At 38.8% G+C, this 72,089-nt stretch overlaps 2 protein-coding genes across 3 annotated transcripts; both read right to left on the bottom strand.

Annotated features, from left to right (window-relative positions):
• Nucleotides 1-13,252: 13,252 nt before the first annotated feature.
• On the bottom strand, nt 13,253-66,751 carry LOC133805232 (uncharacterized). Its single transcript, XM_062243356.1, has 18 exons — nt 66,388-66,751; nt 66,068-66,255; nt 65,604-65,708; nt 65,432-65,503; nt 64,992-65,139; nt 64,638-64,720; nt 64,244-64,299; nt 38,186-38,322; nt 37,984-38,074; nt 37,809-37,874; nt 37,450-37,672; nt 36,564-36,665; nt 36,300-36,385; nt 36,094-36,216; nt 14,122-14,191; nt 13,951-14,042; nt 13,724-13,828; nt 13,253-13,646 (listed from the first exon to the last, which is right to left on the bottom strand). The coding sequence occupies exons 1-18, from the start codon at nt 66,708-66,710 to the stop codon at nt 13,533-13,535; spliced, it is 2,184 nt and encodes a 727-aa protein (XP_062099340.1). The 5' UTR covers nt 66,711-66,751; the 3' UTR covers nt 13,253-13,532.
• LOC133805231 (uncharacterized) lies at nt 54,669-62,555 on the bottom strand. 2 transcript variants are annotated; one of them, XM_062243355.1, is made up of 3 exons: nt 57,459-62,555; nt 55,606-57,360; nt 54,669-55,494 (listed from the first exon to the last, which is right to left on the bottom strand). In XM_062243355.1, the coding sequence occupies exons 2-3, from the start codon at nt 57,335-57,337 to the stop codon at nt 54,959-54,961; spliced, it is 2,268 nt and encodes a 755-aa protein (XP_062099339.1). In that variant the 5' UTR covers nt 57,338-57,360; nt 57,459-62,555; the 3' UTR covers nt 54,669-54,958. The 2 variants fall into 2 exon arrangements, with proteins under 2 accessions (XP_062099339.1, XP_062099338.1); XM_062243354.1 differs by lacking the exon at nt 57,459-62,555 and having other exon boundaries at nt 55,606-57,428.
• Nucleotides 66,752-72,089: the final 5,338 nt, after the last annotated feature.

Here is a 72,089-nt window from a genome sequence, read left to right as displayed (position 1 = left end):
AAAAAAAAACTTGGGCTTGGAACAACAACTTGGGCCTGGAACAGTAGCCCAAGCTACTAGGCTTTAGTCAGAAGGAAGTGAGACAAACTGAGAGGAACGAAGGGGCTTTAGTCTAAAGGAACGAAGGGGCAAATGCCGAACGAGAGGAAAAACTTGGGACTACGGATGGGAGCGATGAACAGAGGGCAACACTGGTCAGGAGGATTGCCGAGGATGTCGCTGGAGCTGCAGACATTGCTGAAGCCCTAAAAAAGTCGTCGGACAGGACAGGGATAATCGGAGAAGGCAGAAAGATGAGACTGGGAGTACTGAAGAAAGACAACTTCACCTGAAGCAACTTGAATGTTGCCTAAGAGCTGAGGAAACTACCAGAAAAAATGGAGATCGGCAAAGAGAGGAGATCGAGCCTTACAGCTCTGATACCATAATGAAATGGTGAGAAATAATCATTATTTTTTATATTTTATTTCTGATACACCTTTATACAACTTATGGCTAGAACTATATATAGGCTATACAAGTATCACTACATTAAATACAGAATAAGAAACGATTCCTATACCCCTAGGAAACCCAAAGGATCAAATCACTAATACGCTATTTCTCTAACTGTCAACAAATTCTTGAAGCACCAAAGGAACCGATCGACAAACCCCTTCCCCTTTTACCGCTTGACTACTGCCCATTTGAACTCCATAAGCCTCTGTTGTGGACATGGGAAGAGCCAATTTCTGAGCTAATTCAGTGGTAATAAAATTGTGTCGCCCCGCTATCCACAAGAATAACCACCTCTTGACCATGAATAGAACCCGGAATTTTCATGGTTTTTGGAGAGGTTAACCCCACCACAGCATTCAAGGACACTTCTACCATGTGAGCTTTGGCAGCTTCTGTCGGATCTGTAATTCCGAGGGCATCAGCGATAGGGTCAGGGGGCGGGTCCTCCATCGACTCTTCCTAGATGATGATGACTTGTACTTCAGCTTGTGTGCATTCATGTCCACGAGTTCGGCGCCCATCGCACTTGAAACACACGCCACGATGTTTCTTCTCTTGTATCTCAGTTTTCGTTAACCGGCGGTAGACCGAAGAAGTCGCCATAGAAGATGGCGACTTAGAGCTTGTACTGATCGGAGTCGTGTGTGTTGAAGAGGTTGGGGGCAATACGTAAGTGCCCTTGCTGGGTTCTGGGACAATGAGTAGATAATGGGGTTCGTGGGCCTAACCTAATGGGCCCACTTTGCCCACTTCAGTATACTTTAGTGAGGGCCTGATTGGCCTCTATTTGTTCAGCAAGCTCCATCATATGTATCAGCCCATTGGGCTCCAAAACCCTCAACGGAGCCTGAATCTCAACCTTCAAGCCTTTCATGAAAGCCGCCTGTAATGTCGGCTCACCCATCACTCCCACTAAAGCAGCCAACGATTCGAACTTCCTCCGATAATCTTGAACTGAGATGACTTGTTGGAGCACAAAGAACCAATCATACACAGTGCCCTCATGGGTGGGACAGAATCGCTGTAATAATAGCGACTTCAATTCTGCCCAGGTCGTGATGATTCTCCTCTGGTTTTCCCAGCGAAACCAGATGAGAGCCGCCCCTTCCAAGCATAAAACAGCCGCCTCCAGTTGCTCGACCAGAGATAATCAATGTAATCCAAAGTAATGTTCGGCTTAGTACGTCCATTCATCCAGGTCATCGCCGGTATACACTGGTAATTCAATTTTCTGAGCTCGAAATTCATTTCGTCGCTCTCTAACCTCAGCCACTCTTCCATTGGATCCACCTCCACCAGTAGTGGTGGACCCGTCGCCCTGAAGACGACGACCGGAGCCCTGAAATCCGGTTGACTCTTCTCGGAGGGAGGCAAGTTCATCAACAACTTTGCTTTGTGCAGTAACCAAACGATTTAGAACTTCTTTCATGGACCCAAGCTCCACCCCATGATCCTTAAGTACAGCTCCATGGTCATTAAGCTAACTTTGAACGCCGGACAATGCCGATTCTACTCCATCCACTCTCGTTTCCATTCTCGTGGTCACCGGCATTCACCGTGAACCTGGCTCTGATATCAAATGATGGGACCTGGTTCAGTTAATTCACAGCAACAGCAATAATACTCAATCATAGAGAATGAACAGAAGGAAAATCAATGAAACAGTAGCAAAAATGGAATTAATCTTGGAAGCTTTTGTTGCGAAAATTAGAGCAATTAAAATACGCAAGTATACGTAGCCGCACAAGTAATATAATGGTAAATGAGTATCGTCTCCACAGGGATTTTAAACTAAATAATTGCAAAATCAACTAAAAACAATTCAAAAAGACAATAACCAATTCAAGGGAATAATGGGTAAATGAATCTGGAATTAAAAGTATATATGCAGAATTAATTAAACTCAAATAATGGAACCAAGAGAAATCAAGTCTGTGAGGAAATTCTATGTGAACACGTGATCTGGGTGGTTAATCCCCCTATAATTTCTTTCCAGTTGTTATAGCATAAGTTCAGCAATGGCTCAGCAATTACATCCAGAGTTAACAGATTTCAAAAACGCCTAGTAAGTCTTTTCCAAAACCCACTGTATAATGCTTACAACCCTCTCGACACACTCCTGTATTAAACCAGATTGCAAACAGTCTATTAAGCATCAAATCTTGTGTTATACAAGGCAGCAAAATATCCCTATTTCACCACTAAAATCTACCTACAAATAGGCAAGTTTCTTGCATCAATTAAATGGGTTCAGCTAGCTTAAATTTTTCCGAACTTAGATCTAGCTCAGTAATTGTTAATTATGGCCAGTAAATAACAATCAATAGCATTAATCACATTTAATTGAACAAAGACACAACTACTTCAACCATGCATCAAAGATTCATTCATAATATAGGGTTCATAACCACCCAAATCCTTAGAATATTAGTTCATGTCTGAAACGAAAAGTACAAAACCAGTAGCAAATAGAGTATCCATAGAGTTGTTCACAGTTGAAATGGAGAGAAAATTTAATACAAAATTAAAAGGAAGAAGGAAAGAGTAGAATGAATTGATGAGCTCAAGTCCTCCTAGGCGTCTGCCGTGGTCCTCTTCCCTTTTTGGTATTTTCTCTCTGTTTTCTTCAGCTCTCCTCTGTACTTCTTTTCTCCCTTCAAAATGGTGATGTATTTTCTTCAGCAAAAAAATGGTACTCCCATGTTGCGGCTGCCCCCTCCTTTTTAGGGTACTTTGCTTTACCCTAATAGGAAAGTCAATTCCCACCTTGTCCTCAAAGTGCCACATCACCCAGCTGACTTAAGTTATTAAAATTCTAGCCACATAGGCGCTGATTTCACTCATTAAGTCCAGCTGTCTTCTAGCCACGTCACCTGCCTGATCCCTTGCATTGCTGTGTGGTGATGTTACAGCATTGAAGTAGCAACACGCCCCTTTCAGAATTCGTTTTTCCCCTTGCTTCCAGCAGTCCCCTTTCACATATTTTGTAAGCTTCCTTTCCTGATTAACACAACACAGTAATTTACATAAAAAACACTGAAAAATATTACAATACAAACCTAACTCTTACCCAGACTCACTACCTAGAATAACACACTAAAACTGACAAAATTACATGAAATAAGGACTCATTACTCTTTTTAATTTTGAAAAGCAAGTTCAAAGATTATAAAAATAACTCTAAATCCTAGAGTTATCAGCTTTATTGATGTATTTAAAGAGACCAATTCTCATACGAAAAGGGAGAGAGAACTCTCCATGATGTAGAGAATTATCTCAATTCTTGCATAACCAAAACAATAGCTCCCCAAGGCACTAAAAGGCCTACACAGTACCCAAAATACCCTCCAACAAACTAACAACCAGCTCACCACCCCAAATGACTCATCCTACCCTTGACTCGTGTGTCTAACACCCTTTCTAGTGTAGGTGAATCTGATATTAGGCTTAGCAAGCCTATCACATGATTATAATTGTGTTTGTGCATACCTGCTTAGTATACTGTAGTACATTGTATCTGCATGTATGATGAATGTATTATGTGGATGTTGTTCTGGCTAGGAAGCTCGGTTTATTAATCGAGAATCTATCTATTGTATCTTATTAAAGCTTGACCTGCTAATCAAGGGTATTTCTAGTTAAAAGGGGGATTGGCTTATAAGTCGAGGGTTCCCAAGGCTTGACTTATAAGTCGAAAGTCTGTAAGGCTCGGCTTATAAGTCGTGATCAGCGTTATGTGCATTGAGCGCAGGCTATTATGGCTAAGCCACCCCGGGAGTGCCTTATGCACTTGACTGGCTCGGATGCCATATGAACAAACAGGAGTGCGACACGCACTTGTGTGACCCTATGGTCACTCATTTGTATAATGTATATGCTTGGTTCCAGTTATTACTGTTAAGCATGTTGTTATAGTTTGTGAACTTCTGAATATGTTTTCTTGCTGAGTCTTTTGGCTCACGGGTGTTTTGTGGTGCAGGTAAGGGTAATGAGAAACTTGGCCAGCCATGAGTTGGAGAGCGATAGCGGTGATGTGTACATATGCAGTCCGCTCGACCGCCACGACCGAGGCACCACAGGGGAGCTAGGGTTGGACGCCGCTTAGGCCGGCTTATTTTGTAATCTTTGGGTTGTAACCAACTTTTAAACTTGTATTTTGGGAGCCCATGTAAAGACTAAAGTTTTGTTTAATGAAAATGTTTGTCTTGACCAAAATTTTAAATACCTGAACCCTTAGTGGCTTAATCATATGTTTTAGTTCAAATGACTCGTTTAGCGAGTCCAACACTAATTTTAAACACACTTGGTAACAGACCCTAATTAGCAGGTCATTACAGTATATGACGTACTATGAGGCTACTTGTCAAGCAATATGGTTGAAGAACTTTATTTCAGCATTGGGTGTTGTAGACTATTTCGAGGCCGCTGAAATTATACTGTGACAACTACGCAGTTGTAGCTTTCTCTAAGAACACTCAAAGTACTTCTCACTCAAAGCATATTGATATAAAGTACTATTTCGTTAAAGAGAAAGTTGTTGAATCCCTTGTTACCATTGCGTACACACCTACCACTAGCATGTTAGCAATAGCAAATTCACTTACAAAGGGCTTACCTATATGTGTGTTTGCAGAACACGTCACCCGCATGGAATTACTAGGAGCCTAGATTATTGAGTTCAGAGGGAGTTTGCTATTTTGTGTATTGAACATGCTAGTATTTTGTACGGATTTCTTATGACTTGTATTTATGAAACATGCATAATGATATTTGCAGTCACTTCTTATTGTTGTTTGGCGAAGTGATAGGTACAAAAGGAGACGAATGCACAGTCTCAATTGTTGTACTACATGCATGTTTGGTTTAGTGGTTGTTATTGTATTTGAATGTCTTCAAGGCCGAATCATGTGTGATATATGTATCATATCATTATGATTTATTTGACTGTCTTTGTGTGATGGACAATATTGTGGTGGTTTGATTATATATTCTAAGTGTGAGAATATTAGAATTATTATATGGACTAATATGATCACAAACATAATTCCATAATCACAACCATTAATTTGGAGTGCCTACTAATTGTTAATAACCATAATGGGATGGTTAACACTTACTAATTACATTTGAGGCACATGGTAGCACCCTAATGACTATAGGTTGGTGCCCACTAAACCATAGTCCACCTTCTCTAATAATATGAGCCCAATATACCCCTTAGGGTAGAAAGGCATATGATACATATAGTGTATATGTGAAGTTGGGTGGTAAGGTGGTTTTTGGTAAGGGTTTGCTCTCCATAAGCTCTCTCTTGCATTTTGCATTTGATCTTGGGTATTATTGTTGTTTTGATAGATTTATAGTGCTCAAGGATGACCATTGGAGATTCAATGTCAAGCTTAGGAGGTATGTTTATTGTTGGGCAATTAATACCCTAAATACTATGTGATCTTGGTTGTTAGATGAGCATTGACTGTTGTTGTTAAATCTGATTTGTGATTCCTTAATGCTCATAGTGTGATTCTAAAACTAAGGAATCATATTTAGTAATTTTCCATTTGATGAGAAGTATTTGCATATTGATGCATAGATATACAGTACAATGCTGTGTGATTTAGTTATTTCCATATTAGACTTCAGTGATCCTGGTCCAATCTTTTTCATATTTTGGTCTAAAACACAACCATTTCTCAGAAAATAACTATTCCAATTTTAATTTAGGAATCTTTTCATGTACGAGAAGATGGATAAGATATCAACCTTATAATGGTAAGATAGCCCAGAAAATATGTTTGGTTGTTGGAAGTTGTGTGGTATTTTGGGATTTGAGAAATTTCATTATTATGGGAAGGGGTTACGTGATGCTTGGTCATGCATTTGTGTCAGCTGTGTGGCACAAGTAAGCAAATATTGGTTTCCCGCACCACTTTTCTCTCAAGGACACTCACGTCAAGATAAGGAAGTTGGACCTTGTTCTTGAGATTATGTTGCATGTGTGTATGCTAATGTTTTCAGGCATAAGTATTTAAAAGATGATATGTTTGGCAGTAATTGCCCTAGAACAATGATCGATGTAGTTTTTGATGAAAGTTATTCCTCCTAGCTTCCATCTCATTTATGCGTGGATATGTGTTTATGAACTTATGATGATAGTTTCATGCTATAGTTTGTCTGTAATGCTGTGTTATAAGACTTTGTAATGATGTTATGTTGTTGTCTACTACCTTACTATTCCCTCTCCAGGCAAACTTTGAATGTTTTTGGTGGCATGGTGAGCTAAGATTGTTTCTAGAGAGGTGTATGTCTCTTGTGAGGGGCTCATGGGCGGGGAAATGATCAAAGAACACCATAGATATTTTAATATTTATGTTTTGTTTTGTTTGAAGCTATGTTCTTCAGTTATAAGACAATTTTATAATTCATGCAAACTATTATTTTATTTTGTACTCAGATTCGATTATTATGCATTTTTTCAATAAAATTTATCTTGAAATGCCTCATGTCCAAGACATGTTTTATGTCATTTATTTAAATATTCATCAAACATATGCAATGTTTCATCCTAGTCAAATTGGGACATTACAAACATAATGCAATGTTTCATCCTAGTGTCCCTTTTTTTTTAATCAAAATTGGTTCTAATTCCCTATCCTACAATATAACATAAACACAAAATATACTTTGAATCAATAGTGTTAATTATTATGATGTATTTTCAAAATTTAAGTATCAATGTATGTAAAATATATTGGATAGAATAATGTAGTGTTCATTGATGCTCTCTATATAAATATAATCTTGAAAATTTCCAAAAGATATATAATGACAGTTAAATATTTTTTTTTTAAATAAAATAAAAGTTAACATTAAAGATAATTTAAATATTAAAGAGAATAAACTTAAATGTTAGCTACTCATTATTGTTGATTTTTATTTTGTTAAAAATGTGAATACATTAAAGATAGCTAAAAAAAAAAAAAGATAGCTGAACAAGCGTCAAATTGTACGTAGCTTAGAATCCAAATCATCTATTTAGTTCCCCAATTAGATTTTGACACATAATACATCAAAAGTGAACTAGATTTCAGACATGATGTGCTATTTGTCCATATAATATATAAGGGCACTTTAATGAGTAAATTATATTTTATACGGGATTTTTAATATACTTTACAAATTTTTTTTTGAAAAAAAAGTTAAACTATGACTTTTATTTTTAATAATTTTTAATTTTATGGATTTGTTTTCTTATATTTTTTTATAAAAGCTAGTTTATGTCTTAGTTTTATTTTTAATCAAACTTTATTAATTTAGAAGTATATGCTTGTAATTTAATTATTATTTTTTTTAGCTTATTTGTTTTTTATATTATTTTAAATAATTAATTTTATATTAAATTTTTCTTTGATTATTTTACAAATTTTTTTCTTTTTTTTTTAAATATAAATTGTATTTATTATTAATTTTTATTTATTGTAAACATTTTTTTTCCTTTTTTTTAGGTTGTACATTTTTTTTTTTCAAATCCTAGATAAAGTATCCAATTACTTAATTGATTTTTGACATTTATGTAAAAAAAAATTCTTAAGCTAAGTTAAATAACATATATCCAGAGAGGTAATCAGTTACCCTAAGAAAGTAACCTTCTATTATAAGAGAGGTAATCAGTTACCATAAAATGGGTGACTGGCTACTCATATTAAATATGAAAAGAAAACATCAAATTTGAAGGAAAAATACTTCATTTAAAAAAAAAGTAACTATAATTTTAATAACATAGATAACCAGTTAGCAAAAAAACCCAAAAATATACACACAACAGAACGTAGAAGTAACCAATTACCTCAAAAATATACACACAAAGAGAGAAAGGGTTTGAGAGAGAGAGAAGAGTTGAATGCTAATTTTTCAATAGTACCCATAATTGGCTCATATGTTTTGATTTTAAATTTAATTTCTATATTTAGTTAGCTAATAATCATGTTTCTCATACTGGACCCGCCAAGGATTATGAGTCTTATATGCTGGAATTGCCGTGGGCTTGGGAACCCACGGGTCTTTCAATTCCTTAAAGATATGCTTTATCAAAAGAAACCCAATATAGTGTTTTTGTGTGAAACGTTATGTAAAAAGGAGAAGGTGGAAGTTCTGAAAAGATCTTTGGGTTATGAAGGGTGCTTTGTTGTGGACTGTCAGGGGCATAGTGGAGGGGTGGTTATGTTATGGAGATACCAGGAAGAAGCCAATTTGATCAACTATGGAGCTAACCATATTGATTTAGAAGTCAAGATAGGGTCACACCCTCGTTTTCGCCTCACTGGTCTATATGGTGAGCCAAGTCGTGGTTTGAGAAGAATGACGTGGGATAAGATTCGACAATTGGCTAGTGTTTCTACGCTTCCATGGTGCTTGGTTGGCGACTTAAACAATACTCTCTCTAATCGTGAAAAGAGGGGAGGCCGTCCTTATCCTGCGTGGCTTTTGAATGGCTTCCAGGAGGTGGTTCATGATTGTAATTTGGTAGATATGGAGCTGATGGGTCACCAGTTCACTTGGGAGAAGAGTCGTGGGTCTGATAGCTGGGTGGAGGTGCGGTTGGATAGGGCCTTGGTTTCTCACTCTTGGCTTTCCATGTTCAAGAATGCTAAGTTGTATAACCTTGGTGCCTCTGCATCGGATCATTCTCCTCTGTGGTTGAAGTTGGATTTAGGGAGAAAGTTTGCTTCTAATGCACGGTTTAGATTCGAAAATGCTTGGACCAGGGATCCTTTATGTCGTCAAATTGTGAAGGATAGTTGGGGGATCCCTTTCTCTGATTCGTTCCGCCAGAAGGTCAAGTGTTGTAGTACTTCGTTGGCAGAATGGGGTCGCAATATTACAGGGCAGTTTAAGCACAGAATAGCTCATTGCAAAGCTATTCTTCGAGTTACCAAGGGGCGGCGTGATAGCATCTCGGTACAGCAATATAAGGATGCCCAAGCTCAGTTATTTGAAATCCTATCTCAGCAAGAGATATTTTGGCGTCAAAGGTCCAAACAACTATGGCTACAGGCGGGTGACCTTAATACCAAATATTTCCACGCATCAGCTAATACTAGAAGGAGAAGAAATCAGATTATGGCTCTTAAGGATGATGATGGTATATTGAAGGATTGGGAGCACGGTTTGGGCAATTTGATGGTGGCTTATTTTAGCAAGTTGTTTTCAGCTTCTAATACGAACTGGGAAAGGGTAACTGACTGCATCCCTCGTTCCATAACTGAGGAGGTGAATAATGAACTCATGTCGCCCATTGAAGATGAGGAGGTGAAGATCGCGTTATTCCAAATGCATCCTGACAAGTCGCCAGGGCCAGATGGTTTTTCACCAGGTTTTTACCAAAAGTATTGGGATATTGTAGGTAATGATGTAATTCGGCTGGTTAAGGAGTTCTTTATTTCTGGTAGATTTCCTGAGCACCTTTCTGATACTCACATCGTGTTGATCCCAAAAAAATCAAATCCTGATTCTATGGGAGACCTCAGACCGATAGCATTGTGTAACGTAATTTACAAGGTGGTGTCGAAAGTGTTGGCGAATCGCTTGAAGAAGGTTCTTAATCAGGTAATATCCGAAACTCAGAGTGCTTTTATACCTGGGCGATTGATCACGGATAATATTATGGTGGCGTTTGAGATTATGCACTATTTGAAGAGGAAGGTGTCGGGTAAAGAGGGCTTCATGGCCATCAAACTGGATATGAGCAAGGCGTATGATAGGATTGAATGGAGCTTTCTTGAAGCCATGATGATTAAGATGGGGTTTGGCGATCACTGGGTGGCTTTGATTATGATGTGTGTGCGGTCAGTTTCGTACAGAATTGTTACTGCTGGACAAGAGCTGGATCCGATTGTTCCTTCGAGAGGGTTGAGACAAGGTGACCCATTATCCCCTTATCTCTTCATTCTTTGTGCTGAAGGATTCTCTGCGTTGGTTTCTAAGTATGTTCAGGATAAGAAGCTCACGGGGTGTCGGGTGGCTAGGGGTGCTCCTATGATATCGCATATGTTGTTTGCTGACGACTCCTATCTGTTTTGTAAAGCATCGAGAGAGGAAGCAAGACAAGTCACAGATCTGCTTCATTGTTTTCAGGTAGCGTCGGGGCAGCAGGTGAATCTGGCCAAATCCTCATTATTTTTTAGTGCAAACGTGAGTATGGAGGAGAGAGGTGGTATATGTTCTATTCTCAATATCCCAGAAGCTAGCAATTCGAGTATGTATTTGGGATTACCAAATATTCTGGGTAGGAACAAATCTGTTTTGCTGGGGTACATAAAGGAGAAAATGCAGAAAAATATTCAACAATGGGAGGGCCGTTTCTTATCCAAAGCTGGGAAGGAAATTTTGATAAAATCTGTGGCTCAAGCTTTGCCTGCTTACGCTATGAATGTTTTCTTAATACCTCTCCACATGTGCAATGAGATGGAGAAATATATGTGCAGATATTGGTGGAAATCATCTTCCAAATCTAGCAGAAGCATACATTGGAAGAATTGGGAGAAATTGACGGTGCATAAATCTAAAGGTGGTATGGGGTTTAGAGATCTCCATGATTTTAACTTATCATGTTTGAGCAAGCAGGGATGGAGATTGTTAAGTAGACCAAATTCATTAGTTAGTCGTGTATTTAAAGCTCGATATTACAAATCTGGAGACTTCTTGAATGCTGAGATGGGGCCGAACCCAAGTTATATTTGGAGAAGTATTTTTGAAGCAAAGTTTTTGGTTAAAGCAGGTGCCAGGTGGCGTGTGGGTAATGGGTCTTGTATCAGTATATTACGTGATCCTTGGCTGCCTTGCAAAGATAATCCGTGTGTCTCTTCCTCTCATCCGGCTTTGGTTTCGGCCAAGGTGTCCTCTTTGCTACAAACTGACCATCTAGAGTGGGATTTGGATCTGGTGAAGGAGTTATTTAACGAGAGGGATGTGAAGTGCATCCTCAGCATTCCTCTTAGTGCTTCTCATCCAGTCGACAATTGGTACTGGTCTCTTGAGAGTTCGGGTTTGTTCTCGGTGAAAAGCTGTTATAAACATATTCAGCTGCTTAAATTTGGGGAGGATACAGACTTGGAAAGGGATTTTTGGAAGATCATTTGGAATGTAAGGGTCCCTCCTAAGGTTAAGCATTTGGTTTGGAGAGCTGTCTCTGGTTGTCTTCCTACCAAGGTTCAGCTCCGATTGAGACACGTGAACGTCGATCTCCTTTGCCCCCTTTGCGAATCTGACAATGAATCTATTCTCCATTGTTTGGTTGGGTGTCGTAGTGTTCGGGCTTGCTGGGATACTTTGGGTTTTGGCTCGTTGGGTCATGGGGCGGAAACGTTCATAACCTGGTTGAAGAGTTGCATCACTGGGCTGGCAGGTGAGCAGATAGAGAAGGTGTTTATGCTGTGTTGGGCGGTCTGGAATCGCAGAAATGAATGGGTTTGGAGGCGGAAGAGAAGTTCGGTGTACGGGGTGCTCCTCATGGCGGAAGTTACACTTCGAAATTGGCTTAAAGCCCAGGAGAAATCTGATGTGCCAGCGCCATCTTTTTTAGATGTTGAGGATGGAATGGTGTCGTGGAGGAAACTAGCTGTGGGTCATTTGAAAATTAATGTTGATGCCTCCATATTTAGGGAGTCTTCTTCTTATTGCTTTGCTGGGTTAGCCCGAGACCATGAGGGAGGTCTGATTGAAGCCTTTTCCAGGTGTCGCATGGGAGATGTTCTTCCAGAAGTAGCCGAGGCTATGGGAGTTCGTGAGGCGTTGAGCTGGCTAAAACAGAAAAGCTGGTCTCACGTGATCCTTGAGACTGATAGCTTGTTGGTTGTTCAAGCATTAAGGAGTTCTATCTCTATGGTTTCTTACTTTGGTAACATTGTTGATGAATGTAAATCTCTGCTGAAGGAGTGTCAAAATGTCTCTGTTTTATTTATTAAGCGTTCTGCTAATAGGGCTGCCCATGCTCTTGCACGAGCATCGCCTTTTGTTGCTGATCGTATGATGTTTAAAGAGGATATTGCCTCTAGTGTGATGGATGTACTGGTGCAGGATGTTTGTTAATAAAATCCATCTTTTTCAAAAAAAAAAAAAAAAACAAAAGAATAATTCTCATATTTTGCACTTGGTATAAAAGTCATATTTTTTAAAAATCATCTTTTTTTTTCTCTCCCGGTTTAATTACATCCTCATAAAATACAAAAATTAAAAAAATTCATTTCACACTTTTTTAATTTTCATTTGGTAAAAAATTACCCTTATTATAAAGAAATTGAAAAAAAAAAATCTTTCTACATCTATACTTTATTAAAATAATAAAATAAGATTTAATACATAACACAAAATAAGAACAAATAATATCAAAAATAAAAAACTTACCTCGTACAAAAATTAATAAATTACAATATACATTTTACTTTTATGTTTGTAATAAAACCAAAAAATAATATATATATATAAAATTAACATTTACAATTTATTTTATACTCTTGTTATTTAGTTAAATTGTTGAAAGTGTGAAAGAAATATAATTGTATTATTAAATAACTAGGTTAGATATTTGTGTAAATTTATAAGAAAGATATATTTAGAAAATATTAATTAATTAAGAAGGGGCTCAAAGAAAAAAAAATATGTTAATAAAGTACTGAATATATAACTATTATTTTTTTGTCAGATATAAGTATTATTTTTTTGTCAGATACCCAATATATATAATTGGGTGCACAGAGAATGAAAAAAGATCAAAGTATAAGAAACATTTATTAAACATATCCAAAGTGAATTCAAAGCATGATAAAACCAAAACCTTTATGAAGGGCATATAATCAAAACCAGAAAGCAAGGTGTGTATAGATATTTATGTATCCATTCCACTAATGCCCCAAAGTTTCAAAAACTTCCTCAAAGCTGGGGAATTGGTTGCTCTTTTATCTTGAGTAGCAAAATTTTATGACAAATCGATGAACATACATGGACAGAGAAGCAGAAACATATACGTCTATGATATATGCTTAGTCAACGTTATCAATTTTGATCGGGGTTATCTCATCCGCAACCTTAAAGTGCCCAACTAATCGTGCAAAGAAAACCATTTGTTGTTCCAGAGTGAACTTTATGTTTTCAGCCTGTGCAAAATCTTATATTACCAATACTGCATTAAAATGAACATTGGATGATGCCATATTAAAAAAATTTGTATTACCTTTCGAAAACCATGTTGTTCCCCCTCGTACTCCACAAGAGCAACAGGCAAACCCTTTGCCTTCAATGCCTGATATATTTTCCGAGCTTGATCAGGAGGTACAACCTGAAAATCAATTAGTTCCCAAAATCATCAAATTCTAGTAAGGTTACCGTTAAAGCCTGGTTTCGTCCAATAGGTCCAAAACACTCAAACCCCAATATTATTCTGACAGAATACTTTCTTACCTTATCCTCCAATCCTTGGAATAGGATTATGGGGCAAGAAAATTTATCAACAAAGTTTATTGGTGATCTCTCAAAGTAATCCTTTTCACTTCCTGCAACCAGTTTGCCTCTATTAAAAGCCTGACTTAAACCAAGAGCAAATTAATGAATCAGTGTTATCACTTGTCTTACCAACAAGACTATCAATATAGTGAGATTCAAATTTGTGTGTCTCTGCTCTCAACAAGTTTAGATCTGCTACCTATGGTGACACAAGAATGTTAGAATTATTATATGCACTAATATAATCACAAACATAATTCCATAATCACAACCATTAATTGGGAGTGCCTACTTGTGGAAAATTAGCCTTTGGATAATTTTTATTGATAGAAAATAAGGCATTTAAATAAGCACTGTACAGGTATAACAAATATGATATTTAATACCAAATATTCTAGATTAATTACAGATATTCTAGGATAAATCAATTAGTCTAAAACTAAATAATCTAATTATAGTAACTTTCTAATAATTCAGCTTGGTTTTCTTATTGGAAAGAAACTGAGTAAATGTTTAATATACAATATTTTCTACCCTCCCTCAAGCTGGTGGATAGAGATTCCTTGCAAACTAACTCGTTGAAACTTTCTGTTGATAGCCCTTTAGTTAGTAAGTCAGCCTGTTGTTGCTTGCTAGGAATTTATACAGCACAGTTCATTTCCATCAATTTTTTCTTTAATGAAGTGTCTATCCACTTCAACATGCTTGGTTCTGTTGTGATGGACTGGGTTGTGTGCTATGTTGATTGCTGACTTGTTGTCACTATACAACTTTAAACACTTGGTCTTTTGAAGTTTTAATTCTTCAAGTATGTGTTTGATCCAAATTAATTCACATACTCCTTGAACAAGAGCTCTGAGTTCTGCTTCGACACTACTTTGGGCAACCATTGGTTGCTTCTTACTCCTCCAAGTAACTAAGTTCCCTCATACTTTAGTACAATATTCAGTTGTTGATATTCTATCTTCAACTGACCCTGCCCAATCTGCATCTGTGAAAGCCTCAACACCTTCTTCCTCATTCTTTTTTAATAGCAATCCATTTCCTGGTGTTTTCTTCAAATAGCGTAAAATTATGTACACAGCTTCCAAGTGTTCTTCGAATGGATTGTGCATGTATTGGCTAACTAAGCTCACAACAAATGCAATATCGAGCCTTGTGTGGGATAGGTAGATCAATTTTCTCACTAACCGCTGGTACATTCTTTTGTCAATTGGCTTCTCTTTTGTTAGTTTATACTTGCTTTTTGGTTCAACTGGTGTTGTCACTGGTTTACAACCACTCATTCCTGTTTCCTTGAGCAGGTCTAGGACATATTTCCTTTGAGACACAACAATTCCTTATTTTTTTCTCCCAACCTCCATTCTTAGAAAATACTTCATTGGTCCAAGATGTTTTACCTTGAACTCTTGGGCTAGCAAGCCTTTAAGTCTTTCTTGCTCTCCATAATCATCACCGATGGGTATCATGTTGTAATAGTTACCTTACCTTTTTGTGAGTGTTTGAAGAACAAGGTGTGATCCGATTGAGCTTGTTTATACCCATATTATTTTACCACCCGATTAATTATTTCAAACCATGCCCATGGAGATTGTTTTAAGTCGTAGAGAGGTTTTTCCATATGACAGACATTTTCTTTTCCACATCTTTCCTCGAAGCCTGAAGGGATTCTCATGAAAACTTCATCTTCCAAATACCCATTGAGGAAGGCTTTTTTGGTGTTAGTTGTTGTAGGGGCCAATCGAGATTTGCAGCAACTGATAGCAGAACCCTGACTATGTTTAACTTAGCAACGGGTGAAAACATCTCGTTGTAGTCCACTCCATATGTATGGGTGAATCCTTTTGCAACTAGTCTCGCTTTGTAACGGTTTATTGTTCCATCAGCCTTGTGTTTAACCGTAAATACCCACTCACATCCAACCACATGTTTATCTCTAGGTCGATTGACTATTGTCCATGTTGTGTTGGTTTCTAGTGCCCCGATTTCCTCGTAGAGTGCTTTCTTCCATTCTTTCTGTGAGAAGGCTTCAGTTATATCCTTGGGAACAACCACTTGCTCGACTTTTGCTAGGAAAGTTTTATATTTCAGAGTTAATCTATTATAGCAGACAAATCTGGACATTGGATGTAGAGTACAACTCCAGACTCCTTTTCTCTTGGAAATAGGTAACTCAAATTCGAGTTCCACCATATTAGAAGGCTCAACATTAGGAACATCATTTGGCAAGATGGGATTGAGAGAAGGATCACTTACATTAGGAACAGTCTGGGTCAGACTCATGAGATGTTGAAGCAATAGTTGGTTGTATTACCTGATGGTTATTTGGTCGCCAAGAGTAATCTAAAAGTTATTTAATTTGGAGTTGAGATCGTTGCTCAAATGTTCCTATGTCAAATAGAGAAGGAGATGAGAGATTGGTGTGAATAGTTTGATCAATTTCTGGGATAGCTTTAGGTAGTTAAGTATCCCAACTAGAAACTTCACTCACTGTCCCTCCCTAAAGTAGAATGTTGGAATAAAAAGGTTGTTCTTCATTAAATGTGACGTCTAAGGAGACATACATACGTCAAGTAGAAGGATTATAGCATTTATACCCCTTTTTGGTAGAAAAGTAGCCCAAAAAAACACACCTAAGAGCATGTGGATTAAATTTGGATCGGTTTGGACCTAGAACATGGACATAACAAGTACAACCAAATGTTTTTAAGGGGAGATTAGAAACAAGATGAGTATGTGGATATGTTTTAAGAAGGATAGAGAGTGGAGTATGAAAGTTCAACACTCGAGAGGGCATACAATTGATGAAAATACCGAGCTTTTCTTGAAGCTCATCAATGGCCGAAACCCACTTCGGGTTCATAGTTTTTTTGTTGTATTTTGGGTAAAAATGGGAGGAATGGAGATTAGAGGCTGATCGGCGATGGAGAGAGGGTGAAAACCCAGTAAACCCCAGCCAAAATGGTGGTTGGAGGCTATCGGGCCAAGAACCAGGTCGTATAGACCCGGAAACACAACCCGTACGCACCCAAACGAAGCTCAAGGATGGCAGAAAAACGACTTGTCGTTTTTGAATCTGTTAGGAAAAACGACATATCGTATTAAGGGTACAGGAGGCTGTCATACGTGGGAAGTCTGTTTTGGACCATTTTCCCACCATTTTTAATATTCTATCAATTTCATATGTTTATGCACAAGATTAATTCATGAATTTAATAATTTAATTTCATAATCGTATTTGTATTTAATCTTTTTGTGGCATAAATATAATTATTTGTTGAGAATAGTGAATTCTTACTTTCTTGTCCGTCGTAAGATTAAGCATGTCAAACTATACGGTGATGAGGAACATTTAAATATTTATTTATTTAAATTTTGTATTTTTCCTACAAAATTATATTAAGATCCCTATGAGTTATTAATTACCTTGTCGATAATAATTGCTTGGTAAGGATGCTTAATATGGTGAAGAAAATCTATTAAAATTATGAACCACAATTTGTCTATCCTCTCAATAATAAATTAATGTATTTGGTTATAATGTTTACTAGATTGTTCTTATATGTAAATGAATTCTATCTTTTGTTTATTTGAGAACTCTAGCATACATAATGATCATTTGTTGTTTTGCAATCATTAATTTGTGAGAAAAATGAGCACAAATGACATGACCCTGTTTTAACATGCATTTAATAGTTATTGCTCTTTTTTCTCATTCAGCTTTAAGCATTCCTAGAGCCTCTGCCATCTTGACACTAAATGGAACCAACCACAAGCAGTTGGTTGAATCTCTCCTGATGAATTTGACTCTCTTGAAAGTGGTTTTGGTCGTGAGAGTTGATGCACCATCTAGGCCCGCTGATGATGCTACGGAGAAGGAGAAGAAATCCTATGAGGATTGAGAACACTCTAACCGTTGTTGCTTGATGATCATGAGATATCACATGGATGAATCCATTCGTGATAGTATTCTGGAGTCCGAAAATGCAAATGATTTTCTTGCTGCCTTGGGAAGCTTTATGCAATAAGATTTCCTTTCTTTGGTTTATCACCTATGTTTTATTTTTGGATCTATTTTGATGTATTGTCTCTGTTGTGCGTTTGCTGTTGTATTTTGTGTTAGTGTTTTGGGTTATGTACTATTATTGTGCCCTCTTTTATGTTGATACATATAACCACGGTTTTCCTCATCCACAAGTGAGGCCTCTCAATAGACTTGGGAGGAGATCACTAGTGGACATGTGACCTTCGTCTCTTTTTCAAAAAGATTTTCTTGCTGCCATTAAGGAGAAGTACAAAAAATTCTCCAAGAAAAAGCAGTTGAACGTGCTCCATCACACCAGTTATGATGATTCAAGTGACATCAGGGCTCACAATGGCAAACTCATGGGTTATTATCACAAACTTAAGGCCAACAGTATGGACCTTGGTGGGGATTACGTGGTATGGTTGGTGATGGAGATCATTCCATCTCGGTTTGATGTATCAAGCTACAATGCTCAGAAAGAGCAATGGACTGTTGAGGAGATGTCTGTCATTCTTGTTAAGGAAGAGGATGATATGAGAAAGGGAAGGGCAAGAAGCATCTCCATGGTGACAAATCCAAACAATCTGTTAGGCCTCCATTGACTTATGTCTATAGTAAAAAGGGTATAAAAGGGACATGTGTTGCTGATGTAGGGGAATAAGATTTTAGACAGTTAGTTTTAGGAGAAGGGACTGTCTAGGAGGGGGTGCACAGTGAGAATTGGTAAGGGGTATATCCAAATCCAGCAAGGAGGGAATCGGGTAGGAAGAGAGTTGAGGATTGTAACCTGTTTGGGGGAGAGAACTAGGCTCTCGAATTCCTAGATATCAATACAATCAAGGCTCACCCATTCTTCTCTTTTTCATTTCCATTTTCTATTCTATTTTCTGGGCTGTTTGCAATTATCTGTGCAGGTTCATCCTATCACAATCCTCCCAAGAGAAAGTTCCCTCCCAATAACTCCAATGACCAAAAGCCTCCTAAGAAGAAAGCATTTAGTCCTAAAGAGAATAGACAATCAGGTTCATCCTCTACTGGTCATAAGAATGAGTTTTTCAAAGAGAAGTACAACTTTTGTTAAAATTTTGGACACAAGAAAGCTGATTGTCGAAAACTCAAACCTCACATAGAGAATAAAGGTAATTGTCTAATGATGGTTTGTTTAGAGTCCAATATTATTGATGTGTCCTCAAATACTTGGTGGTTAGATACTGGAGCCACAATTAATGTTACGAATTCCAAGCAAGCATTGACAAGTCGAAGAAAACCAAGTAGTTTGGAGCAGCATATGTACATGGGAGACGATACAAAAGTCCAAGCTGAATTTTTGGGGACAATTAGAATCCAGTTGAATAAAAGACACATTTTGGAGTTGCAAGATCTAAAAAAACTATGAAGAAAATAATTCTCTTATTTTGTTATGAGAAGAATAGTATATGTTACAGCATGTATATAGTTGTCAATTAGTTATCAATTAGATTAATTGTAGAGATCTTAATTGACATAGTTTCCTAAGATAGCTATACTAGTTTGTATATAAATATGTATCATTTTTTTCAATGAAAAGTAAGATAATACAATTCTTTTCACCTTAGATAACATGGTATCAGAGAAGAGAGAAGAGCCAGGTTCTGGGTTTGTGATTCGAAATTCGAAATTAGAGTTCATTACAAATTGGGGTTTGCAATTAGGGTTTAATTTTCTTTCATTTTTAGGGTTCCTATTTCGGAAACCCTATTTAGAGTGTTCTTTTGTTCTCACCACCAGCACAGAAGGACTGCCCAGCCGCCGACCAACCAGACCCCGCCATCCGAGATCCAGAAACGCCGCGAGTGGAGCCCACGCGCCGCCGTAGCCTGCTGCCCAGTCCCCCACGTGCCAGCGCGTGCGCCGTTCAGCCGCCGTGCTTTCGACTCTGATTGGGCCCCACGTCCTTCTCGGCACTTTTCTGCCCAGTTTGTGTTCTTCTCCGGTCATTTTCATATCTGTTTTTGTTCAGATCTTGTGTTTAGAAATTTCCTTTTCTTGGTTTTGTTTACTTGTTTTCTCCATATTTGCTTTGAGGTTATGGCTAAGACAATTCGTGGTGTCTGATGTGGTTCCTGTGATGTCTAAAATCACGGACCATAAACTGAATGGTTCAAATTATTTGGACAGGAGTAAGACTATTCGGCTTTATTTACGAAGTATCAACAAAGATGACCATTTGACTGATGATCCTCCTAAGGACAAAGGTGATTTGAGATAGGCATGGCTCAGGGAGGATGCTCGCTTATTCCTTCAGATTCGAAATTCCATTGATGGTGAGGTAATTAGCTTGATCAATCATTGTGAGTTTGTTAAAGAACTAATGGATTATTTAGAATTTTTGTATTCTGAAAAAGGGAATCTCTCCCGCATGTATGAAGTTTGCAAAGCCTTTTACCGTGTGGACAAACAAGACCAGTCCCTCATAAACTATTTTATGACGTTCAAGAAGACGTATGAGGAGCTTAATATGTTGCTGCCTTTTAGTCCTGATGTGAAGGTTCAACAAAGCCAACAGGAGAAGATGGCTATTATGAGTTTTTTGGCTAGCCTTTCGTCTGATTTTGAGTCTGCTAAGTCACAAATCCTCTCCGGTTCTGAAATCTCCTCTCTCCAAGATGTCTTTAGTCGCCTTTTAAGCACAGAAAGTCCTCCACATGTTCCAGTTAGTGGTGCTTTAGTCAGTCGGAATAATACTTGTGCTCCTGGGAGATCAAATAATCATACTGGCAACAAGGGAGGTGGCTCGCACAGATTTGAAACTTGAACGTCGAACTCTGGAACCATTATGTGCAACTACTGTAAAAAGACAGGCCATACGAAGTTTGAGTGTCGAAAGCTTCAACACAAAAATCAGCAAAAACACTTAGCCAACGTTGCCTCTACTGATGATACCTTTGAAAAATCAATTCTTATTTCTGCCGATGAATTTGCCAAGTTCTCACAGTATCAGGAATCACTCAAGCCTTCATCTTCTTTTGTCACTGCTATTGCTGATTCAGATAAATCCAATGCATGTCTTTTTTCCTCATCCTCCAAATGGATCATTGATTCTGGTGCCACATATCATATGACAGGTAATTCTAATCTTTTTTCCACTTTTCAATCACATGTTTCCACTCATACCGTTACATTAGCTGACGGGTCGTCATCTTGTGTTCGTGGATCTGGCACTATCAATCCTACCCCTTTGCTTTCTTTGTCCTCTGTCTTACATTTATCTAATTTATCCTTTAATTTGCTTTCTGTCAGTCAACTCACTCGTAATCTTAACTGTTGCATCTCATTTTTTCCCGATTATTGTTTATTTCAGGATCTTATGACAAAAAATATTATTGGTAAAGGACACGAGTCTGGAGTCCTCTATGTTCTTGACCCACTGCCAACAACTTCTATTGCTTGCTCTAGTGTCACTTCCGCTTTCGAGGCTCATTGTCGATTGGGTCACCCATCTCTTCCTTTGCTCAAGAAGCTTTGTCCTCAGTATAGTAAGGTGCCTTCGTTAGATTGTGAGTCGTGTCAATTTGCCAAACACCATCGCCTTAGTTCGAGTCCTAGAATTAATAAACGTGCTAGTGTCCTTTTTGAATTAGTTCATTCTAATGTTTGGGGTCCTTCACCTATTTTGTCTAAACCTGGATTCAAATATTTTGTTACTTTTGTGGATGATTATTCTCGTGTAACTGAGTTATTCTTAATGAAAAATTGTTCTGGGTTGTTTTCTATATTTTGTGCATTTTATGCTGAGATCAAAACTCAATTCAATGTTTCTATTCGTACTTTGCGAAGTAATAATGCCAAAGAATATACATCACATTTATTTCACTCATATATGGTTCAGAATGGTATGCTTCATGAAACTTCTTGTGTTGATACTGCATCTCAAAATGGCGTCGCAGAATGTAAAAATAAACATCTTCTTGAAACTGCACGAGCCCTCTTATTTCAAATGAATGTTCCTAAACTCTTTTTGGCCAATGCCATTTCTACAGTATGTTTTCTCATTAATCGCATGCCATCTTCTGTTCTTAATGGTGAGATTCCTTATAAGGTCCTTTTTCCCAATAAGTCATTGTTTCCAATTAATCTTAAGATATTTGGTAGTACTTGTTTCGTTCGAGATGTTCGTCCGCAAGTCACTAAATTAGATCCAAAGTCATTAAAATGTGTATTCCTTGGTTATTCTCGTCTTCAGAAAGGGTATAGGTGTTATTGTCCCAGTCTTAACAAATATCTCGTCTCAATTGATGTTACCTTCATGGAAGACACACCTTACTTTCCATCCACACCTATTTCTACTAGTCAGGGGGAGGATGATGATTTGTTGGTATACTCTATCACATCTTTTGATCCCGTCTCAGCCACAAACACAGCTCCAATCAGGCCTCCTATTACGCATGTCTACTCTAGGCGTCCACCTCCTGATTCATGTCCTGCACATGCTCCTTCGTCATCATATCCGGTCCAAAATGATCTTCCTATTGCCTTGCGCAAAGGTAAACGTCAGTGCACTTACCCTATTTCTTCTTTTGTTTCTTATAATCACTTGTCATTTTTATCTTGTTCTTTTATTGCTTCCCTTGATTCTATCCCTATTCCTAAAACGGTTCGTGAAGCCATATCTCATCCTGGTTGGCATAATGCTGATAGAGGAGATGAATGCTTTAGATGACAATGATACTTGGAATTTGGTCGATTTACCTTCAGGGAAACGGACTATTGGATGCAAATAGGTATTTGCCGTTAAGGTTAATCCAGATGGGTCAGTTGCTCGATTGAAAGCTCATCTTGTCGCTAAGGGCTATGCTCAAACTTATGGAGTGGATTATTCTGACACTTTTTCCCCGGTTGCAAAATTGACATTTGTTCGATTGTTCATTTCAATGGCAGCAACTCATCACTGGCCTTTGCATCAATTTGATATAAAGAATGCGTTTCTTCATAGTGATCTTCAGGAGGAGGTGTATATGGAGCAACCTCCTGATTTTGTTGCTCAGGGGGAGTATGGCCGAGTTTGTCGTCTTTGAAAGTCTTTGTATGGTTTGAAACAGAGTCCCCGGGCTTGGTTTGGTAAATTTAGTCAGGCTGTTGAAAATTTTGGCATGATGAAAAGTAAGTTAGATCATTCTGTGTTCCACAAACAATCAGAATTTGGTATCATTTTGTTAGTTGTGTATGTGGATGATATTGTGATTACTGGAAGTGATACTGTGGGAATCTTATCTCTCAAGTCTTTTCTTCACACACAGTTTCATACAAAGGACATGGGGATGCTAAAGTATTTCTTGGGTGTTGAAGTCACAAGGAGTAAGAAATGTATTTTTCTATCTCAGAGAAAGTATGTTCTTGACTTGTTAACTGAGACAGGAAAATTGGGAGCAAAGCCTTGTAGTGCTCCAATGACGCCGAACATGCACCTTACAAAAGATGGAGACTATTCGAGGATTCTGAGAGATATAGAAGGTTGGTTGGAAAACTGAATTACCTTACTGTGACTCGTCCAGATATTGCATATTCAGTCAATGTTGTCAGTCAGTTTATGACATCCCCAACAATTCATCATTGGGCAGCATTAGAGCAAATTTTGTGTTATTTGAAGGGAGCACCAGAACGAGGTATCTTATATGCAAATCATGATCACTCTCATATTGAATGTTTTTCAAATGCAGATTGGGCAGGTTCCAAAATGGATAGAAGATCCACTTCAGGTTATTGTGTTTTCGTTGGCGGAAATTTGGTTTCTTGGAAGAGTAAGAAGCAGAATGTTGTGTCAAGATCCAGTGCAGAATCAGAATATAAAGTTATGGCCCAATCTGTGTGCGAGATAATATGGATTTATCAACTCTCGACTGAAGTAGGTCTTAAAACTTCAGTACCCGCAAAATTATGGTGTGATAATCAAGCTGCCCTTCATATTGCATCCAATTCTGTATTCCACGAGCGAACTAAGCATATTGAAATTGATTGTCATTTTGTCCGTGAGAAAATTCAGCAAGGTTTGATTTCTACTGGATATGTGAAGACAGGAGAACAATTAGGGGATCTCTTCACAAAAGCGTTGAATGGGGTTGGGGTTGATTATCTTTGTAACAAGCTAGGCGTGATTAATATTTATGCTCCAGCTTGAGGGGGAGTGTTACAACATGTATATAGTTGTCAATTAGTTATCAATTAGATTAATTGTAGAGATCCTAATTGACATAGTTTCCTAAGATAGCTATATTAGTTTGTATATAAATATGTATCATTTTTTTTAATGAAAAGTAAGAGAATACAATTCTTTTCACCTTAGATAACAGTATACATTTGTAGGGTTGTACAGAATAAATGAAATAAATACCAAATCAACTAAATCATATAAAGAAGGAAAGTATATAAAATTATACGTATACTACAGCTATAATCAAATCATTTTGTTTTGATTTTATTCTAATTTTGATTTCCTTAACATTTCTGTCTATACTCCCACTCAAGTTTGACTATAGATATTAATGAGTCCAAGCTTGTCTAATAAGAAATTAAACACTTGCTCTATTAATCCCTTTGTAAGTTTGTCAAGAAATTGTTGATTAGTAGTAGTAGGCACATACTTGATACAGATAATTCCTCCATCGATTTTTTCTTTAATGAAGTGACGATCCACATCTACATGCTTTGTTCTATCGTGGTGAACGAGATTATAAGCAATACTGACGGTGGATTTATTGTCACAAAATAGTTGAATGAAATCTTCATACTTTATCTTCAAGTAGTCTTTTTATCCAAATGGTTTCACACACTCCATGAGCCATAGCCCTGTACTTTGCTTCTTACAACAACAAACTGCTTTATACTTTGCCAAGTTACCAAGTTACCCCATAGGAGAGTACAATAACCAGAGGTGGACTTTCTATCATCGATTGAACCAGCTCAATCGGCATCTGTGAACACTTCTACCTTTCGTTCACTCATATTTTTTTAAAGTCATTTCCTTGGTGTTTGCTTCAAGTATCTCAAAATTCTATAGACAACATTCCTTGACAAGGACTATGCATATACTGACTTACAAGACTTACTGCGAAGGCAATGTCTGGTCGAGTGTGTGAAAGATAGATAAGCTTGCCAACCAGCTGCTGGTATCTTCCTTTGTCAATTGGATCTCCTTCAACATTTTTGTTTTGTTCCCAAGTTCAATAAGTGTTTTACTAGGCTTGCTTCCTAGCATTCCTGTTTCTTTCAAGATGTCGAGAGTGTATTTTCTCTAAGACATGAAAGTACCCTTTTTGCTCCTTGCAAACTCCATACCCAGAAAATACTTTAATGCACCAAGGTCCTTAACCTCAAATTCCCTTGCCATCGTTTTCTTGATCAGAATCATCTCTTCGATATCACCAATAACAATAATATCATCGACATAAAAGATGGTCACTTTTCCTTTCTCAGAGTGCATAATAGAGTATGATCAGTTTGTCCTTGTATGTACCCAAGATTCTTGACCACCTTTGAAAAACAATCAAACCAAGCTCGAGGAGAATGCTTTAAGCCATAGAGTGACTTGTTGAGCCTGCAAACACTATTCTTATTGAGAGTTTCTTCAAAACCTAGGGGTTGACTCATGTAGACCTCCTCTTCAAGATCACCATTTAAAAATGTATTTTTTACATCAAGCTAATGTAATTCCCAATCTAAGTTTGCTGCTAGTGAGAGTAAAACTCTAAAGGTGTTGAGCTTGGCATCTGGAGCAATGGTTTCAATGTAGTCAATTTCATTGGTTTGTGTAAATCCCTTGGCCACCAAACGTATTTTTATCGCTCGATAGAGCCATTGGATTTATACTTGATAGTGAACACCCATTTGCACCCTACAATGCTTTTATCGTGTGGCAGTTCCACTAGGCTCGAAGTGCTATTTTGTTTAATGTTATTTTGTTTAACAAATTTCATCTCTTCAAGAACAGTTGTTTTCCATTCGGGAACATCAAGAGCTTTTTCAATATTCCTGGGATTAAGAACACTTGACAAACTGGAAGTGAAAGCTTTGAATGAAGATGACAAATTAGAATAAGAAATAAACTTGGAGATAGGATGTTGGGTACAAGACCTAGACCATTTTCTCAATGCAATAGGGACATCTAGATCAAATTCAGAATTTGAATGGTGGTTACCTGACACATTTAATGATGGAGGTTCTATCACCAGATCGGGCTCTAGATTGTGGTGAGGATTCATGACTTGGTTATTTCTTTGAAAGGCATTTCTTTTAGTGTAGACACGTAGGAAGACTTTTCCTTGTTTCTATGACTAGTTAATATTTGTTGTCTAGAGTAAGATCAGAAGGAACTGGAGTAGAAATATGAACGACAGAATCATAGGGAAGAGTAGAAACAAGGACAACTGAAATATTAGGACAAGGCAGAGGAGTTGGAGTAGAAACATGGACAATTAAAATATTAGGACAAGACGGAGGAGTTGGAGTAGGTTGATTCAATGGTAACTCTAACTCTAGGGTGTCCCACAACCACCGAGAATGATGCTCCCCCTGAAGCAAGGGGGGCGAATAATATGGAGTATCTTCAAAAAAAAACTAACACCGCATGAGACATGTTGGAGTAGATGACTAGCACGGGTGCAACAGAGAATTTAGCAGATGGAGCCCAAAAACTACCAGAAATCGACAAGAAGTTGCTGGTCAGAAAAGGAGAAAAAAAATTGTGAACAGTACCGCGCGTGAACAATACCATCGTGAACAATTTTTTTTTTTTCTGAGAAAAGGGCAGAAAGAAGATTGAAAAAAAAATCCAATGCTGAACTACTCTAGCATTGATACCATCTAAAAAAACTATGAAGAATATAATTCCCTTATTTTATTGTGAAAAGAATAGTATATATTTATATGGCTGTATAGAATAATTGAAATAAATACCAAATCAACAAAATCATAAAAACAAGGAAAGTACATAAAATTATACGTAAACTATAGCTGATTTGATTTTATTCTAATTTTGATTTCCTTAACATATCTGTCTACACAGGACGTTGCTTACATACCCTCTATTCGAATGAATTTGATTTTAGTATCTATTTTGGGTAGACTAGGTTATAGTCTTCATTTTGGAACTAGAAAACTTACTTTGTATCGTGAATCTCTTTTGGTTGGAAATGGAACTTTATATGGAAATTTATATAAACTTGTTTTGCATAATGTTGCTCATTTTGCTTCTGATTCTTGTCTTAATACTATTCATTCTAAATGTGCAAGATTAGATTTGAAATCTTCTATGTTGTGGCACAAACGTTTAGGTCATATCAGTAAAGACAGAATGGAGAGGTTGGTCAAAGATGGGGTACTTCAAGATCTAGATTTTTTCAGATTTCACTGTCAGTGTTGATTGCATTAAATGAAAGTTAACTGCTAACGTTAGGAAGAATAAAACAGATAAGTGCACTTGATTGTTGGAATTGATTCACACTGATATTTGTGGACCATTTATTCTACGTGCTATGTGGGTGGTTATAAATAATTCATCATCTTTATTGATGATTGTTCCCACTATGGCCATGTAGAGCTCATTCGTGAAAAGTCTAAATATTTGGATGCATTTAAGATTTTTAAGACGAATGTTGAGCTTCAAAAGGGAAAGAAGATCAAGGCAATTAATTCTGACAGAGGTGGAGAGTATTATGGGCATTATGATGAAAATGGAAGGAACCCCGAGCATTTTGCTAGATACTTACAGGAATGTAGCATTGATGCAAGATATACAATACCAAGAACACCCCAACAGAATGAAATCGCTGAAAGGAGAAATCGCACTCTTCTTGACATGGTGCGATGTATGTTGATTCATTCTAGTTTGCCAGAACTTTAATAGGATGAGGCATTAAAGACTACAGCTTATATCTTGAATCAAGTACCCAACAAGTCTGTCTCAAAGACGCCTTATGAGCTATGGTCAAGTAAGAAACCAAGCTTGCGTCATTTTCATGTTTGGGGTGCAAAGCAAAAGGGAGGCCCTACAATCCACAATCTAAGAAACTTGATCCAAAAATCATTAGTGGCTATTTTGTAGGCTACACCATTGGATCAAAGGGTTCTAGATTTTATGGCCCATCTCACACCACCAGATTTATAAAATCAAAGAGTTATTTATTTTGAAGATGAATTTGGTTCAAGTCAGGGGTCAAGAGAAATTGTTTTTAGGGAAGAACGCATTTTAATCCATATACCAGTTGCTTCCGCTCCTACTGATGACCTCGTGATTGAACAGATTCTAGTAGAAACTCATGATGAACCTTAGAATCAAGCACAAGATGAAAATCCTGATGTTGTGGATGATGAAGTTGTGGTGAGGAGATCACAGAGAGCCCACAAACCTGTTATTCTTGATGACTATCTTGTCTATTTACAAGAACATGAGTTTGATATGGGACACTTCTGAGCCAGTCACTTATTGAGAAGCCATGAATAGTCCTCAATCTGTGATGTGGATGGATGCAATGAAAGATGAGTTGAGTTCTATGTCACAAAATGAAGTTTGGGAGCTAGTTGAACTACCCAAAGGCTGGAGACCCATTGGATGCAAATGGGTGTATAAGATCAAACGTAACTCGAATGGCCAAGTGGAAAGGTATAAGGCTAGACTTGTGGCCAAAGACTATAGCTAGAGAGAATGTATTAATTTCAAAAAAACCTTCTCGCCTATTTCTACCAAAGATTCGTTGCAAATCATTATTGCTATAATGGCTCATTTTGATATAGAACTCAATCAAATGGATGTGAGGACTGCCTTCTTGAATGAAGATCTGTTTGAAGATGTTTACATAACTCAACTTGTTGGTTTTGAGATGTCTGGCAAAGAACACATGATTTGTAAGCTCAAGAAGTCTATCTATGCGCTTAAACAAGCATCAAGGCAGTGGTATCTCAAGTTTGATATGATTGTCACCGCAAATGGCTTCAAGAAGAATGTAGTAGATCAATGTAGTAGATCAATGGGAGCAGCTTTATTTTTCAGGTATTGTATATTGATGACATCCTGCTTGCATCTAATAACTCTGACCTATTGTCTAAGTAAGACAAAACAATTGTTGTTCAGAAACTTTGATATGAAGGATCTTGGCGAGGCTCCCTATGTGCTTGGGATTCGGATTCTTCGGGATAAGGCTAATGGCATTCTTCCTTTGTCTCAGAAGACTTGTACTGATCGAATCTTGAAAAGATTCAATATGCATTCTTGTTCTCCTAGGAAGTCAGCGATAGTGAAGGGTGACAAGTTCTCAAAAACTCAATGTCCACAAAATGATAAAGAGAGATGAAATGAAAATTGTTCCTTATGCATCACTTATGTTCAGCCTGATGTATGCTCAAGTATGCACACGCCGTAATATTGTTTTTGCTGTTGGCGTGTTGGGTAGATACTTTAGTGATCCTGGACTGTCACTGGAAAGGCACCGATAGTGAAGGGTGACAAGTTCTCAAAAACTCAATGTCCAATGATAAAGAGAGATGAAATGAAAATTGTTCGTTATGCATCACTTGTAGGCAGCATGATGTATGCTCAAGTATGCACACGCCGTAATATTGCTTTTGCTGTCAACGTGTTGGGTAGATACTTGAGTGATCCTAGACTGTCACCGGAAAGCGGCTAAGAAAGTCACGAGGTATCTTCAAGGCACTAAGGATCATATGCTGACTTACCAACGAGCTGACACTCTTGATATAGTAGGTTCAGTAACGCCAATTATGCAGAATGATAAAAAGTCCACTTCAGGCTATATGATGGGTGGAGGAGTTGTTTTGTGGAAAAGTGTCAAGCAGACACTCAGCTTCCTCTACAATGGAAACAGTATATGTAACACCCCAAATTCCCTAATATGACTTAGCGTCTGGATTAGGGAGCCGGGAGGCAATAATTGAATTAATAGAGTGCTTATATGTTATAAGCATGTTATTGTGTGAATTATGAGAATTGTATTATGGTATGATTATGCTTGCAAGTTTAGGTGTATTAAATTATGCATGTGAGCCCGTTTCTTATTAGAATGACATTTTCGTAATTTTGACCCAAAGAGGGTATAATTGTAAATGTGTGTTATATGATTGCGACCACATTATTATGTAGATATATTTAAGTTACTCGGCACGAGACAATCCTAGAGAGCTGGTTAGCGGAAAAGTCACAACGGGATAAAATACCCGGCTCAGGGTGAGCTTAGGGGTATTTTGGTAATTTAGTAAATTACCGGGAATTATAGAGTAACAGGAATTAATCGATTGATATCTTGGTCGATAGATTATTTGGAATTATATGAGATAAATTGAGATTAGCAGGAATTATGCCAAATGACTAACAGGCAGAGTATCTGTGGACACATGAGGATACAAAGTATGCAAAATAGAATATGGTGTTTTGAACTGAAAGGGTCGACTGGGAAGACGATTAATGAGATAAGTAGCAGTGAGGACAGCATCGCCCCAAAGGTATTTTGGAACATGCGTAGTGAACATAAGAGCACGGGCTACTTTTAAGAGGTGACGATTTTTCCGTTCAGCAACCACGTTCTTCTGGGGAGTGTTTACACACGAACTTTGATGAACAATCCCTTTTTGGAGAAGGTAGGGACCGAGAGTGGTATTAAAATATTCAGTACCATTGTCAGTAAGAAGAACTCTGATAGAGGCTTGAAATTGGGTTAGGATCATATGATGAAAGTTTTGAAAAACTTGACATGTTTCCGACTTATGTTTAAGCAGATAAACCCAAGTGATACGGGCGTGATCATCAATAAACGTAATAAACCAACGCTTACCATGAGAAGTAGTGACCTTGGAGGGCCCCCATATATCACTGTGAACAAGAGAGAAAGGACTTGAGGGTGCATACATCTTTGAAGGAAACAAAGCACGTGTATGTTTGGCAAATTGACAAATGTCACATTGAAATTCAGCCACCTTCTTATGAATAAACAAAGATGGGAATAATTGTTTTAAATATGAAAAACTTAGATGCGCAAGTCAACGGTGCTATAACATAATTGTACGAGAAGTGAAATCAGATTTTGAAACATAGGAATTAGAACTAGAACTTGAATCCAAACAAACTTGTTCTTTTTTTTGAAACTGTCCATCAAAGAAATGAAGTCTGTCACGAATCCTAGCACTGCCAATCGTTCTCCCCGATGATAGATCCTGAAAGTGACAAGAATTTGACACAAATTTAGCAAGGCAATGATTATCAGTAGTTAACATATAGACAGAGATTAAATTGCATTTCAAGGAAGGCACATAAAGAATCAATTTAAGATGTAAATCAGCAGACAATGTAATGGTGCCAACTCCTACAATAGGAGAGTAAGAGCCATCTGCGATTTTGACACTAGATTTAGTGGAACATGGATAATAAGAATCAAATAGGTGAGATAAACCTGTCATATGATCAGTTGCGCCGGAATCGATTATCCATGGTGTTTGGAAAGTAGAAAGAAAATTACTAGATTGTGTAGTCGAGGTACTATGAGAGTTGGTAACAAACTTGGCTTTAAACGAAGATGGATTAGGGATTGTGGGCCTAGACTTCATAGAGGTAATGGTGGACTAATTATGGGCCTGAGTTTGGATAAGCCCACTAGTTGGGGATGAATTTTTTTCATTGTTTGACATGTTGGAAATAATTAGCTGAACAATTTCTGAAAAAAAAAATACTAGGTTAGAGACAGAGAGAAAAAAAATTGAACAGTGAGCAAAACAAAAAAATTGGGCCTGGAACAATTGGAAAAAAAAACTTGGACTTGGAACAACAACTTGGGCCTCAGAAGGAAGTGAGACAGACTGAGAGGAACGAAGGGGCTTTAGTCTGAAGGAACGAAGAGGCAGATGCTGAATGAGAGGAGAAACTTGGGACTACGGATGGGAGCGACTAACAGAGGGCAACACTGGTCAGGAGGATTGCCGAGGATGTCGCTGGAGCTGCAAACATTACCGAAGCCCTAAAAAAGTTGTCGGACAGGACAGGGACAATCGGAGAAGGCAGAAAGATGAGACTGGGAGTGCTGAAGAAAAACAACTTCGCCTGAATCAACTTGAATGTTGCCTGAGAGCTGAGGAAACTACCAGAAAAAATGGAGATCGGCAAAGAGAGGAGATCAAGCCTTACAGCTCTGATGCCATAATGAAATGGTGAGAAATAATCACTATTTTTTATATTTTATTTCTGATACACCTTTATACAACTGATGGCTAGAACTATATATAGGCTATACAAGTATCACTACATTAAATACAGAATAGGAAACGATTCCTATACCCCTAGGAAACCCAAATGATCAAATCACTAATACTCTATTTCTCTAACTGTCAACAAATTCTTGAAGCACCAAAGGAACCGATCGACAAACCCCTTCCCATTTTACTGCTTGACCACTGCCCATTTGAACTCCATAAGCCTCCGTTGTGGACATGGGAAGAGCCAATTTCTGAGCTAATTTAGTGGTAATAAAATTGTGTCGCCCGCAATCCACAAGAACCACCACCTCTTGACCATGAATAGAACCCAGAATTTTCATGGTTTTTGGAGAGGTTAACCCCACCACAGCATTCAAGGACACTTCTACCATGTGAGCTTTGGCAGCTTCTGTCGGATCTGTAATTCCGAGGGCATCAGCGATAAGGTCAAGGGGCGGGTCCTCCATTGACTCTTCCTAGATGATGATGACTTGTACTTCAGCTTGTGTGCATTCATGTCCACGAGTTCGGCGCCCATCGCACTTGAAACACACGCCACGACGTTTCTTCTCTTGTATCTCAATTTTCGTTAACCGGCGGTAGACCGAAGAAGTCGCCGTAGAAGATGGCGACTTGGAGCTTGTACTGATCGGAGTCGTGTGTGTTGAAGAGGTTGGGGACGATACGTAAGTGCCCTTGCTGGGTTCTAGGACAACCTCAGCCACTCTTCCATTGGATCCACCTCCACCAGTAGCGGTGGACCTGTCACCCTGAAGACGACGACCGGAGCCCTGAAATTCGGTTGACTCTTCTCGGAGGGAGGCGAGTTCATCAACAACTTTGCTTTGTGCAGTAACCAAACGATCTAGAACTTCTTTCATGGACCCAAGCTCCACCCCATGATCCTTAAGTACAGCTCCATGGTCATTAAGCTGACTTTGAACGTTGGACAGTGCCGATTCTACTCCATCCACTCTCGTTTCCAATCGCGTAGTCACCGGCATTCACCGCAAACTTGGCTCTTATATCAAATGATGGGACTTGGTTCAGTTAATTCACAGCAACAGCACTAATACTCAATAATAGAGAATGAACAGAAGGAAAATCAATAAAACAGTAGCAAAAATGGAATTAATCTTGGAAGCTTTATTGAGGTATTTAAAGAGACCAATTCTCTTACGAAAAGGGAGAGAGAACTCTCCATGATGCAGAGAATTATCTCAATTCTTGCATAACCAAAACAATAGCTCCCCAAGGCACTAAAAGGCCTACACAGTACCCAAAATACCCTCCAACAAACTAACAACCAGCTCACCACCCCAAATGACTCAGCCTACCCTTGACCCGTGTGTCTAACACCCCTTCTAGTGTAGGTTAATCTGATATTAGGCTTAGCAAGCCTATTACATGATTATAATTGTGTTTGTGCATACCTGCTTAGTATACTGTAGTACATTGTATCTGCATGTATGATGAATGTATTATGTGGATGTTGTTCTAGCTAGGAAGCTCGGTTTATTAATCGAGAATCTGTCTATTGTATCTTATTAAAGCTTGACCTGCTAGTCAAGGGTATTTCTAGTTAAAAGGGGACTCGGCTTATAAGTCGAGGGTTCCCAAGGCTTGACTTATAAGTCGAAATTCTGTAAGGCTCGACTTATAAGTCGTGATCAGCGTTATGTGCATTGAGCGCAGGCTGTTATGGCTAAGCCACCCCGGGAGTGCCTTATGCACTTGACTGGCTCAAATGCTGTATGAACAAACAGGAGTGCGACACGCACTTGTGTGACCCTATGGTCACTCATTTGTATAATGTGTATGCTTGGTTCGAGTTATTACTGTTAAGCATGTTGTTATAGTTTGTGAACTTCTGAATATGTTTTCTTGCTGAGTCTTTTGGCTCACGGGTGTTTTGTGGTGCAGGTAAGGGTAATGAGAAACTTGGCCAGCCATGAGTTGGAGAGCGATAGCGGTGATGTGTACATATGCAGTCCGCTCGACCGCCACGACCGAGGCACCACAGGGGAGCTAGGGTTGGACGCCGCTTAGGCCGGCTTATTTTGTAATCTTTGGGTTGTAACCAACTTTTAAACTTGTATTTTGGGAGCCCATGTAAAGACTAAAGTTTTGTTTAATGCAAATGTTTATGTCTTGACCAAAATTTTAAATACTTGAACCCTTAGTGGCTTAATCATATGTTTTAGTTCAAATGACTCGTTTAGCGAGTCCAGGACTAATTTTAAACACACTTGGTAACGAACCCTAATTAGCAAGACATTACAGTATATGACGTACTATGAGGCTACTTGTCAAGCAATATGGTTGCAGAACTTCATTTCAGCATTGGGTGTTGTAGACTATTTCGAGGCTGCTGAAATTATACTGTGACAACTACGCAGCTGTAGCTTTCTCTAAGAACACTCAAAGTACTTCTCACTCAAAGCATATTGATATAAAGTACTATTTCGTTAAAGAGAAAGTTGTTGAATCCCTCGTTATCATTGAGTACACACCTACCACTAGCATGTTAGCAATAGCAAATCCACTTACAAAGGGCTTACCTATATGTGTGTTTGCAGAACACGTCACCCGCATGGGATTACTAGGAGCCTAGATTGTTGAGTTCAGAGGGAGTTTGCTATTTTGTGTATTGAACATGCTAGTATTTTGTACGGATTGCTTATGACTTGTATTTATGAAACATGCATAATGATATTTGCAGTCACTTCTTATTGTTGTTTGGCGAAGTGACAGGTACAAAAGGAGACGAATGCACAGTCTCAATTGTTGTACTACATGCATGTTTGGTTTAATGGTTGTTATTGTATTTGAATGTCTTCAAGGCCGAATCATGTGTGATATATGTATCCTATCATTATGATTTATTTGACTGTCTTTGTGTGATGGACAATATTGTGGTGGTTTGATTATATTGTCTAAGTGTGAGAATATTAGAATTGTTATATGGACTAATATGATCACAAACATAATTCCATAATCACAACCATTAATTTGGAGTGCCTACTAATTGTTAATAACCATAATGGGATGGTTAACACTTACTAATTACATTTGAGGCACATGGTAGCACCCTAATGACTATAGGTTGGTGCCCACTAAACCATAGTCCACCTTCTCTAATAATATGAGCCCAATATACCCCTTAGGGTAGAAAGGCATATGATACATATAGTGTATATGTGAAGTTGGGTGGTAAGGTGGTTTTTGGTAAGGGTTTGCTCTCCATAAGCTCTCTCTTGCATTTTGCATTTGATCTTGGGTATTATTGTTGTTTTGATAGATTTATAGTGCTCAAGGATGACCATTGGAGATTCAATGTCAAGCTTAGGAGGTATGTTTATTGTTGGGCAATTAATACCCTAAATACTATGTGATCTTGGTTGTTAGATGAGCATTAATTGTTGTTGTTAAATCTGATTTGTGATTCCTTAATGCTCATAGTGTGATTCTAAAACTAAGGAATCATATTTAGTAATTTTCCATTTGATGAGAAGTATTTGCATATTGATGCATAGATATACAGTACAATGCTGTGTGATTTAGTTATTTCCATATTAGACTTCAGTGATCCTGGTCCAATCTTTTTCATATTTTGGTCTAAAACACAACCATTTCTCAGAAAATAACTATTCCAATTTTAATTTAGGAATCTTTTCATGTACGAGAAGATGGATAAGATATCAACCTTGTAATGGTAAGAAGATAGCCCAAAGGCCACTTTTCTTTGAAATTCATAGCAATAGATGGAATATTAGGTAAGGTTTGTTACCATTCATTAACGAAAAAACTGGTAGAAACGAGATCAGAGTTGAGGAACAGGCACTTACACCATACAATGAAGCTCCCGCCTTAAATGTGCTTTTGAATGCAAGAGCAGCTAAGGTTGTGTAACCACCTGCAGAGCCCCCAGTAATACATAGCCTCTCCCCATCTACCTTTCCAGTATCCACCTATATAAAATAGATAATCAACACAACTTGAGTAGGGTCAACACATCCATATTTGATGTATACCAGAATCAGAAATTGTTTACCAAAAATTTAGCACAACTACAACAGTCATTGACATCAACAATTCCCCATTTCTTCAACAGCCGTTCTCGATATTCCCTGCCATAACCTGAAAAACAATACAATTAGATAAAAGAGATGGAAGTTAAAAATGTTTCTTCTATTTTGCCAAAACAACTACAACTGAAGAGACAACATTTGTAAAGTGATCCAATATTTGAAAATACATAGATACAGACAAAACAACAGACTCTGGTCAGAAATTACAGAAAAAGGTAAGAACGAACCAGTGCTTCCACCATAATTAACATCGACAAAAGCCCATCCACGACTTGTCCAATACTGAATATTCAAATTCAACATTGCATGTGATTCAGCTGTGGGACCTCCTGAAATAATTTAAGGAACAAGAATGTTATAACTGATTCCCTACAGCCATAGTTATTGGAAAACTCATTCAATCACTCATAACAATTGACAGAAAGCAAGAGTGCAAAGAACAAGAAGAATGCCTTTCGGTCATTTAGCACTTCTCACAACTACAAACAATCCTATCTGAAAAAGAAAAAGAAAAATGTCTAACCCACCTCATCAGTAAACTTTGCTAATAACTTTTATTTTTTTCCCTGGAGATAAAAGAATTCTCCAAGTTTCAGTATTGGTGGCATAAACAAATGCTTATTAAACCTTCAAAAAATTTCACATAAGTATACTTTGACTCTGCAGTCACTAAACCACACTTTTACCATATAAGACAGTTTACTAAATTGTCAAAAGACAAATGACCTTGACGTGATAAAATTAATAAATTTTCTGAAGTATAAAAATAATAAGGCTCAATATTCTCTAAATTGGCACATTCAACCAGCAGGTTATTCATTAGTACTATCAACTTAAAGGACTTATCCATTTAATGATATTCTGATTATATATGTTTCGTTTCTTATTTAAAAAAGAAAGAAACTGATAGACAACCCAAAGCCCTATTCTTCTTGAAAAGCCCCAAGGACTTGCCCACACACATCAATGGCCTTCACAAAGTTCTCAGATCCCAGGTCTAAGTTTCCTTCCACTGGAACTCATGTTCCCTTTTAGTTTGAAAAGATCACCAATCTTTTTGGCAGAATTAGAGTTCATAGAAGAAATGATATAATCTCTGACACACAAACATACCATGGCTTTTCAATAGCAGTGGAGGCTTTTCTTCCTGACCAGCTTGGTAACTAGGATTAGACGGCGGGTAAAAATATGCGTAGGCAATTTGACCAGGAACTTCTGTTGGAAATTCAATAAATTCAGGTAGACTGAAATAAGACCCGTATTTTAAACAATCAGGCGATGAGGACCAAATAATCTTGAATTCAACTGCTTTAGACTTTGGCTCGTCTAAGGTCACCTGAAAGGGCAGTATTCGTTGCTATTCAAGTTAATGTGAAAAGACATTATTCAAATTAATGTTGTTGGTAAGTATTTGTGGCTAATTAAAGTTAATAAATTGTGATGACTATCTAAATATTAAGTTGACTCTGCACCTTAGCAACAGATGAAGGGTAATTTTCAGATGCTCCCTCCACATACAAGCAATCCTTAGTTGAAGTCTGAAAAGGCAGTTGAGATATAAAAAAATAATGTACCATTCTTACACAAGGTCATTAAACGTAATAAATATATTTCACCAGTGACATGGTATAAGGTATTTGTCAGTACGATGTTTTCTATATCGGTGAAAGGAATATCAAGCAAAGATATGGTGCTCTGAACTTCATCCAAAATTCCAAGGTATGACCTCCCTTTCTGCCTGCAAAAATGAATAAATTGCTCCAAATGAGTTACAGACAAAACCAAGATAAATACATACATAAATAAAGCACAACAATGGCTAACACTGTAGCACGGCTTCACATGTCACCTGTAGCTGCAAGCAATCAAGCTTTTTCCTTCATGGCCCGAAATAAGCTCATAAGAATTTATCCCAAAAACCCACAAAGGTTTGGAAAATTCTGCATCCAAGGAATAAACTGGTACTACCTTGTTGTCAGACTCAACCTGTTGCAAATTAAGCACATCTAAAATAAATAATTGTATCAAATGTAGTTAATAAGCCCCAATGACACCAGCTATTTAGAATTAAGTATTGGATTAAACAACTGTTCTAGCAATGGAAGACACCAAATATATTTTTTTCCTGACAAGATTCATAGCATTTCATACAGTATATTAAGCTAATTGTCAATTTCGGACTTCATATGCCAGATAACCATCCTCTTGTAGTTGTTTTGGGATTAATTCTTCTAATCTGATTTTATTGAAGAATAGAAAGGCCAATATATAGGCAAATTACAATGTACAAGATAGCTAAAAAAGAAATAAATAAATATTACAACCCATGCTTAGCTGTACAATATTACAACCTATGCTTAGCTGTACAAGACACCCTAGATATTTACACATGCTAACACTATTTCTACTCCCCCTCAAGCTGTGTTGTATATGTTATACAAACCCAGCTTTGAATTAAATTCTTCAAAACTCGTTCTTGGTAGGGTCTTTGTTAGGATGTCGGCAATCTGTTTCTTTGTGGGAATGTAGTTGAGCTCAATAACCTTTGAATTTACTTTCTCAAAAATGAAGTGTCAGTTGATTTCAACATGTTTAGTTTTATCACGGTGAACTGGATTCTTAGCAATGTTGATTGCAAGTTGACTATCACTGTACATCTTCAATGACTCAGGAGAGTCAATTCTCAACTCAATTCATTAGCCTTTTGAGCCACATTCCTTCACATATACCTAAGGTCAAAGCAAGATATTCTGACTACACTACTCCTTGAGACCACAGATTGCTTTTTGCTTCGCCAAGTGACTAAATTACCCCATTGATAACTCTATGATTTAGAGTTATTTTTATGAACTTTGAACTTGCTTTTGGTTGAAAAGAGTGATGAGGGTGTTGTTAATTGTAAGTTTGTTTAGTTTTTACCTTTATTTTCTAATTAGTGTGTCAATTCAAGAGTCTTGTGATTTGTTGGTAGTAATTGTAAATATTTACGTAAATATGTGTGTTTTGTTATCTAGGAAAGGAACCTTAAACTCGCCAAGGGAATCAAAAGAAAAAGGGGACAAAAAGTTGGAATTGTTGCTCGAATGCTGTAGGCCAAAATGTTAGCAAATCTGGAAAATGAAGACTGACGTGGACAAAAACCAGCTGCATTTATTTACTGATCTCAACGCCTATGTGGCACCCATTTAAAGAATTAAGTCAGCTGGCTGAGGTGGCAAGGAGTAATGGACCAAAGATGGAAATGGGCTTTCTAATTCGGGTAAGGTGAAAAGGAAAGTACCCTAAGAAGAAGAGGACAGCCAAAATAGAAGGTTAGAGGACACAGTACGTGTATGACTATCATTTTCAGCAAGAAGAGTACAGAGAAAAAGAGAGATACACAGAAGGGAAAGATCAAAGAAGCTCACGGCTAGGAAGGAAGAGGGTTTTAGCACAAGACTTTACTACTCTCTCTTTCTTCTACATTCCCTCTTTTGTAGTGTATACTCTTGTTTAGATTAATCTGTGAACTGTTGTTACCATGGATGAACTAATTTTACATGGGATTGTAATTTTCAGTTTAGACATGAACTAATCATTTTGAGATTTGGATGGCTATGAACCCTATGTTATGACTTATTAATGAAATGCATGAGTTTAGTAATTTGCCTTTGTTCATTCAAGTGAGATGAATGTTAAATGATTGTTAATTACTGGCCATGACTAACAATTTAATTAGCTAGATCTGATTTTGGGAAGAATCTATCTAGTGGAGTTAACTTGAATGATACAAGAGGAATACCATGTTTAGGTAGTTCTTAGTGAGTGAAATAGGAATATTTTGCTACCTTGTATAACCTGAGATTTGGTGTGTAATTGCTTGTTTTACAACCTGGTTTAATATAGGAATGTATTGAATTACGTTGTGGACTTACCTCAGTGGGTTTTGGAAAAATCTCACTGGCTTATTTAGAAATCTGTTAACTCTACGCATAATTGCTGAACAATTACTATAACAACTGGACAGATCAACATAAGGGGAAATAGCCATTCAGATCCATTAGTCCATAGACATTTTTCTCGAATTAAATTTTGCTGACATCTTAGCTATATTTAATTAGAATTAATTGCAACCATTTAATTTCAGATCCATATTACATTCATTCTCATAATTCCTTTTTCTTTTACTTTTAAATTGTTATTTAGTTGGTTTTGCATTTGCTTAATTTGAAATCCCTGTGGAGACGATACTCACTTACTACTATATTACTCGTTGCCGACTGTGTATACTTGCACATTTTAATTGCTTAAATTTACGCAACACCCATACATAGGTGCAATAACTACTAGTTGATCGTCTGTCGGTCAACTCTCCAGCCCAACTAGAATCTGTGTAGACTTCTAAGTCTCGATTGTTGTGTTTTCTGAAGTGCAAACCAACACCTGGTGTCATTTTTAAATATCTTAGAATACGACGAACTGCTTCCAAATGTTCCTCAAAAGGATTGTGCATATGTTGGCTTACCACGCTGACAGAGAAAGCGATATCAGGTCTAGTATAAGAGAGATAGATTAGTTTCCCCAATAATCTTTGATAACTCCCCCTCTCTACTAGAGTTGAATCCTCACTTCGAATTGCTTTCAAGTTTGGATCCATTAAAGTATCAACAGGCTTACCCCAATCATTCCAATTTCTTTTAAAAGGTCTAGAATATACTTTCTTTGAGATATAACAATTACATCTTTGGACCGGGCTACTTCCATTCCAAGAAAGTATTTGAGGGGTCCTAAATCTTTAATTTCAAACTCTGAGGCAAGAAGTCTTTTGAGATCTAAAATTTCGCATGAATCATCTCCAGTTAGGATTATGTCATCCACATAGACAATGAGAATTGTCAGCTTCCCTGTTGAAGAGAACTTAACAAACAGGGTATGATCAGCCTGGCTTTGAGTATATTCATGTTTAATAACTGTCTTTGCAAATCTATCAAACCATGCCTGAGGTGACTGTTTCAAGCCATAAAGAGATTTGAGAAGTTTGCACACTACTCGACCACTGGAGTATTTTTTCATTCCTGGTGGAATTTCCATATAGACTTCTTCTTTGAGTTCCTCATTCAAGAAGGCATTTTTTACATCCAACTGATATAAGGGTCAATCACAATTTACAGCAAGTGATAACAAAACTCTTATTGTATTAAGCTTGGCGACGGGAGCAAAGGTCTCTTCATAGTCAACACCATATGATTGAGTGAACCCTTTCGCGACCAACCGAGCCTTGAATCTGTTGATACTCCCATCTGAGTTATACTTGACGGTGAAAATCCACTTACAACCAACTGTCCGCTTTCCTTGAGGTAACTCAGTGAGAACCCAAGTACCATTTTTCTCAAGAGCATTGATTTCTTCATCGACTGCAATCTTCCATTTAGGATCGTTCAAGGCTTCATAAATGTCTGTAGGAATCTGAATAAGATCAAGGGGAGAGACAAAGGCTCGGTACATAGGTGTTAGTTTCCCATAGGCAACATATTTCTCTGTTGGGTGATTAGTACAAGTTCTGACACCCTTTTGGAGAGAAATAGGCAAGTCAGTATCATCAATAGTAGGAGAAACTAACTCATGAGTCATAGAATCCATACCTTCATGATTTTCAAAGTCGCAAGAGCTTGGTTGAGTGTTTGAACAGTCCTTGTCTTGCATGTTGACCTCTATATTCCCAGCTTTTCTCCTACTATAAACACGAAATTCTTTGTTATCTATATCAAATTGTGCTTGAGTTTGAAGTGGCAGTACATTTGAGAGAGTGTTTGGATTTTCATCGGCGGAAAATGAGGTCAGACTGACTATAGGAAGTGAGGAGGATGGGCTGGATGTATTTTCTGGACTGAGATTTGGTTGGATAGGCAAAGAAGAAGGCAAGGGAGAACCAGTTGACTATGACAACACAAGTAGGGGTTGAGCCATTTGATGATGTTCATGTGTGAAGACATTGGGTTGAAGAAATGCAGCCTGGTGATAATGAAGAGTTTCCCAAAGCTGATATTCCTTTGAATGCTCCCCCTGAATACCAGGTTTGGGAAAGAAAGATTGGTATTCAAAAAAGGTGACATCCATAGTGTTATAAACCCTCTTTGTAACTGGGGAGAAACATTTGTATCCCTTTTGAGTGCTGGAATAGCCGATAAAGAGACATTTGTGAGACTTTGGATTAAGCTTTGTTCTTTTGTGATCATAAATATGGACAAAGGCAGTACAGCCGAAGACTTTGAGTGAAAGACTTGAGATATGAGGGAATGTTGCGAGTAACAGATTTCTTGGGGTTTTGAATTGTAGTACTCGGCTAGGCATACGATTTATGAGATAGGTGGTTGTGAGTACGGCTTCCCCCCAAAACTGTTTCGGAACATTATTTGAAAACATGATTGACCTAGAAACTTCAAGAAGATGTCTGTTTTTTCTCTCAGCCACCTCATTTTGCAGTGGAGTATCAACACATGAACTAATATGAACAATCCCTTGCTCTAACAAGTATGGACCAAGAATAGAGTTAAAATATTTCTTCCCATTGTCAGTTTTCAGAATTTGGATTTTTTGGTTGAATTGATTTTGAATCATGGAATGGAAATTTTGAAAGATAGAAACAGTTACTGATTTTTCTTTCATGAGAAATGTCCATGTTGTCCTAATGTAACCATCGATTAAGGATACGAGCCATCTAGATCTATTGATATTTGTTACCCGTGAGAGTCCCCAAATATCACTGTGTGTCAGTGAAAAAAGTTATGAAGGTTTGTAAGAAAAATTGGGATAAGAGTTTCGAGTGTGTTTAGCAAGTTGACAGGCTTCACAGTGAAATAATTTTGGTCGTTTGTGGATAAATAACTGAGGAAAGAGTTTTTCAAGATAACCAAAATTTGGATGTCCAAATCGAAAATGCCACAACATGATAAGATTGACATTCGAAATAGACACAAAATGAGAAATTGAATTTAAATAGTTACCACAACTTGATTTGTGAACTTGTTTACTTTTAGGAGAATCCTTGAGAATATAGAGTCCATCATGCATTTCAGCACTGCCAATCACCTTTGCCAAGCCCACAACCTGAAATTCACAAAAATTTAGATAGAATTTAGTCACACAATTCAAGTCTCTTGTGAGTTTGCTTATTGAGAGAAGATTGCAACTTAATTTAGGGACAAATAGAATAGATGAAAGGAGAAGATCATCTTATAATTTTACAAAACCACTCCCCATCACTTTTGAGAGGGATCCATCGGCAATTCCGACTGTGGGGCAATGAGCACATTGTTTGAAGGTGGTGAAGACTTGTAAATCACTCGTCATGTGGTCGGAAGCCCCTGAATCCACTATCCAAAGACCTTTGTTGGCGGATGCAGTAAATATGTGAGAAGAAAAACCTTGATGACACATTATACTGATGTTTGCCTCAATTGTATGTGGTTGTAGCTGCTGTAAAACATGTCGAAGTTGTTTTGAGAAGTGACAAACTTTGTTCTGAGATGTGGCTGACTTTGTGATAGTTGGTTGGTAGAGGGCTCTCATGAAGCTGAAACAAATTTATGAGATTAATTGGCTGAGATGGAGGAGCCATGAAATTTGGAGATTGGATTTTCATGATGAATGGGCAGCAGAGAAAACAATGGGCAGAGAAAAATAAGATGTTTATGAACTCAAGATAGATGGAAAAACTTAGCACAAAAATGCAATTCTTTGATGAAATGGTGGGAGAACCCAAGATGAAGAGTTACAGCCACAATAAGAAGTGCCAAGGAGAAAGACGCTGGAGAAAGATGGTTGGCAGCGTTGTCACGCGCCTACACGGGCGCGCACGTGGAAGAAGATGTCAGGTGTAACATGCCGGCCTTGAGAGCATATTACAAGCTAGGATGGTGCTCGGTTAGATACGCACGCGAGGGTGCAGACTGGTGAGCATGCTGATGCCTAGTTTGTACGGCAGTGGCATTTTCGTAAATATCTTCAATATTGCCCGGAAATGGACGAGACTTGGTAGGTTCCATATTGAATGGTCAATGAACGCTATGGTGCAATCGGATTTGGGAGATTCGGAGAATTGGTGACCTGAGAGCCAAATATGTCTCTCAAGCAAAAGTCATATATGTTCTTGGTAGAAGGCTAAAAGCTCAGAAGGCTCTTTGTAGGGGGAGCACCTGGTGTCAGCTCTCCACCACCCCTGGCGCAGGTGCGTCAAGTGAGCTACTACTAGTTGGGAGGACTAGTAGGGCGGGCATATGAGGACGAGGAGGGGACTCATATGTCTCCACGTGGTCCTCATATGCCTCCACGAGTAGGAGTACTCGTGGACATTACCGGGTCGCCCCGGTAGTATGTCGAAGTGTGCTACCAGAGGTTTAGGGGTACGGTTCCCTTGGCTTGCCTGGATGCCGCTTGCATGGAACGTGGCCCGAACCTTCGAAAGACATTGTGGTGCACCGTGGCCACGAGTCTCGACATGAGATGGCACGAGAAGTCATTCGTGAGACTTGTTAGCATACAAGCATTGGAGGGTGCACTATGCTTGAGTAGGACAGAGGTCCAGTGTGTGCTACTAGTCTAGCAACTAGTCTCAAGGGCCTGCCAATATGCGTGAAGGCATGATGCCTTGAGGATTGGACTATGGACGTATGAAAGTCTTTGGTCTGTGACGTGAGCTAATCGAATAGTATCGAATGGGGTATGATGAGAGGTGTTGACATGTCAGCTTGGTGTTGGCTCTTGGCCACACATGCTACCTTGACTTGCTAATGCCTGGGTAAGCATCAGTGTTGGGATTTGCCTTGCCATAGTGAGAACCTATGGACAGTGTGAGTGCCTTGGATAGATAGCCTTGATGCTTGGTTGCACTCATAGATGTTTGAGAGCATGACTCAGCAAGAGTTGTTCGAGAGACGGAAGTGCGCAGAGGCACACGGTCGCGCGAAAAAATGTGCCCATTGTTATTCGAATGGTTGGAAGGTTGACCTTGGCTCAGAAGAGTCAAGGTGCCGCACGGGCATTTCCGCTATCAAAATGTCAGCCCGTGACAGTTGGTATCAGAGCCAGGTTCATCTCAAGTGAGGGATGAACCTGGTTGGCCCATCATAAAGGGGATGTAGGCGTGCAAAAGGATCAGAAGGTCTGGATGCTTGAACAGATGTCGTTGTGTCGTTTAGTCACCTAGAAAGGATCAGTAAGCTGAGATGGGATGAGACTCGGTTGCTCTTCTTCGTGGGAATACTGGACATCCTAGAGAGGGGGCAAGTTATGGTTCCTTCGAATCAAAGTTCAGTGATGCTAGAAAGACAACAACCACGTGCAATTGTAGAGGGGCGTTAATAAAGAGTTGGAACTTGTTGAAATGAGACAAGATTTGATCGAGTGGTCAAGGTTGTATCCTTGGTTCACTAGTTCAGGTTCGCCTGAGTGACAGTGTAAGTCGCACAAAGCGCTGTTGTTGAAAAGGGAACTTGTACGCAAGTGTGGAAGCATGATGGTGGCCGTTAGACACTTGTTAGTCACAACAGTGGTTGAGAGTGGATAACTTTGGGGAACTAGATAAAGATGAACATAAAATGCTTCAGTTGCTACTTGTGTGCCAAAGGGCATCACATGGAGACCAAGGTGGCAGTGGCCTCGATTGTCAGAGGATAGTCGTACTTGGAAGTGTTTGCATGTTTACTTGTTCTGATCCGGAGGGCAAGCGCCGAGACAATGGAGTGGGACATGTTGGCTCACAGAGATGTTAGCTTGTGTGAGCAACACTAAGGCATTGTAAGATATGCTAAGTTGTGTAATATATGCATCAAAGGCCAGCAGGGCCGAGTAGACCGCACACAGTGGTCAAAATAGTTGATAACTCTAGGATTTAGAGTTATTTTTATGATCTTTGAGCTTGTTTTTAAGTTGAAATAGAGTAATGGAAGTGTGTTTAATGTGATTTTGTTTAATTTTTATCCTTTTTGTTCTAGGTAGCGAGTCCATATTAAGATTTGGTTATTTGGTGTATTATTTGTAAATATTTTATGTTAATGCCTGTTCTGTGTTGTTAGGAAAGGAAGCTTAAAATTGCCAAAGGGAATTAAAAGGAGCAGAAGGAAAATGGGGACTGAAAGGGGAGCATTGCTGTTTCGATGCTGTAGGCCAACCACATAGCAATCCTGGGCAGAAGACAGATGACGTGGACAAAAGCCAGCTGCACTTAAGTAATTACCTCAGCACCTATGTGGCATCTATTTTAATGAATTAAGTCAGCTGGCTGAGGTGGCAAGAGAGGGACAAAAGTTGGAAATGGGCTGTCTAATTAGGGTAAGGAAAAAGTACCCAAAAAGGGAGGAGCCAGCCAAAATAGGGGGATATACCATTTTTTATCAGAACAGAGAAAAGAGAGAAGTACAGGGGAATATACACAGAAAAAGGCAGTACCCAAAGGAGGAAGAGTCACGGCCAAGGAAGGAGGAGGACTTTAGAACCCGATTCTACTTCTTCTTTTTCTTCTATATTTCCTTTTCTGTAGTGTATACTCTTGATTCTATACTTGTGAACTGAATATTTGCTATGGATGAACAATTTCTGTTTTGGATTGTAATTTTCAGTTTAGATATGAACTAATTTCCTTAAGATTTGGGTGGCTATGAACCCTATATGATTAAGTATTGATTCAATGCTTGAGTTTAGTAATTTTGCCATTGTTCATTTAAGTGTAATTAATGCTCAATGATTGTTGTTTACTGGCCATAATTAACAATTAACTAGCTAGATCTGATTTTGGAAAGAATTTGTCTAGCTGAATCCACTTAAATGATGCAAGAGAAATGCCATGTTTAGGTAGTTCGTAGTAGTGAAATAGGAATATTTTGCTACCTTGTATAACTTGAGATTTGGTGATTAAATGTGTGTTTTACAACCTGATTTAATATAGGAATGTGTTAAATTAAGTTGTGGAATTATATCAGTGGGTTTTGGAAAAAGCTTACTAGTCTCTTGTGAAATCAGTTAACTCTGTGCCTAATTGCTGAACCATTGCTATAACAACTGGGCAGATTAACATAGGGGGAAATAGCCATCCAGATCTAATTGTTCACATAGATCTTCTCTGAATTAATTTTTTCTGAGTTCTTCATCTTATTTTAGTTTAAATCACGTATACCCTTTTAAATTTCAGATTCATATTCCAATCATGTTCTTAATTTTGTTATCTTATCTTTAAATTGTTCTTTAGTTGGTTTTGCAATTATTTAGTTTAAAATCCCTGTGGAGACGATACTCATTTATCACTGTATTACTTGTTGCCGACTGTGTACACTTGCACATTTTACTTGCTTAAATTTACGCAACAATAGTACTAGAGTTTCTTGAGTGCTGGAGGGTCGCATCAAGGAAACTTAGTACTACAAGAAGGCTTAGGGAGGCCGAGATGGTGCTTGAGTTTAAATGTGGGCCAGAGAGCCTTGCTATTGGGACTTAGTGACCATAGGATCCTAGAGAAGCTGTCCGAAGGGGCGAGATGCTAGTATAGAGCATATGGATAGCTATGTGGACATTGCACGCATAGGGGAATCGACAGTGGTGCTACACGAAGTAGTTGACTCGAAAGTCACATCCTGCAGAGTGCACCTCTAGATTTGTTGTGTGCATGAAGAGTTGGGATGGTCAAACATTCTTGCGTGTGGGCAAGTTGTCGAGGATGCCAACAGTTGAAGTGGGGGAGAGACCTTCACGGTTCAAACATCCAAATAGTAGACCAATGTTCCATTACAAAAGCATTGAGATGAGTTATCATAGAGATCGTTAGTTGTTCAAAATGTAAAGTCAAGGAAACTCAGAGACAAAGACAGAGCCAGTTACCTAGGGTGAAGGTCGTCAGGACTCGAGTACTAAGGTAACAACAGTGCAACATTTGCCTAAGGTGAAAATCAGCAGGACTCAGGTACCAAGGCAACATAGAGATGTCGAAGGGCGAAGAGTTAGAATGACCGAGGCATTAGTTCAACATCATCTTCAAAAGTGATAAATGGAATGAGGGACCGCACGAGAGAAAGTGGTTAGCTTGCAAGCTATACCTTGAGAGGTACACCTCGAGAAGAGAAGTTATTCCCAAGTTTAAGTGGGGGAGCCCACTAATTCATATGCCGAAGGAAGAAAGCGAATTGGGACAACTTCAAACCTCAAGTGTGAGGTAAAGTGCAGTCAAGTTGGTCAAGATTCAACAGGCCGTCTAGAGTTAGACAAGGTTGATTTGGGGGCAGAACTTGAGGCACAATGCTGAGTCAGCATAAGCACGACGAGCCAGGAGGCAGTGCAGTGGTTTCGAATGAAGTCAGATTATTGACCACATTGTAGAAGCTCAGAGTGCTTATGGTCAGGAGTGGCCATTTCGCATCAAGCCATGGGTATGCAGTAAGGTCGGAGGGGCAAAAGTCTGAGAGACTACTTCACGAAATCTATGTGCAAGAGTGCACTAGATACTGCATAAAGGCTACAGTTGGCACGAGTGCCGCGTTGAAGAGAGACTTACCTTCAATGGAAGAATGTTTCGTAGGTGTCGTTGGGAACGGTTGGTTTGCGAACCTCACCCTAAGGGGTGCACCTTAATTTCGTCCTTGTCAATAGGAGTATGCATTGGACAATTGGCAAGAAAGCAACAATAAAATGATGTGTTGGCTTTGGGGTCAGTGTTGCAAGGGCTGCTTGGTTGACTGGAGGGACGTAGTGATGGACTTAGAGGAGTTCAAGTATGCAAGGAGTATTCGAGTGCAGCGACACTACTTCATGGGAGGATTCTGAATAACGACGGTGGCATGGGGTCTTGGATCGAGTCCAAGAGTGGACGTGGGAGATCATCACCAAGTCAGTGATTCTACAGTAGTAGAGGGACTAGTGCAGACTCAAGATTCGGAAGAAGCATGGAGTGAGCTTAGGAGTCGAGGCAGGAAGAAGATTGGCCAGCGCTCTATCGATGAGGGCATCGACAATTGAAGTGGGGAGAGTGTAACATGTCGACCTTGATGGCATGTTACAAGCTAGGATGGTGCTCGGTTAGATGCGCACGCGAGGGTGCAGACTGGTGAGCATGCTGATGCCTAGTTTGTACGGCAGTGGCATTTTCGTAAATATCTTCAATATTGCCCGGAAATGGACGGGACTTGGTAGGTTCCATATTGAAGGGTCAATGAACGCTATGGTGCAATCGGATTTGGGAGATTCGGAGAATTGTCAAGCTGAGAGCCAAATATGTCTCCCAAGCAAACATCATATATGTTCTTGGTAGAAGGCTAAAAGCTCAAAAGGCTCTTTGGAGGGGGAGCACCTGGTGTCAGCTCTCCACCACCCCCTGGCACAGGTGCGTCAAGTGAGCTACTACTAGTTAGGAGGACTAGTAAGGCGGGCATATGAGGACCACGAGGGGACTCATATGTCTCCATGAGTAGTACTCATGGACATTACCGAGCCGTCCCGGTAGTGCGTTGAAATGTGCTACCAGAGGTTTAGGGGTACAGTTCCCTTGGCTTGCCGGGATGCCGCTTGCATGGAGCGTGGCCCGAACCTTCGAAAGACATTATGGTGCGCCATGGCCACGAGTCTCGTTACGAGATGGCACGGGAAGTCATTCGTGGGACTTGTTAGCATACAAGCATTGGAGGGTGCACTATGCTTGAGTAGGACAGAGGTCCAGTGTGTGCTACTAGTCTGGCAGCTAGTCTCAAGGGGCTGCCAATATGCGTGAAGGCATGGTGCCTTGAGGATTGGACCATGGACGTATGGAAGTCCTTGGTCTGTGACGTGAGCTAATCGGATAGTATCGAATGGGGCATGATGAGAGGTGTTGGCACGTCAGCTTGGTGTTGGCTCTTGGCCACACATGCTACCTTGACTTGTGAATGTCTGGGTGAGCATCAGTGTTGGGATTTGCCTTGTCATAGTGAGAACCTATGGATAGTGTGAGTGCCTTGGAAAGATAGCCTTGATACATAGTTGCACTCATAGATATTTGAGAGCATGACTCAGCGAGAGTTGTTCAAGAGACGGAAGTGTGCAGAGGCATACGGTCGTGCGAAAAAATGTGCCCATTGTTATTCGAATAGTTGGAAGGCTGACCTTGGCTCAGAGGAGTCAAGGTGCCGCACGGGCATTTCCGCTGTCAAAATGTCAGCTTGTGACACCGGGGAGTGTGGCGGCGTGTGACTCACGCACCACTCTTCTAGACCACGAGATTTGGGGTTTTGCCGATCGGAGATGGGGCAAGCTTTCTGGGCAGGAGGTGAGATTAGAAGACAACTCTAAAAAGGATTTCTAAGTTTGAGCCTCAAAGAACGAAACCCTAATTTTTTTAAGAAATAGCAGAAAAAAAAAATTGGAAAGATTTCCCAATTTTTGGACTACAAATGCTCTGACACCATGTAGTTGTTTTGGGATTAATTCTTCAAATCTGATTTTATTGAAAAATAGAAAAGCCAATATATAAGCAAATTACAATGTACAAGATAGCTAAAAAAGGAAAGAAATAAATATTACAACCTCTGCTTAGCTGTCTAATATTACAACCTATACTTAGCTGCACAAGACACCCTAGATATTTACACATGCTAACACTATTTCTACTATAAATGATATCTGAAGAATTTTCAAGTTGCATAGTCTCTTGACTGCCTTTTTCGCTATCAACTCAATTTGAGAGTATAAAGAAAATAATGTGAAAGAACACAAGGGTTTTACATGGTTCAGACTACAGAAGAGTCCTAGTCCACGAGCCTCTGGTATTTACTGAGCTTGAAACTTGTTTAAGCAAGCTTCAATAATGTTTCTTAAGCAGCATATATATTGCATTGAGTTACAGAATCTCTGTAAAAATCTTAACCCTTTACAAGGAGAAACCTCATCCCTATTTTTAGAGGTTAGGGTCATTAATGTATATTATTTATCATTAATACAAATTCTCCCATTCCGGAGTGATAATATTGAATTTATAACAAAAAGGCTGCACAAAATAGAGACTACGGGCAGATTGCACGGGACCCATTGCAAAAAGTCGCATACCAACTTTATGGGGAACATATCTTTGACTATCAGGATGCGGCGCACGTTTGCCTGTGTCAAGCAACGTTGTGAGGAAATGTCGATTGTCAAGAGTACGACCTCAACACCACTAATCGAGGCTCACCAAAAGTTGTCAGATGATCCTCTAGTGGCCCACACCAGCAGTGACTGACATTTGGCATCAACTCTAGGTCCGAGGATCAGAATCCTGGACCTGAGGAATGACCAAGTGAAGAGGGTCTCTCAGGACGTGACCTCACCTAGAGACATCCTCGCCTCGAGGACAAGCCTCAAGGCGTGGCCTCACTCGGAGACATCCATGACTTGGAGATTTGCTCAGGACGTGGCCTTAACTAGAGACATCCTCGCCTCGAGGGAATACCTCGAGGCATGGCCTCACTTTGAGACATCCACGACTTGGAGATTTGCTCGGGACGTGGCCTCAACTAGAGACATCCTCGCCTCAAGGGAATACCTCAGGGCATGGCCTCACTTTGAGACATCCATGACTTGGCCGGACTTGAACTCCTAGAAGAGCTCACACTCCGAGAACTCCATAACTAGTCATTAATTACTACTAATTGCCACGTGTCGGGTGGCAAAATTACGAAAAACATTTGCCCCCAGTCTTCACTCGTCCTCGGACAATGGAGACTTGGACTGAGGAGTAGGGGTGCACATTTGGACCTGAAAACCCGTAGGACCCGCTCGAGCTGCACCCGAAAAACCTGGAAAATTGACAAAACCCAACAGGACAGGTTGGGTCGAGTTCGGGTGTAACAAATTTAAGTATGTCGGGTTCGAGTCCCAAGAGTTTTTTTAGTTTTTTTCATTTTTTTCACTTTTTAATCTAAAAAAAAAACCCTAAACTAAAATACCCTCCCCCCAAGTCCTGACACCCCAGCCGCCCAACCCCCACCCTCTTCCTCACCTCAGGGCGCCACCACCCACCCACCCACCCAGACCACCACCCCACCCAGACCCAGGCACCCACGCCCACGGTCCAAACTCCACACCACGGTCCACCCACACACCTACGATCCCACGCCCACCACTCCCGACTTTCGCTCTCGGTTCTCCTGCGGCGGCTTGTTTTGGTTCTACGGCAGCTCAGCATCAACGCCGGCAAGGCAAAGGGTAGGCAAGAAGGAGCACACACAGCAGTCGGCAGCACAATAGCACTTGGCTTGACAGAGGTAATTTTTTTTGTTTTATTTTACATTTTAAATGTATATATATTTATATTATAATCGATTATATGATTATATAATATATATGATGATTATGATGAACAATATATAATGTTTGGTTTGAATTGAAATTGAAATTGCTATTAGTTAGTTGTTTAATGGATTTTGTATTTGGATATTTGAAATTTTGAATTGCTTTGCTTGATTGTATATGTAAAATTAAATTTGTTATTAGTTTAACTTTGATGTATATCTAATATTTAGAATTTTGCATTGATTTGCTTGATTGTGTGTGGTTTGTTTGGTGTTTAGTGGATATTGGAATGTTTTGCTATGCCTCTTCTCTATCTATTGTACTGGACTAGATTAGTGGATTTTAGGTTTGCTCAGTTGTTGATCATTATATTATATATGATTTTGTGCTCTGTAGCTATATATATTAGTTGGTCATATTAACTGTAAATTAGCTATAAATTAGAACTAATTAGTTTCTTATTCTCTCATAGTTTCCTAGTATAGCTTCCCTAGTTTGTATATAAATATATGTTTATTTCTCATTGAAATATAAGTGAATACAATTCTCTTCACCTCTTATTACATGCTCTATAGATTATGGATATAGATCAAAATCAAGTAGATGAAACTCCACCACCTCCACCTACCAATGATGAAACTCTTATAGATCAGGCCCAGGGTAAACCTAAAAGAATGGGTAAAAAAAAGAAAAACCTCTTTTGCCTCCAAAATAAACAAAAGGGTCAAATATTTGGGAGTATTTCTAAAAATTGCCCCAGTTGATCCTAACGATAAAGAAAAGATACCCAAGTGCATTTGTTGTTATTGTGGTAGTGAGCTCTTCTCTGATAATAGAAAACATGGGACTAGTCATCTGTGGAATCACTTTAGGAATGTTTGTGAGTTTAGTCCGTATAAGTTTTGAGCCGGTGAAATGAGGGAAGGAGGGGAGCACAACTTTAGTTCCAGTGGCTTATAACAAAGAGGCATGCAAACTTGCCTTACCAAAGTACATTGTGTTGGATGAGTTATCTTTTAGGCATGTTGAGGGGAAGGGTTTCCGACAATTTGTTAGAACCATACAGCCTAAGTTTGATATCTCTTCCAAGATGACTGTTGCTCGGGATGTGTTGAAATTGTATGAAGAAAAGAAAAAGAATTTGAAAAATATTTTAAAGCATGAGAAGGTCTCCATCACCACTGATACATGGACTTCTATTCAGAATTTGAACTATATAGTCATCACAGTGCATTGGGTTGACTCTGATTTCCACTATCAGAAAATAATCATAAATTTTTGCCTAGTGGTAGATCACAAGGGGGAGACTATTGGCAAAGAGATTGAGAACTTTTTAAATGATTGGGAGCATTTCAAAATTGTTTGTCATTACGGTGGACAATACTTCTTCAAATGAAGTTGTTATCCGGTTTTTGAAGAAACGGTTTAGAGAAAAGAAAAATGGTCTCATTTTAGATGGGAAGTTCTTACATATGAGGTGTTGTGCTCATATTGTAAACTTGATTGTCAGTGAAGGATTAAAAAATAAGCATGATTCGATTGCTAGCATTAGATATGCTAGATATGTTAGGTCTTCTCCCGCTAGACTCAAAAGGTTTAAAGAAGTTGTCATAGAAGAAGGAATTGAATGCAAATGACTTCTATCTTTAAATGTCCAGACGAGATGGAACTCTACATATCTCATGCTTAATTGTGCATTAAAATTCCAAAAGGCATTTGAAAGTTTAATGTCAAATGCAAATTTATTAAAGTATTTTGATGAGGTTGACAAAGATGGAAAGAAAAAGAAGGGACCGCCTACTGAAACGGACTGGGAGAACGCAAGTCTTTGTGAAGTTTTTGGAGACATTCTACGAGGTCACATTAAGGTTTAGTGGATCAACCTATGTTACGGAAGACAAGTACTTTATTGAAATATGTAATGCACAGAGCAGTTTGTATAAAATGGCAGTTGAGGAGGATGACTCGTTGTTAGCGAATATGGCACAGTACATGAAAGTTAAATATGACAAATACTAGGGAAAGAATGAGGAATGTAACGAGGCCCTTATAATTGTCTTAGCTCTTGACCCAAGCTACAAACTCAAGTATCTCAATCAAGGTTTTGAAAGGCGAAATCGCGAGGCGAGGCGTTTTCTCTTAGTACCGCGAGGCGTAAGCCTCGAGGCGCAACGAGGCGTACGCCTCAACTATAAGAACAAATAAAATTTAAAAAATATAATAAAATTCATAAAATATCCTAAAATTCATGAAATTTCATAAAATTCATAAAATTCATAGAATTCATAACAAACAACACATAAGTCCATATCAAAGTCATAAAAGTTCTAGTTATAAGTCTTAAAATCATAAATAAAATGCATTAAATCTCCAAGAACTCTTCACTTTCTTCATCATCACTCTCATGAAATTGTATAGCTCGTCCATCATCTCCATCTTCACTGTCATCTTCTCCTCCTTCAAATTCATCTTCCTCATCCAAATTCACTTCAATTGGTGCTTGATTTCTTTTCCTCTTCCTCGGTGCTAAACTTCCGCCCTCATCCTCAATCTCAATTTCCCCACCAACTTCGATTGCTCTACTATCACCATCCTCTTCATCATTTGGATTGGCTACCCATTCATCATCAGAAGACACATTTTCAACAATCAAAGGATCATCTTCCTCTCTTCGTGATTGTTTCTTAAAAAATTTGTGCTTCAACTTTTTGTTGTACATAATGTACACCAAACTATTCATCTTTTTTGTGCTCAGACGATTTCTTCTCTTTGTGTGCACTTGATTGAACGTACTCCAATTACGTTCACATGCCGATGCTGAACAAGTAAGACCTAGAACTCTTGTTGCAAATGACTTGAGTTCTGGAACTTCATCTCCAAAGTTGTCCCACCATTCAACTATACAAATTAAAGACATGAAAAAAGAAGCAAAGTAATGAATAATTTATTTTATAATATTAATATAAACTATAATAAAACAAAAAATGAGATAAAAGTTTAAGTATTCACCAGGTGGACGTGTTAAGTATGATGTTAAGGATGATCTGAAGCCAAACAATCCTCGCTTGTATTTATACTCATCAAGTTGGGCATCGACCTTCACATATGTTTCTTGGTCCTTGATGAGTCTATCCATGCACTTATACAAACCAGTTTTAATCTCTGGATGCTCGGAAACATTGGGACTCCATCTGAATCGAGGATTCAAGTAATATGCAGTTGCATGCAAGTCGCGATGCAATTGAAACTCCCACTTTTGATCAATGATCTCCCAAATCTCCTTATATGAAGACACGTCTCCATCTAAGTTCTTTGCTATCTTTTCTTTTGCCTCATCCATAGCACCATAAATAAATCCCATTGCCGGTGTCCTCTCACCATCAACTATTCTTAAAACATTCACAAGGGGCTTTGTGGTTTTTATGGAATAAACCACACTAGGCCAAAATGTATTATCATTCATTATGATTTTCTTCACAGCTTTCCCTTCAGGTTTCTTTGCCCATGCACAACTTGACCATTCTTTTGAAACAAACATCATTTGTAGTGGTTGCTTCAATTGATGCATACTTTCTAAAGTTAGAAAGGCAGTGGCGAATCGTGTGACAGCTGGTCGAAGAAGATCTTTCTTTGCAAATTTTCTTGTTAAACTCAACACCCATTGATGGTTATGGATGAAATTGCTAACTCTCTTTGCTTTAAGCAAAGCATTTTTATGTTGTGGCAATTCTCCAATTTTCTCAAGCATCAAATCAATACAATGAGCAGCACACGGAGTCCAATACAAACTTTTTCTCTTCTCCATTAATAATCTTCCAGCAGCCTTGTATGCACTTGCATTATCTGTGACCACCTGAATGACAATATCTTCTCCAATTTCTTCAACAACATCATCAAGCAATTCAAACAATTTTTGTGCATCTTTTACACAATCTGATGCATCAATAGTTTTCAAAAAAACAGTCCCATAGGGATTGTTAACTAGAAAATTGATCAGACTCCTATTTCTCATATCTGACCAACCATCTGATAATAATGAAACCCCTGTTCGTTTCCATGTTGCTTTGATCTCATTCACAATTTCGGATGTTGTCTTCTCTTCTTCTTTTAGTATCCAAGTCCTCATTTCATGCATTGTTGGAGCTTTCAATCCTCGACCATAATTCCCAACCGAACGCAACATATTGAAATATGATGGGCTTCTTGCACAATTAAATGGGATCCCATTCTCAAAAAAGAATCTCCCAATATCTAAACATACTTGATTTCGATGCTCTTTAGCACTCGTTGGAGTCATTTTTGTGGCAGCGGTATTTTTTTCATTTTCCTCATCTCCTTTATTCTCCATAAATCGATCCATAGGCCCTCTAACACCTCTAGAACTATTGCTAGGACAAGAATTCACACCCTCCAAAGGATTGCCACTACCAAAACCACTAGGTCCATCACCAAAGTAGGATCCACAATCCACCGCCTCATCAAACTTTCGTTGAGAAATAAATTTTGTAGTTTCATAGTCTTTCAAATATTGACTTATCTCCTCCTTGACTTCTTTAGGTACTTTAGGACATGGTTTTACATCTTTGTGTGTACAAGCAAGATGTTCTTTCACTCTCTTCACCCCTCCCTTAATATCTTTACTACAAAAATTACACTTTAAATACTTGTATCCTTTTTTTCCACCTTTTTCCGGCACTTCTATTTCAACACTATACTTCCAAGCAGGATCTTTTCTACTCATCCTTCCCAACTTAAATTCAGCAACTAAAAGCATAAAATAAAATTAAAAATTCAGCAACTTTAAAACAAAAACTAAGGAAATTAAAAAACAAAAAACAGAGAAGATTAAGGAAATTATTTACCTTTCTAAAATAATCAACTTTGACAAAAACTAAGGCTGGTAGCTGCCTTGACTTTGAGAAAAAGAGGTCAAAAAAAAAAACTGAGATGATGGGTGAGAGGAGAGAGCTTCTTGCTTGAAAATGAGAGAAATGAAAAGAGTGTGAGGGAGAGCTTGGATGATGGAGAGAGCCTACTGTGCAGTTGGAGCTTGCTGTGAAGTGTGAGGGAGAGCTTGGTGCTGCCGTGAAGGAGAAAGAAAAGAGAGAAAGATGGGAGATGTTGGTTCTGCCGTGAAGGAGAAAGAGAAGAGGGAAATAGGAGAAACTTAGGGTTTTTTTAACTTAAAATCTGATCACTTAAGCCCAAATTTTAAGCCCATTTAATTAAAAAAAAAGCCCAAATCATTATTTTGAAAAAGGCCCCACGGTTTGAGGCAATAAAACAGCCATAAAAAATCAAGATCATGAGGCATACGCCTCGGACCGCCTCGGACCGCCTCACCCACGTGAGGCGTGCGCCTCACTGCCACACTATGAGGCGGCGCCTCAGATACGTTTTTTCACCGCCTCGCCTCGAGGCGCGCCTCGAGGCGTACGCCTCAAACGTTTTTTTAAACCATGATCTCAATCATTGCTTCAAAGCTTTTTATGGTCCACTGACATACGCTCAGATGATTAATGAGGTAGAACAAACATTACGATCACTGTTTGATTTGTATGGTGGTAGGGGTTCTACATTACTTCAGCCTCAGCCTAATGGATCTTCCTCTTCCTCATTCACTTCCAATTCTAGTTTGAAGAAGTATGATTCGTTGCATGATGAGTTTGTACAACAAATGAAAGAGGAAGATGGTGGTAAGACAAAGAATAAAGTTGATAGGTATCTAACTGAGGATGTTGAACTTATGATTGAGGGTGAAAACTTTGACATTTTGAAATGGTAGGCCAGAAATGCATCCAAGTACAAGATCCTGTCAACCATTGCTTGTAATGTGTTAGCCATACCAGTTACAACAGTTGCTTCTAAGGCTGCCTTTTCGACTGGTGGTCGGATTTTAGACCCTTTTAGGAGCTCACTAAGTCCTAAAATGGTTGAATATTTAATGTCTCAAAAACTGGTGGAGCAGTTCACATCAACCAATCATTGTTCGAGACTACATGGATGAAGTAGAAGTGCTAAAAACATCAGAGATTCTCGAGTCTGGTAAGTTGTTATACAAACTTTTATTTAGTATTTTAATTGTAATCATTGTTTGAATCATATTTATGGAAGTATATAATATATGGAATTTATTGATATATTGCAGAGATCACGGGTGGTTACACTTCTTCCCCACCCGAGTCTATTTCGGTCGGGTTCGGTTACACTTCTTCCCCACCCGAACACGAGGTTCCCCCATCTGACCCGATCCGAACCCGTTCTAACCCGACATCATTTCAGGCAGGTTCCGTATTACCTTCTCTCACCCGAAACCCGACAAACCTGAACCCAACTAACCCGAACCTGACCAACCCACCCGATGTGCAGCCCTACTGTGGAGTAATTCGAAAAGGTCTTCAGGGGGAAGACGTTTGGGCTTCCCTTGACGTCACTCTGGAAAGTCACACCACATGTTGACTCCCTATTGCTGGGCCCATCAATCCGTGCAATTAATGAGGGGTCAACTTCACGGCCCAAAACGTCAAATCTGTACCGTAAGTGTCCTCTCGCTCTGTGCCAAGGCATCATTTTCCCAAGCTAATGATTACGATCTGTGCCTTTTAGATTCTGACCGTTGGATTGATCTCGTGTACCTATGTCGTAGGTAATCCGACGGTCAGGGTGAAATTGCTTTCACCCCAGGTTCTGCGAGTATAAAAACTCGAGAACTGCCTCTCAGTATGCACTTTAACAATTCGAAATTCAAAACCTCCAAATTCTCTCTTCTCTTAAACTTCCCAGTCCGTCACCAATCCCTAATCCTCCTCTACAATTCTGGACAATTGGCGAGAATCGTCTTATTTATGGGCGAACGACAAGCGATTTTTCAATGTTCGAACTTGTTTCAGCACCTACCTGCACTACATCTCGAGTAAGTATTTATTGGTTTTGTGTTTGTGTCAAGCTTAATTTGAGAGTTTAGATGCATGTTTAGGAACAGGCTTTTTGTGGTACTTGAAGGGTTGTTTTGACCTTCTATAGGTCTTTCTAGGCACATTTTGGTGTTATAAGTGGTCAAAACGGCTTTCTGCACACCTTAGACAACTTTTGTCTTTCTGGACATTTGACCGGAATCTGGGAAGAAAATTCCCACATTCCGGCAGTTTTCATAATTTCCAATGTTCTTCGGTGCTGATTTTTTTGGCCCCGATAACACCCTGCGTCCTTAGAATTTCTTATCTCCTCTCCGAACAGTTGTCTTAGGGATACTAGTTTTGACCAATTTTTCTTCGAGACAACGCTAACTGCATGGTATGTTGTTTCAGATGTCCGAGGAGCTCCACCAACTACTCACCCAAGGGTTCTACGCCTTCGACACCGAAGCAAGTGGCTAGCAGCAGTCAAGCTCTCGTGGTGCGAGAGGATCTTGCCCCCTGGCGACAAGACCCCTTCGACTTGGCATCTCGGAGGAAGCAGCAAATACAGGTCTGATGCCAATGAACAAACCCTACACCATCCATTCACTGGAGGAGGCTCGTGTACTATCTGATGCTGCGGAGCTGCGAGTTGTGCCGGAGTTATTGCGGCCGGGGCCTTAGCCTGGCGTGCTCCATCTCGAGCATACTGGCGAAGGTGTCCCAATTTGATTAGGTTTTCAATCTTATCCTTGAGTTGGCGGCACTCGTTTGTGTGGTGCCCTACATCGTTATGAAAACGACAAAACTTGTTGGGATCTCATCTTCCCTGTCTCTCCGAATGGCCTGTGGCTTCCGGTAATGAACGTGTTGTTCTGTGGCCGCAAAGATTTCTCCTGAGAGCCCACTAAGTCAGTATACTCGGAGTACTGCGAGACGTATTTCCCCTGGGCTTTTTGCCCTTGCCTTTACCCTCGCATCTACTGCTACTAGGGGTTTGGATGGGTGCAGCGGACTAGGATGGAACAGCAACTCTAGTACTGAATGCAAGCTGGTAAGCACTGTATCCAGTAGGCGCTACTCCATATCCCGTCGGAGCCGCACTGAAACCATCAGGTGGCACGGCAGTAAAGCCAACTGGCGGGACAATTAGACTGGACTGGGCTCCCGCCACACTTGGTTGGACAGGAGCGAAGGGTGGATATTGGGTCCCCGAGGCCACGGGGCCTGGCGTCGTCGAAGCGGGAAAGGCGACAGGCCCTGAAATGCTCCGATCTGGGCGTCCTCCCAGTTGATATACTCTTGTGCTCGACGGATGAAGTCGTCGAGCTTTTGGCACACTCTCCGCTGCAGGTCATCCCATAACGGGGACCCCGCACGAATGCCAGCCTGTAAGGCCATTAGCTGCTGGCCATCGTCAACTCTCTTGATTCTTGCAACTTCCTCCTTCAAGTGTTTGATGTAAGCTTTGAAGGCCTCGAAGGGTCCTTTATGTTGGTCAAAGCGTTGACTCCAAAGCTCACCTTGCGAGCAGCTATGAATTGCCTTCGGAATGAAGACGACAGTTGATGACACGAATGAATGGATCCCGGCCTGTGTTTCTTGAACCATTCATCTACTGGTCCCATCAAGGTTATCGGGAACATATGACACTTGGCGTCTTCGGAAACGCGATGTACTGACATCAACCTATTGAACTTCGAAAGGTGATCGGTGGGATCCGTACTACCATCGTAGGACGTGATGGAAGGCATCTTAAAGCCTCGCAGTAACGGTGCTTCTACAATGTGAGGAGCATACAGCTACTCGTCCTCCGAGTCAGAGTCATGGCCCTGACGTCGTGCCATTCTGAGCATTATCCTATTCAAGTGAGCATTATCCTATTCAAGCTCTGTAACTTCGCGCGAAGGGGATCATAGTCTTGGTTGGCACTTTGTGCCGGGTTGTCCCTGCTTCGAGCATCAAGGCCATCCTGGAGGTCTGACTGGTCCTTCCTCCCGGGTTCGCGCCCGAAAGTCTTGTTACACCTACGAGCGTTCAGGCCTTCTAGTAGGTCAGTTTGGCCTCGAAATGCACCACTGCACTCGGGGTATGCTACTTCCATTTCACCGTCGAACTCAACATTTTCATTGTTGACTGAGATGTTGATGCCGCAATCTCGATTAACGGAGGTGTTTCGCCTGTTGGCTCTTTGGTCGTTATTCCTATGGTGATGGCGAGGTGCTGGGGGGATACCACCTCCGGGCCTCGCGCGATCAATATTGGCGCGCTTGGGCAGAACGCCCTGAGCTCCATGGGCACGGACAGCCTGGCGATGTCCTCAAGCACCTAGGCCTTTACCCTTATCAGCTAGCCTTGGGGCTTGGTTGTCTTCGGGGTTCCGACAAGCCTTCTTTTGCTTGGGAGCAAGGCTCTCGTCGATCTTACCCTTGCTATGATCCTATGGCACAGGTGGGGCTCCAACTCCAGCTGGGTGCACGAGGGGCACGACAGCTGGCGGATCTTGCGCCACATCAGTCGGATGCTCTGTAGGCACACCGGCTAGGTTGACAGGTGGCACTCTAGCTGGGTGCACAGGTGGCACACCAACTGGCTACCTAGATAGTACTGTGCCAGGGGGGTCCACTCGCAACCCTTGAGCCACCAAAGTAGCACTCATGGCGTTAACCATCTCCTGTAGGGCGGCGATATTACCCTCTTGGGTGTCGAGTTTCTACTGCTGAGTGGTCACCCAGTCGCGGAGCACCACCGCTTCTAACGTCTCCTCCGCGTCCATGGGCTGAGGGTATTCCTCATAATATTCGTCGTCCATGTTGTATTCGGCGTTTTCGTCATAGTCTTCCACCATCTCAGAGGGGTCTGCAGTGGTTGAAGGCTGTTTTCTCCTCCCTCAACTCCAGCGGGAGGAGCTGCATCGTCTGGCGCGTTTCTCCAAGTGGTCACTATGGCTATGTTCTTTAAACTTTCTTCAAGCTCTTAATCAAAGCACAAAAATGTTAACTGTCTTTTTCGCTATCAACTTAATTTGATAGTATAAATAAAATAATATAAAAAAACACAAGGGTTTTACGTAGTTCAGGCTATAAAAGATCACTAGTCCACGAGTCTCTGGTATTTAGTGAGCTTGAAGCTTGTTTTAAGCAAGCTTCAATAGTGGTTCTCAAGCAGCATATATATTACACTGAGCTACAGAGTTTCTCTCTAAAATTTCGAACCACTTACAAAGAGATACCCCATCCCTATTTATAGAGGTTGAAGTCATTAATGTTAATCATCTATCATTATTATAAATTCTCTCATTCTGAGGTGTTAATGCTGAATTAATACAAAAAGGGCTGCACTAAATAGAGACTACCGCCGAGGCAGATTGCACGGGACCCATTGTAGAAAGTTGCGTACCAACTTTATGAGAAACATATCTCTGACTGTCAGGGTGCGACGCACGTTTGTCCGTGTTCAGGCGGCATTATGGGAAATGCCGATTATAGAGAGTACAAACTCGACACCACTAATCGAGGCTCACCAAAAGTTGTCAAATGATCCTCCGGTGGCCCGCACCCGCAATGACTGACACCTAGCATCAACTCCGAGTGAAGAGGGCCTCTCGGGACGTGACCTCACCTGGAGACATCCTCGCCTCGAGGACAGGCCTCGGGGCGTGGCCTCACTCAAAGACATCCATGACTTGGAGAATGGCTCAAGACGTGGCCTCACTGGAGACATCCTCGCCTCGAGGGAAGACCTCAGGGCATGGCCTCACTTGGAGACCTCCACGACTTGGCCAAACTAGATTTCTTGGAAGAGCTCACACTCCAAGAACTTCATGACTTGATGCTAATTACTCCTAATTGCCACGTGTCAGGTGGCGAAAACACGGACAGCAGAGTCCTATTCAAGAATTGGCTGGAGAGGGATACTATGTCTTTATAAATCCTATTCCCATAAACCCTAAATCCTAGAAGAGAAAGAAATTAACTATATCCCATTTTATATACAAGTAATAATGCTTGAAGTTGCCAAAAATAAATAAATAATCACACGATGGAATCATTCATGACAAAGCTCTAAGATTCATAATTTTGGTATTTTAATCTGCAATATTTTTTTCACCCAGCTCTAATATATGACAATTTTGTCATGCTTACTAATAACTGCAGCTCTAATACAAAAGTTCAAACCCTTTCATAACATTAACCTGTTTCACATTATACTAATATCAGCATACTCTCTAACCAAACATCTAAAAATAAACATGATCGTATTTTATATTTTCCATACAACAATTTACAATGTGAAGAGTCACAGTAAATTGATTCAAGATCTCATCCTATTATGAAAGGTAATAACAATATTGAATGTATTGTATATTTAACAAACAAAATTCTTGCATTCTTCTGCTGATGGATTATGTCCAACAATGGGCACCGGCTATACCCACTTTTTTTTTAAAGAAAAAACAATAATAATAACAATAATAAATAAAAAAATACATATAATTTTTACATTTTTACCCCCTTATTTAAAAAGCCCCCACTGAATTTATTGTTTTATTTAATTGTTACAAGTAATGTTTTGCATTTTCTTCCTTCATTTATACATTCATAATAGCATTTCCTCACTGAATTTTTTAAGGTCTGACACTGACAATGGGTGTCTATTTTTTTGTGCGAACAGAGACAAAATAAACAAAATGGATTAAACTCTATTTGCTATAAAATATGGTCACAAGGAACATCAAATATTGAACTTACCCATTTAAAAAGATTCCAAAACCCACTTTTTCTATCTGTAATAAAAAAAAGTTCCCCTGCACAAATTCAAACATATTGAATTAAAGCATGAACACCTTAGCAACTACACGTTTAAACAACTACCTGGATAAAAATATTGAATCTGCTTAGTGAAACGTATACTGTTTAGTAAAATTAACAAAGGACTTTAAACAAACACATGATAATAAATAGAGCGGATAAGATGAGAGTGTATTAGGTTGCACAGCCAGTAATAGACGGGAATCTATAACTAAGAATTTGGGAAATGTTGAAGAGAAGATATAATACTGTCAAATACACACGTAAGCTGTCCCTTTCTTAATTAAGAAATATGCCTAAAATCTATATTAAAATCAAGCAAAACAATAAGTACCAGAAGAAGACCACTTTGGTTCAGTTGGAGACTCCACAATCGTAGGATCTGAACCAGCAATACAGATGCGCTTGTAGATCTCTCTGCATGAAGGTATCAACGTTATTAAGTTTAAGAGGAAAAAAAAAACTGAAACCATAGTGGAGACGTGATCAAGGAAAAATGTTATAGATGCATGAGCAAATAAAACTCAAATGAAAAACAAACAAAACCAATACGCATGCCATATAACAAGTAGATATAATTATCAAAAGGCAGTAAGGCAGTTATTAAGGGTTGTGACCATAAAACCTCGGAAAGGACACAAACAAAGAAGCACTATGTATGTGGCTACAGAAAATGAAATTTCCTTACCCATTTTCAGAAATATACCCAACCCAGAGTTCTGTTTTATCCCATGGCATGTTAGGATGAGTCCATTCAATCCATGCAATTCGCTCACCTTTGTGGTCCAATTGAGGGAAGGCATAGAAGTCATTTCCACCAACTAGTACTTCTGGTTCTGAGTATCATACAATACTACAATCAGGAAATGACTATTTTTCTTCATAAAAACATAATTATCAGAATAAGAAAAACAAATACACAATTTCTTTTTCTGAAAAAGAGACAACCTTTGAAAAACAAATACACAACAGCTACACTTACACTGCTACACCATTCAAATGTAGGTAACCTTTGAAAAATAAGAAAAAACACTTGAATCTAGGAAATTTTAGCGTTTTACTTTGACAAATATACAAACTATACACGCTGAAAGAAAATTGGTAACCTTTCTACTTGACATTTCTCACCTTGAATATCATCACTTTCCAGACTAACTGTCACGATATCTGTAGTTGCATTTGTGCTACTTCGACGACGATCTACATTAAACATAAAAGATAAAGGAACCTTTTATAGTAAACAAATAACTAAATGAACCAAAAAATGCCCGGAAAGAAGGAAGAAAAACTAGAAATATACCTTCCCGGACAGTGACATAACGACTAAATCGTGAATCAAACACTCCATCAGCATAACTGATTACTGGTCCACCATAATCCGGGGTGAGTGGTTTGGGTAAAGAATCTGTTTGTCCCACATTGCATAACGTTAGCAGGTTTTGATGATACATTCCAAAAAAATCAGCTTTCCACACACATTTACGAGAATTCCGCTACCGTAGATTTAAAATAAGTTCAAAATATACATATACTTTAGAAATGTGACAAGTACTAAATAAAACAAATGTATCACATAAACCATAAAAAGGGAACACAGAGACATAAACAGGAACATGTATCATTAACGGTTTGCAAAAAGAACTGTATAATCAAACTTCAAGTACAATAAAGCGACAGCAATTGTATCACTGAAAGAGATAACAGAACCGAATATCAACTATTAAGAATCACTGAATGGAATGTGAGAAGCAGCTAGAACATGACCTTTGGAATTTAAAAACTGTTTGTACAGTCTTTGGTCCTTGTAATTGGAGAAAACAACTGTATCCCCAGAAACTGAGAAAGCCCCACCACCGTATTCCTGGGCCACCGTCCGCACCGCAAAGTCCTTTGGCGTAATATCAACAGGTTCTTCCCCTGCTTTCTCCGCTTCTCTTACAAGAACCGCTCGCCTGTTTACAGTTAATATAGTTTAAATACCACTTGTCTTTTTTTCTTTTTTTAATAGAAAAGAAAACCCCAATTTCCCTTTGACGAAACACAGGCAGGGCACATAAGTGTATATACATAAAAGATTTAGGTACCCTGCTTCAGCGGGGCGGGATTCTAGCCAAATAAGGTGACCATTGGAGTCGACGGAAGTTCCACCAAGCCGCTTAGAGGCACCGGCGACGACATCGGCGGTGATCGGGGAGCTCCAAGAGCCGTAGGGAGCAGTGATTTTCTCTTGCTTGGCCGCAATTTCTTTATTAAGTGCTGCGGAAGTAGTAGCCATTGTCTTACAGCCGTTAAACTGGTAGCGGTGCTTATTGGGGATTATCCAGTTGAGTCTTGGAGTAATACGGTTGAGGTAGAGTGAAGAAGATGAGAAACGAGATATACTGAAGATGGAGGATGAGAGGGCCATTTGCTGAATATTAAATTTTAGTAACTTAAATGTCAAAAACACCCCGTCGCCCTGTTGGGTCCCGGGCGGGGTTGATTAAAATAAAATGGGAAATTTGAGTAAGCATTAGGGTTACTGGTAAACATTTGACTCGGGTTAGATCCGGCCCGAACCCAACAGGAGTCGGGTTGGGTTTGGGTTTTGCAATTTGGTTTTCATGGGTTTGGGTTCAGACCTAAAACCCGAACCCCATTTAAAAACTGATTTTTTTTAAAAAAAAAAACTGTTTTGGTCATCTTCAATTCATTCAAAGAACCTTAAGACTCATAAGAGCAACTCCACTGCGGTTGCCAACCGCAGTGGCTATTTGACTATTTCTGATCAATTACTGACAGTGGACTTTTTTATGTGTTGGAGAGCAATAAAACTAAAGCACCGTTGCCACTGCGAGGCAAGGGCGCTTTCTTTTTTTTCTTCTTTTAATTATATATATTTATAAATAAAACATTTTATATATATATAAATATATATGTTGCTTTTTATTTTTACCGTTTATTACATAATTTTTTTTTATAAATACTCATTTATTTCATTCAATTTTTACACCATTACATATATTTTCTTTCAAATTATCAATATCACAAAATTTCTTTTCTTAGCAATGGATTCCCAAAATTCTCAAAATTTTCTAAATTCTCCAAATACCAACTCCCAAAATCTAAATTTTCAAAATTCATCATTTTCTCCACATACCAATCCCCAAAATCCAAATTTTCTGAAAATTTGCAAGATGCTCTAAATAACTACAATCATTTTTTTTAATTATGTTAGATTGATTAATTATGATTATGTCATTTTATAAGCTCTTTTAAATTTCATTTAATTTAAATTTTATGTAATATTTATTTATATTAATATATGGATTTAAAAAATTTAGTGTAACAATATTTATAATTACAAAATAATATATTAAATAATAATATGTGGGACCATAGCTGGCAACTTTTAGGGTGGCTTAGCATTGGAGCATTTTTATGAAAAAAGTTGCCAAAAGTGAGGTGGATGAGAGAGAAAATAAAAAATTATATTTTGGGATGATTTGGACATATTAAGCAACTAATGGGGTAGCCACCATTGGAGTTGCTCTAAGAGCCCCCGACCCTTTCTCTCTCTCGTACTGCCTACCTGCCCGACCCACCCAAGGCCAAGCCCAGCCCTCCGCCGCACTTCCGCAGCTCAAGCCCACCGGCCACCACACAGCCCTTCGCCGCCCAAGCCCAGCCCTCCACTCCGAAGCTCTGCCTGCCACCTGGCTCTCCCTCGGCCCTCCGCCCATCAGTAAGCCAGTCAGCTCCGCCAACCTCGTCGACAGCCACGAGCCACCTAGTCCCCGACCCTGACCCCTCTCGGCTCTCAGCAGTCTCCGGTTAGTGTTTTAATCAGAAATATATAATATATAAATATATATATAAGTTATTACTATCATATATTTAATTAGAGTTTTATATATATATATAAATATATATATTAGATACTTGAAACCTGATCAAACCTGCCCAAACCCAAAACCCGAAAAATTCGAATCGGATTCGGTACTATTTTTCTCCACCCGAAACCCGCAAAACTCGAACACGATGCACCCGAAACTCAAAAATCTAACTCGTTTGCACCCCTAATTCGTGCTGCACATGGGTTGGGTTGGCCGGGTTGAGAGTATTTGAATGACTCAACCTAATTACATCGGCCTAGAGAATTCTAACTCATTCAAAATATTTTTAATGTACAACCCAACCCTAATTACATTAAGGGTTGGGTTGGGTTGGGTCATAACTCATTTAAAAAAATCTATCAAGTTTTTCAAAATTAACAAGACAATATAAAGAAAAGATAGATCAAACTAAAACCTAAAATGATGAAACTCATGTCTTAGTAGTTACTAGTAGTTTGTACTTAACAACCCAAATATTACAGTCATCCAAATTTCAAATGCAAGTCTTAATATCATTACAGTCATCCATAAAAGCAAGTAGATAGTTCATAGAAATTTAAATAAAGTAAAAAGTTTGAATCCATCAATCAACAATGACAATGGGTGCCTCGGTCTTCTCTTTTGTTGTTGCCTTGTCCTTATGTTTGTTGTCTACAATTCAAAAACCAAAGTTACACACTTATTGAAAATAAAAAAACAATAAAAAAAGAACATTATTAAGAAGTCATTTTATTTACTTTCTTCAAGTAACTCATAAGTTTGTATATCATCAAAGTACTCCCTTATTTGAATCCTTCCATGACTCCCCTTCAACCAATTTTAAATGCAAACTATAGCATAAAAAAATATTGCTAAAAATCAGCATAACACATAATAAACTAATAAACCAATAATATTACTAAAATAATATAAACCAATAATAAATATGAAAAATCAGCATAACACATAACCAAAATTAAAAAAAATCAACAAACATAATATATATTATCTCATACAAAATTGACAGTCTAATACATATTATCCAAATAATATAATTATCTCAACCAAATATATAATTTATCTCATCAAAATATAAAAAAAATTCAACAAAACATAAACAAAATGGACACAAAATTAAAAAATCAGTAAATATAATATATTCATCTTTCATAAATCCATACTTTAAAATTTGAAAAATACACCAACTTAAAAATCACCAACTTAAAAATCACCAAACACAATATCATATTTAAAATTTATATGTATACATATATATATTTTACATATATACTTACAAATGTATATATACATATATATACAAATACTAGCAAATATATATACATATATTACTAAAAACAAAAATAGTAACTACTACTATTACTAACATGCATGGTGTAGTGCACTGCACTGGAGAAAAATGGATCAGGGAGAGAGACTGTGTATGGGTTCTCCGACTGGTGTGGTGGAGTGTGACTGTGTGAGCTAGTGGTGTGCACCATAGAGAAACAAAGAGGGAGGGGCATGAACGTGAGGGAGATCGAGAGTTGGAGAGAGACTGAGTTTGAGAGAGACATGTTAGGAACGAATTTCCTAATACACAGCGGAATGGTGGTGGGGTTGGCCGAGTGTATAAAAAATATTTGTAACATATTTAACTACCTTTAAATATGCGGATCCATTGATATACATACATTAATCATAAGCAAGTTAAGAATATAAATCATACATCTTGAAGCCTATCAAGTGTCATTGTTATCTTTTCGTAATAAGAACCATCTTCTTATCTAAGCTGCTCCCAGGTACTCACACCAAGATATTCCATAGCGTTCTCTACACCTCAAGAAGTGTGTGGGCACTTAGAGAATGAAGGATAGTTTATTTATGATTCTTCTTGATGTACTCAACACATGAGATCAAGGGAATAGGCCTGAGAATTGGTTCTTTATTTTTCAGAGAGAAAAAAGTATCGTTCTATTTTTCACAGAGCGAATTAGACTTAGTTGTCTGGGTTATATGAGTTATCTGTATATTTTCTTATTAGTCATTGTTATCCCCAAAAATTGGATATCGATGACGTGGCAATAGAGGTGACAAGTGGCAGTACATGGTCCGTAAAAGACACATTAAATGGTCAATAAATACATTGACTCCTCAGAGTTGTGATAAAGTGACTCAGTAGACTGATGAAGAGTTTTGACTGCTTGAGAGGTGTCACGTCCAAGCCAAGTGCATCCGAGGAGAGCCCAAGGGTGTGGTCGAACTTTGGTCCGAGGAGAGCCCAAAGGGCGTGGTCGGACTTTGGTCCGAGGAGAAGCTAAGGATGTGGTCGGACACATGTCCGAGGAGAGACAAAGGTCTAGTCCTTATGCGTATGTCCAACAAGAAATGGCATGCTAGAGGAGAGTGCTAGAGGAGAGTGCCATGTTAGAGGAGAGACATGGCATGCTAGAGGAGAGTGCCATGTTAGAAGAGAGGAGAACCATGAGGTGTGGTCAGACCTTAGTCCGAGGAGAGCCTAGAGGTATGGTCGGACCTTGGTCCGAGGAGAACCATGAGGTGTGGTCGGACCTTAGTCCGAGGAGAGCCTAGAGGTGTGGTCGGACCTTGGTCCGAGGAGACCCCAAGAATGTGGTCCGAGGAGAGTCCAAAGGGTCTGGTCCTTATGCATGTGTCCAGCAAGTGCATAGTTGTCCAACGAGAGACATGGCATGCTAGAGGAGATTGCCATGTTAGAGGAGAGACATGTACATGTCCTACAAGCATGCACATGTCCGACCAGCAAGTGCATGTCCTACCAGCAAGTGTATGTCCTACCAGCACTTGCATATGTCCAGCATGCATGTGTCCGACCAGCACTTGCATGAGTGGTCAATAGGAGATATGGGTCGACCAGATAGAGGAGGACTAAGTCAAGATTCCCAGAAACGGCTTCAACAAGAATCGGTCTTGCCACACACGGGAATATCTCATTTTTCCCCATAAATTGGGGGTTTTGTTACATTTTGAATGTTTTTTGTAATTTAAATGTAATAAATATAATAAAATATCCCGATTCTAGGGGATATCAGATGTATGATCCTAAGCCTATAAATATATGGCTTATGGGATCAGAAAGGGGTTCCTCTTCTTTTGAGAGACTTTTGCCAATTGGACAATTGGTCTGAGTTTCTAGAGAGAGAAAGTGTGTCTTCTTGAGAGAACCCTTTTTGTATTCCTGAAAATTTACACTGAAGAAACTCAATTGACATTGGTTCATCTGATCTTGAGTGTAATAAAATCTCTAAGTGGATTAGGCTATTACCGACTGATCGGGGCTGAACCACTATAAAATCTTGTGTGTTATTTACGTTTCTTGATTAAACTGTCTGTGTCGTTTAAATTCTCTTGAAGGTTTATCGTTTTTGACGTTCTCACGTCGTTGACTAAAAACACAGTCAACAGTCATACTTAAAATAAACTATTCAAATTTTAAAAATAAATCAATAACCAACTTACAATTTACTTTTTAATTAATTAATTATTTTATTAATGAAAATATCCAAAAACTAATTTTTTTGAATTATCCATTAATTAATTAAATAAAAATGATAATCCTATCTGTGAAAAAATAACAGCACACGCCACACACTGTGTGTGCACGTGTACCACCCATATTTTTAAAGATATTTGATTTTTCTATTTTTATTTAATTATTTATTCAAACTAATTTGTCGGATAAAAATCTAACAACTTGATAACTAATTCAAATTTAAATTAAATATCTTTTTAACTAATTATCAAATATAATTAATTATTTGAATAAATATTAATCTTCTAAATTCAAATCAAATTTGAACTTATCAGATTATTATCTCCCTCTCAAAATAAGATATTTAATTAATTATACCAATTAATTAAATCCAATATTTTTTAAAATAAATATTTAATTTATT

The sequence above is a fragment of the Humulus lupulus genome, chromosome X, assembly GCF_963169125.1.
Source record: "Humulus lupulus chromosome X, drHumLupu1.1, whole genome shotgun sequence".
Classification (NCBI taxonomy): Eukaryota; Viridiplantae; Streptophyta; class Magnoliopsida; order Rosales; family Cannabaceae; genus Humulus; species Humulus lupulus.
This window is presented reverse-complemented; position numbering and strand designations above follow the sequence as displayed.

Coding starts and splice junctions, on each gene's coding strand:
- LOC133805231 (XM_062243354.1), bottom strand. CDS start 57,370: ATGCTTTTAGTTGCTGAATTTAAGTTGGGAAGGATGAGTAGAAAAGAT. Junction 55,495..55,605: donor ATACTTAACACGTCCACCTG/GTGAATACTTAA, acceptor TAATTTGTATAG/TTGAATGGTGGGACAACTTT.
- LOC133805232 (XM_062243356.1), bottom strand. CDS start 66,710: ATGGCCCTCTCATCCTCCATCTTCAGTATATCTCGTTTCTCATCTTCT. Junction 37,875..37,983: donor TCACCGATATAGAAAACATC/GTACTGACAAAT, acceptor CTGCCTTTTCAG/ACTTCAACTAAGGATTGCTT. Junction 13,647..13,723: donor AACAACATGGTTTTCGAAAG/GTAATACAAATT, acceptor GATTTTGCACAG/GCTGAAAACATAAAGTTCAC.